At 45.4% G+C, this 72,089-nt stretch overlaps 1 protein-coding gene across 1 annotated transcript; it reads left to right on the top strand.

The window, feature by feature from the left end:
* The first annotated feature begins 21,548 nt into the window (after positions 1-21,548).
* Positions 21,549-49,950, top strand: RXRG (retinoid X receptor gamma). Its single transcript, XM_089904150.1, has 12 exons — positions 21,549-21,575; positions 21,954-22,028; positions 22,126-22,141; positions 22,262-22,509; positions 30,865-31,009; positions 33,041-33,220; positions 39,018-39,178; positions 39,295-39,424; positions 40,724-40,856; positions 42,034-42,125; positions 43,392-43,497; positions 49,725-49,950. The coding sequence occupies exons 1-12, from the start codon at positions 21,549-21,551 to the stop codon at positions 49,870-49,872; spliced, it is 1,461 nt and encodes a 486-aa protein (XP_089760276.1). The 3' UTR covers positions 49,873-49,950.
* The last annotated feature ends 22,139 nt before the right edge of the window (positions 49,951-72,089 follow it).

Here is a 72,089-nt window from a genome sequence, read left to right on the forward strand (position 1 = left end):
TAGATAGAGCGCATGCTTTTGGACACATTATGGAAATGTCCCAATTTCTTATGATAACTGAGACAGTTCTAATTTAAAGCTAATCGGCACCCTTTCTGAATTAGGCACTTCATTTCTGTCCTCAGAGGATCTCAGTCACCAAGACTCATGTACTGTGCTAATGCCAGTATGGAGCCTGTCCACATGTGAGTCTGTGATTCCAGAAAAAAAGAGCTCATTAAAATGAAGTTTGGGCTGTAAAGGCTGTTGGGACTTAGGAACACTCATCTCTTCTCGTCCAGTGCCCTGGAGTTGCCATCAGGAGATCTCAGCCTAATCAATGAACTTAGTCACTTGCTAATCATGCATTTACCAGATTTCTATTATGTGTTAGACCCTGTTGTAAAGACAGCTGGGGCTACAAAAATGACTCAGACCAAGTTGACAGTTATTTAAGCTCTGCTGTCTAGTAAGACAGGTTTTCAGTTGCATTCATGATTATAATAACACAAGGAGTTAATAATAATGTCGAGTGACACAAGAGTGGTCCCAACCATAGACCACGGGAGTCTAGGAGAGAGAGTGGTTCAAACAGAGAGCCACATAAAAGGCCTCATGAGAATGGCCTTGGGGAATGGGTGTTATTTGGACAGAGAGCAGAAAGAGGGGAAGGCTATTCTGAGCAGAGGAGCAGAGCGAAGATGGATTACTGGGGTGGTGCCATGCGAAAATGGCAAGTCATCTGAATTTGACCAGCATGTGAAGGAGAGACAAAGCCAGGAAGGTTGTCAGCAGTACACAGTTGACATTGAATTGTGGGTGAGACAGTGGAACGATGGAACTCTTCTAAAGGGGAGACCTGAACATTTTTATTCCTCAACTTCTTGAGTGCACTAAGCTCACTTCCTCCTCAGGGTTCTTAGATCCTCTGTTCCCTCTGTCTGGTACACCTCCCCCCCAACTTCTCTTTTCTCCCCTCGGCTGAATCCTACTCATCCTTCAGATCTGAGTATAACTGTCATTTTCTCAGAGAAGTCTGCCCTGGCCTTTCAATTGAAATTAGATTCCCCTGCTATAGTCTCTCATCTCATCTAATTATTTTCCTTCCTTGTACTTAACTTGGGTTATAATGATATATTTATGTCTGTGACCATTTGTTTGATATCCATCTCTTCCATCCGACTGCATAAGCTCCATGAGGTCAGGGACTTTATGTATCTTGTCCCTTAGTGTATCCCCAGTAACTGACAGGCAAAAAGGTCTCGAGAAGTGTTGGCTAAATGATAAGTGAATGAATGAGTGACAGCAAAGAGAAAAAACAATATAAATAGAAACGCCCCTTACATACACACACACACAAAACAAAAACATGTCATTAATAAGAGAAGGATCATGGTCTGGTGAAAGATACATTGGCTAGGGCTCAGAGTTGGGGGCCTGGTTTTTATACTCATTTCTGCCACTACCTAACTGTGAGACCACATCCAGAATGCAATTTGTTAGAGTAACTATTTTTCCTTCTCTGCGGTCACAGTCTTGGTCTCAAATTCCTCATTTATAAAATTGTGATAATACAGCCTGCCCTATTTATCTTCAATATTGGAAAAAGCACTTGAACTTAATATACTGTCATGTAGGTAAAGTACTACACAAATATAAAAATATTAATTCATAACATCAGTGTGGAGATATTTGCGTCTAAATGGTATATCTAATGTCTACTGGCAATTCGCAAATAAGTGACTTCAGTTTTTCATTCATGTTTGCTGCAAAAATTATTTTCTATCACCATTGGTCAAAAGTAAAAAAAAAAAAAAAGTTAAGACCAGTGGTAAAGCTATATCCTTTCATTACCAGAGTGACTATGAGATATTATGTTGAGTCTGTGTTGAACATACTAGTGAAAACACATGCCCTTTACATTTACTCAAAGGCACTAATGGCTTTCATAAAAGCAGAATGTATCATTTAAGGGGAATAAATAATTAGCCTTGACAAGAAGTAAGCTCAGGATTCTCATGAATGAATTAGCCAATTCCCACTATGGATACTGAGTATTTGGTTTTTAATTTTGCATCCTAATGAAAATTGAGGACCAGCTGGAGACACTGGAGGGACTGAGACACAGGGTTGTCTGGGAAGGTCTTAAGTTAGGATAAAGTTGTTATATCAACAATGGTCTTAAACAAGGCACAGTGGTGCCAAGCAAAAAAATGTGGATTAGAAAGAAAAGCCACATTTGTATTTTTTGTACTTTAGGCTTAGTGCTTTATGGCTTGTTATGGAATGTTAAACCATATGGAAGGTATCCCACAAGGACAGCAGGCTGGGATATTTTGGGTCTAATCATATCAAACATTTTTTAATGCAAAACTATTTATTGAGCATCTATTGTGTGTTCTAACATTTATGTGAGAAAATTTTATGTGGGGAAACAGTTGGGAGAGGGTAAACGGGCATGAACAACGAACCAGAAGTTGGAATGAACATATTGTGCTCCCACAGTGAATGAGCAAATTAGCAAGAGCAGAAGGGACCATTGGAGAAAGGGAAGAAAGAAAAGCAAGAAAATATTACTTCCTTGCTTGTATAGAACTTTATAATATGAAACAAACAAACAGACCTAACCCCAAACCAAACCAAAACGTATGCACAATTCTCATCACATTTGATCCACCAAACAAAAACCAAATGCAGAAACCTCAAGTGAGGTCGGGGGTGTGGGTGTTTGCCCCAGAGAGTAAATGAGCTTGCCCAAGGGCACACAGCTGGACAGCGGGAGGGACGCCTCACATTACTCTCCCAGAGCACTTTCCTCTGTAGGGCTCAAAAGATAGGATGAGATGCGATGAAGCCTTTCCACGCCAGGCTAAGGAATTTGGTCTTTATTCTGTGAGGAAGATAAGTAGACAGTACACCTAATTTAGCACAAGGGGAAGAAAGCAGAGTTCACCACAAACCGCCAACAGGTCATCTTGACATGGACCTTGGACAAGGCTCTACAGAGAGCTTTCTAAAGGATGGTTTTTGAGTGCTTGGAAGAACCCTTGCCAGCACTGGTTCACCGAAAAGCCAATTATGTTTGAGCAACTCATTTTCTCCTCTGACAGGAGTACCATAGAAAATTTAGTTTGTACTTCAATAAGACACTTGTTTCAGATACCACTCTGGAGAAAATGGGCAATTACAGGATGGGTGGTGGATTAATTTGCATTGAATTTTTTCCACTTTATTTCTTTTAATTTTTTTGATTTATTATTCTTTTATTGAAGTATAGTTGATCTACAATTTTGTGTTAGGTTCAAGTGTACAGTAAGGTAAGTCAGTTATATACATGTGTATATATGTATACATATAAATATACATATATACATTTATTCTTCTATAGATTCTTTTCTATTATAGGTTATTATAAGATATTGAGTATAGTTCCATGTGCTATACAGTAGGTCCATTTTGGTTATCTATTTTATGTATAATTGTGTGTATATGTTGTAATTTGCGGTGAATTTTAAAGGTGAAGGGGATTTTAGAACACATCTAACCTACTCCATCCTTTTAAAAATGAGAAAAAGGAAACAAGGGGTAAATCGACTTGCTTTAAGTTATATCATCATCCTCAAAAGCTTACACATACTGAACACTTACTATGTATCTGGCACATTCTAAGTGATTAATATGTATTGGCTTCTTTAATCCTCACAACAAACCTATGTGCTAACAGAGGCTCAGGGAGATTCAGTAACTTGCCAATATCATGAGGTTATAAGCAATGGACCTGGGATTTGCCAGCGAGGCTGGCTTCTGAGTTGGGGCTTTCTCTTTAGGTACACCCTCTCCAGGACATAAAACTAGAAAGTGGGAGAACAAAGTGTCACTGGTACTAATGAATGGACTTTCTGGTGGTACGCTATAAGATGTCCTTGCTATGTCGTTTTCAACATTTTTACCCACAAGTTGGATAAAATATGGAAAGCAGTTCATCAGATCTTCAGAAGTCATGATATGGGGAGAAGAAGAAAAAATACACTGGACAAAAGAAGCAGGATCTCAAAAAATACGGGCTGATGAATGAATCTAAATGTTTTCATTTCAGAGGAATATAGGAAGATATTGCGTGTTGACTCCCAAACCAATTGCCCAAGAATGGGTTGGAGAATATGCATAAAAGAGAATACAACTTGGGGTGTGGGATTTATCAATTCCAACATGAATAAGCATGGGGGGCTGACCAGAAGCTAATGCAAGGAAGCAAATGACAATCTGTGTGTATTTTGCACTGGTCACGTCCATGCTGGTTCTCAGCTGATGCTATGAGACCAGTGACTAGCCAGGGGAGCTCCAGTCACTGAGACTTTTCACAGTGACGGCCTGATCTTTCTTCCTCCTTCCTGACCTGCTTTTGCTCTGGCGTCCATCTTGGCCTCTTCCCCCATGGTCATCCTGACTTTGTTCCTGCCTCTTGCCCTTTATTCTCAGTTTTTGTTCTGGGTTCTCCTAGCATGTGAATCTTGGGGTATTTTTCCCCATGGGGACCTGATTTGACTGCCTCTCTGACTATCAGCCATGCTGCATCAGGAGAAAACCTCTCATCTTTGTTTCAGCCTCTCAGAGCTTAGTCCATGACTCTGACCCCTGGAGGGCGTGCTGATAGCACTCCCATTGCCCTGCCAGTACATACAGCACAAGAAGATTTGGACCATATCTGGAGTATTGTATCCAAGTCTGGCCTACCCCCTTCCCTACCATAAGGGAATCTCTGTAAATTGAAGTATATTCATAGAAAAATGATAGGCTGTGAATAGTCTTGAACAGTTGGTGATATGTGGAATGAATAAAAGAGGCCAGAATGCCCGGAGAAGGTGGACTATGGGCTTGGGAGAGTTATCTCTGACTTTGCAGAAGATCCTACTGTGAAAGACTGCACAGGTTTCTCTGTGTGGCTCCAGGGAGTAGCCTAGAACCTGTGGGCAGAAGTGGCAGGGAGGAGACAGATTTCAGCTTAATAAAAAACTTTCTCATGGTAGGAGCTGTCCAGAAATGGAATAGAATGAAATGGTAGTGAGCTCCCCATTATTGGAGGTATTCAAGTATAGGTGGAGCAGTGGTTTGTCAGGAAAGCTGTATAGTAGATCCAAACATCAAAGGGATGCTTAGGCTTTTTCGTCTGTGGGTTGGTTGCACCCAAGAGTCTCTGTGCCACTGAGGACTCAATGGTGCTTTTTGAACAGGTGGCCTGATGACAGTGGTATGTAAGGTAAATGCATCTCTCCAGTGAAATATCAGGGAAGGGCCACCCCATTTGTCTTTCCTACCTGTATATTTTCTGTGTCAGCGAGCTCTGGCTTCTAACTGCCTTTGTCAAGCTTCTACCTTTAGAGCACAGACAAATGCTTCCGGCCACCAGAACAGGAGGGGCCCACCCCAGATCTAAGGGCCACTCTCGTTTAGTTTTCCAAAGCTGAGGATGGCCTCTCACACTTGGTCAATCTTGTGTTTATGAAAGGGCTCTGTTCTCTCTTGGCCCCTATCCCCACCGCCTTTCCCAGATCAAATACCAAGTGCATTGGATAGATAGAAGCCGCAGTGAGAAAATGCATTTTAATAAAACCCCATTGATTTTGGGGGCTGCAAGTAAAGAAAAGGCACCTAAAGAGTCCCACCCCCCCCCACTCCCCCGCCCGGCCACTTCCCCCTCCTCTGTCCTGACCTACTCTGGGGCGGTCACACATCGATTGTCTTCCCAGATAATAGATTGTGCCACCACCGGTGGGGACCTCTGGGGACCAGCCGGAAGGTGGAAGAGTCGCACGCAGCAGCCCAGCCCCGACTTAATCAAACTAGCAACAGGATCTCCAGCGGCAGCGCGGCGGTGGCAGTGTGGCAGTGGAGGCAGCGGCGGCGGCATTATGCGTGATTACTGACAGGCACCAGCTGCTGCCGCCACCGCCGGCTCAACGCACGATGTGGACTCTCAGATCGAGAGGCAGATTCCTGACTAATCCCAGAGGGCTGGCCCAGCCCGAGCTGCCCGGGCTGGTAGGAAGCGATGACCACTCTTGCTAGCCCAAGTTGAAGGGAGCCCGGCTGCGCTCGGGAGCCGGGAGAGGCCGAGCGATTGAGCAGACGCGCCCGGGAGGATTATGAACTGAAGAGTCAACATGTACGGAAATTATTCTCACTTCATGAAGTTTCCCACAGGCTTCGGAGGTGAGTATTTCACATGGCTTCACCGTGGGGACCGTCTGGAGAGACGGAGCGGAGATGGGGAGATCCAGATAACTGGATTAGGATTGAATTAGGAGAGCATATATGTTTATAGGCATATATAGTGTGTTTCCGTGTGAGTGTGTGAGTGTGTGTGTGTGCATGAGAGAGGGACAGGTGCCGGGAGAGGGAGGGAGCGAGAGAGGGGGAGAGAATGGTCCGTAGGTGAGGATCTGTTTGTACATCAGAATGAGTGAACGGATGGGAGGATATGGGGATATTCTAAGGAGAGCCTCAACCCACATGCTTGGGAATATGTCTGAGACAAAGGTAGACTAAGTGCATTGTTATAACCCGGTGTGTTTGCGTGGGTGTGAAGAGTGGAAAAGGTAGGGGAAATTACTAGGAGGTACCTATTATCCAACTTGCCATGCGGAAAAAAAAAATGTGACTAAAAAGGTTTTGCCTATATTAAGGGTCCCTGGGATACTTCATAACAAGGGACTGATTGTTTTATTTAAAAGCAGATTTCCTTAGAATTGCATTTTTTAAAAAAGAAAACATAGCACTTTAATTTGCCACCCCGTTTTTCTTCCTCTGTTTTCTCCCCTTTTGATTTGCTAATAGCCTCTTGACCCCTCCCCTGCCGCTGCCCCCAATTCCATTTCCAGGGTCGCTGCCATCAGTCGGAATCTGGGAGTTGGTGGAGGGGCTGGGTGGTCCAGGTCCTCATAGCAGAAAACAGGCGAGCTGGAGCTCCAAGTTGCCAAGCCAGGCAGCGCAGCTGGGCGGCACTTCCCAGGGGCTGCCTTCACACCCAGGCACTTTGGTCCCAAGGCTCCTTCCATTCGGTGACAGAAGCAGCACAGTCACCCAGCTTTGGATACATGGAACCAACAGCTGACCAACTGGCCTCTCACTTGGCAGCTGGTGGCGTATAGTTCGGGTTCTTGGGAGCCAAAGGGGAGAGCTTTTGCCCCGCGGATGCTGGCAGGCAAGACAAAGCAGAAACTCTTGTCAGGTCTTGAGAACTGAAAAGTCCCTGCTCTCCCCACCTCCTGTGGGTCATAGGCCATTCATCTGAAGGCTTGGGGGCAAAGCTCGCCTACCCCTCTGGGCAGTCCCCTCTATAAGGTGTGGTGGGACATGGCCAGTGGATGGGGTCCCTGTCCTGGAGTCATTAAGCCAGGGGGTTTGCTGATTCATTTGGGGTACATTGGGTGGTTTTGTGGGCCAAGCATGGAGTTAGGCGCTGGTAATACAGATGTGCATGAGATGTAGTCTCTACTATTTGGACCGGGCAAGCTTGTTATTACCCAGACAGATTGTAATACTGCATAGCATGTGCCCTATCTGTTGCAGGAAGAGGTTGCCACTTGGACACAGCGGGTGGGGGGCCATGGACACACATCCTGGAGGTGGTAATGCTGAAGCTCTTGGGGCCAGTCTTGCGACATGACCCGTTGAGAGTGGTGGCCAAGGCTGTGACCTGGACATCTGATCTCCAGTTTACAGTTGGGTCCTGGGTGTGAAAAGCCTTTTCAGCTCCCATCTTGGTCCCATTCACAGCCGAGAAGTACTTTTTCCTTTTCCCTCTGAGTTCAGTTGTCTGAAGAACATGCTTATCCATGAAATTCTTGGGACCCCTGAGGTCTGTGAGGTTATGGCTTCATGACTGCCAAGGAGACCCTCTGCGACACTTGGGGTGAATAAAAGGATTGAAGGTGGACAGACGTAGGGAGAGAAAGTCTGGAGAAAGAAGATCTAGTCCAGAATTCGCTGGGGGCTGCTGGCTGGAATCTTGGGACGGTAGCCTCCTAAGGGACCTCAAAGAGCATCTTAGCCCTCTTATATTATAGATGTGTAAACTGAGGCCTCAATAAAGGCAGGAATATTTTAAGGTTATGTGGAGTTGAGGGGGAGAGCCCTTCTGGAAAAGCCCCTCACACACACACACAGAAAGAGAGAGAGAGAGAGAGAGAGAGAGAGAGAACTGAGTTTGGTTTCTAGGTTTTCACTTACTAGCTGTGTAACCTTAGGCAAGTTATTGAACCTCTCTAAGCCTCGTCTCTAAAACGGAGTTTAACATCCCATCCTCAGATCATGGATGTGAGCATTAAACGTGCAAATGCTTGAAAAATCAGCTATAGAGTGTTGTCTGTATATGTGGTATTTAGTAAAAGTTAATATTTTCATCCCCTCCATTTTGTTCAAGTACTAAAATGCAAATTAATCTAAAAATCAAACATTACTGTAGAATAATGAATTAGGAATCTGGGGAAATAAAATTGAATCCATGAAGACCCACATACGTTGCTGGTTTAAATTTTCATAATTGTGAGAGCTCTGGTATTTAGTGTAATTAGGTTTCAGATAAAAGGAAACACAATTGGCTGGACCATGGAAGAAGTAGGCTGATATAACATGAGGGGTGGGAGGAGAAAGGATAATCTAGGCTGTTGAAACATCTCCCCCTGATGCTTCTTTTCCTCCTCATTCCTGAGGGAGGAGAACAATTACTTTGTATAGTTCTGCTGAGGTTTTCCATTTTGTTTGCTTTTGCCAGCTAAGAGGCGGAAACACTGAGCAAAGGACAGGGACCCCTTGAAAATGGAGGTCTTCACGAGAACTTGCAGCGGCGAGGGAGGGAGGGAAGGAAGGAGGAGGACCCACCCATAGGCACTGGGGAAACCTGAGGATGAGAGCAGAAATTACCTGCAGCCTCTCACCACCTTTGCCCAAACGCAGGGACTTGTGCCACACGTATTAAGTGATCTAGTGTATAACCCCTGCCCTTTTACATATTAGCAAATGGAACCACAGAGGGCTCCTGGGATTTGTGAGGAGCTCTAGGGAAGCAATGTCACCCTTGGGAAACAACACCTGAGGTTTGCATCTGGGCTGTGCTTACCGGATATCAGGCCTTCCCCCCATCTGTGAACAAGACACTGGTCAAAGTGGCCGCAGAGTGGGGACTAGTTGGGTTGCAGCAGCCCCACCAGCGTGCCCACTCTCCTAACTCTGGGCCCTGCCATGTGATGAGGTGGGAGCCCTTTTCTTCTCCTTTTCTGCCAAGTCCTGGCTTTGCCAGCTGCCCAGTAAGAGATTTGTTTGCCTGGATGAGACAGTTGCTGCCTCTAAGAAGATGGCAAAACAAAGCCTGTAATCCCCCCCGTCCAATTGTGCGGTAATCCTCAGGGTGAGAAGGAGATCAGGGGAGAGGGGACTTCTCTTGTTTCATTTAACAAACACGCAGTAGCGCTTACAGCTACCATTGTAAACACTTCACTAGTATTATCTTATTTAATCCTCATGACAACACAGTGAGTAGGTACTATTACTAATAGTATCACATTCCTTTTATCAGCGAGGAAACTGAGGCATTTCAAGGTGCAGTAACTTCTTTTAAGGTCCCATAGCTGGAAAATGGCACAGCCAAGGCTTTGAATGCAGGGAGTCTGGCTCCAGAGTCCAGGACGTGCTGAGTTGCCTCTCACGGCTTCTGTGGGCCACAGACTTGCTGCAGGAAGCTAAGGCCGCAGTGCCCGCCTTGAGGGGGTGAAGAGCCCTAAGCCAGCCACGGTACTGCCCAATGGTTGCAGACACAGTAGCCTGGCATTGAGGAATAAAGCGCAGGATAGGTTAGCGGTCACTCAAGAGCAATGGTGGCCTCTGGACAATTAACTGCTGGCTTCTTCTGGGGGTCCTACTGATTTGCAAGAGTCCTGCCCTACAGACTCTGACCATTTGTGTAGAATACTCCCCTTCTCACCTAAGAATAGCCATAGAGGAGGGGTTGAGTTGGAGGTGCGTGCGTGCGTGTGTGTGTGTGTGTGTGTATGGAGGGCAATATGAGGATGTGGGAGGAGGGTGTGTATGTGTGTGCGCGCGCCAGAACATATTTTTCCCCTCCAATAAATGTGTGGGTGGCTAATAGGGACCTACCATGGATGTAAGTGGTTAGGGTTTATGTAGGAAGGAATAACTGTTTACGAGATTTAGGAAGGAACATATTCAGTATAAACTATCTTCTGAAACATTTACAATCTTACCAAGAGATAGAGAGCTGAATAGCAACTGGGGGAAGAAATTATGCAAAGGGTAATCAAACTTCTCCACCTCTTCCTTCCCTTCATTATGTAGCTTCTGTATGTGCAGAGGATTTAGCCACCAGAGTTGGGTGGCTGGGATGCCAGGGCTCCCAGAGGAAGCTGCTATTTTCTCCCCTTATTTGAAAGTAGAAAACACAGAGGCCCAGGGAATCTAAGAAGTGAATGTTCTAGAATGCCTGGGTTTGGGTGGCTTTCATGAGATTGACCCAGGTCTTGGTTCAGTGATTTTCTCAAAAGAGTGAAAATAATAGCTGACGTTTATTAGACACCTTGCATGTGCCAAGCCCTCTTCCAAGGGCATTACATGCACCGTCTCATTTAATATTCTCAAAGACCCTAGGAGGTAAGGTACCATTGTTATCCCTGTCCCCATTTTTACTGACAGAAACATCGAGCCACCAGGAAGTTGGGTAACCTGCCCAAGATCACCCAGCTGGTAAGGAGTGGACCCAGGATCCAAATCCGGGCAGATGTCAGGAGTGTTGCGCTTAACCCTACACTGTGCATACCGCTGGCTGCTTGCTGGGGAAGGCAGAGGGGGTGGGAAGGGTGGAGAGGAGGTGGAGGGGGGCGGGTGTGTGGAGTCCCAGATCCACCCCAAATGGGTGAATTATGTATAAGAACAACAATTAACATATTCAGTTCTTACTCTGTGCTCTTCACAACTTATTTAGGGATGATAATGTTTTTTCTTGAATATGCATACTTGCAGCAAATGAATAAAATGACAGGGGTGGGGGCAGGGGACTGAGCCCTCAAAGGTGCTAATAAGACGAAGGTCAAAAAAATTTCCAGGGCTTCCCTGGTGGCGCAGTGGTTGAGAGCCTGCCTGCCGATGCAGGGGACACGGGTTCGTGCCCCGGTCCGGGAAGATCCCACATGCCACGGAGCGGCTGGCCCATGAGCCATGGCCGTTGAGCCTGCGCGTCTGGAGCCTGTGCAATCTCGAGGTGAACCTCACTTGATTTTAATCATGGAACTTGATTTTGTATTCTAGGGCGGAGGTTGGCAAACTTCTCCTCTACAGGGCCAGATAGTAAACATTTTAGTCTTGGCTGGCTATAGTGTCTTCCACAACTGCTCAGATCTTCTGTTGTGATGGGGAAGCAGCTGTGGTCAAACGCATAAGCTAATGCACAGGGATGTGCCCTGTTGAGTATGTTTGCCAACCCCTAGGGGATCATTCCAGAGAAGTTTCATTACTGTTTCTGATTGTCCCCCAGTTAGCGTGATTAACAGCACCACCTCTAAATAACTTCCCTGCACCCCTTCCCTTCCCTGCAAGAGCTGAATCTTTTTTTTTTTTTAACATCTTTATTGGGGTATAATTGCTTTACAATGGTGTGTTAGTTTCTGCTGTATAACAAAGTGAATCAGTTATACATATACATATGTTCCCATATCTCTTCCCTCTTGTGTCTGCCTCCAGGCGGTCACAAAGCACCGAGCTGATCTCCCTGTGCTATGCGGCTGCTTCCCACTAGCTATCTATTTTACGTTTGGTAGTGTATATATGTCCATGTCACTCTCTCACTTTGTCACAGCTCACCCTTCCCCCTCCCCATATCCTCAAGTCCGTTCTCTGGGTCTGCGTCTTTATTCCTGTCCTGCCCCTAGGCTCTTCGACATTGTTTTTTCTTAAATTCCATATATTTGTGTTAGCATACGGTATTTGTCTTTCTCTTTCTGACTTACTTCACTCTGTATGACAGACTCTAGGTCTATCCACCTCATTACAAATAGCTCAATTTCGTTTATTTTTATGGCTGAGTAATATTCCATTGCATATATGTGCCACATCTTCTTTATCCATTCATCCGATGATGGGCACTTAGGTTGTTTCCATCTCCGGGCTATTGTAAATAGTGCTGCAATGAACATTTTGGTACATTACTCTTTTTGAATCATGGTTTTCTCAGGGTAGATGCCCAGTAGTAGGATTGCTGGGTCAATCTTTAAAGCTAGAAAAAGGACTTGCTGCTCATCCGTTCTGAGCCCTCAGTTACAGATGAGGACGCTTGGGAAAGCAGGTGGGGCTTGCCCAGGACCTGTGGCTGTTTATGGTCTTCAAACTGGGTTCCCCTGAGTCCCCTCGGGAGCCACCTAGGGTGGCAGAAAGAAGAGTAGAGGGAGGCTAAGCCACAGAGAGCGCTCCCCCAACACGTTGGTAAAATAGCAGTACTACCAACTACACAGGGTCAGGGTTAACTTTCCACAGTATAGGGGTTCAATAAAATAAAGCCTGGATAATTGTAAACACACAGTAAAAGTTCATTTCTCTTTCCTACTTCAGAAAAGTTGGAGACTATGGTAGTAAGTTCAGCTAAAATTTTGTATGTAGGTTTTCCTTAGAGGAGGTATGCCTGTTCTTAAAGTGTCAGACTGTGCAGTAGGAGAGGCTGACAAAATGAAGTAAAGAAGACATCGATTCTGTGCCAGTTACAGAAAATTGTATTTTAACGAGTTATTCCAGGGCAGACACTCATGAGATCCGGCAGAAACAGAGCAGTGACCTGGGACCTCCCATCCCTATAATCTTCAGGATACCTTCGCCCCAGGCCAGTGTCCTTAACAGAGTCATGTCCCCCTGAGTTTCCTCAATTTCAGTTTGCATACCCTGGGGCCCTTGGTTCCCTTTATCAGATACTGTAACTGAGAAAGGGGTGAGGGAGAGAGCAAGCGTTTCTAGGTTCAAGACCAAACTCAAATTCCTGATGGGATTTCAGAATTCAGCATCTGAACTTAAAAAATGGAAAAGCTTGTGATCTTTGGTTAAAAAAGCATTTACAAAAAGAGGAGCGGCAAAGAAAGTGCTTAATAAATATGTTGGGCTGTTTCTTCTAGGCTGGTTGCCTGGGTTTCATTTCCGTGACTCAGCATCTCTTTTGTCCCTCCTTCGGCTGGTCACTAGTGTCATGAGGAAGCAGTCTCTTGGAAGGCTTGGGGCTCACGGTACCTACGTTTTCTCAGCCCCAGTGACATGGGGAGCAGAGCAAAGGTTAGAGATCTTCAGGAGGGCAAGTATATCCAGACTGCTCCGGGAATGCCCGTCAATCATTCATTTAGCACACCTTGTCTCAGCATCTGGCTTGTGCAAGAATTGTGTGGGACACCGAGAACTAAGACCCATCCTCTGCCCTGAAGGAGTATATAAACCAGTTACAAGCTCTGAAGTCTGCAGAACAGTTAGAGATGAATTATTCCTGGAAACATTTCTTGGGGCTGAAGTTAAGTGAATAGATTCAAGGAATTTAGGTACCTGGAACCTGAGAACAAATAATACCATGTCCATTACCCAATGGTAACATTGCACTAGGGATACGGTTTGCTGTATTTTAAGACAACTGCTGTCTTTAGAAGACAGTCCATATTGAGAGGCTAGGGAGAGCATATATGTACAAGAAGCCTATATAGACAGAGAAAGGGATTGAGGTCATGGATTCAAGAGCTGGGTGTGGGCAGAATTAGTGTTCAAGTACTTCAGGAACAAGGGGTGAGAGGGGGACACCCTCAGCAAATGCCTGGAGCACTTCCTGGCATTTGTCTTGGTGGATGGGCTGGTACATGGCGTATCAGTGCATGGAACTTGTTTAAAGGGTCAGACAGCCTGTCCTGGTTGGTGGAGACCCTGCTCCAGTACCCCCTGGTGCCTCGAATGTGTTAGGGATGGCACAATATCCATCTGTACCAGAGAAGTTCAAATTTGGTCCTGGGTGGGAAGGCTGGTTTGCCGGCCAAATGCCATTAATTACATGTAGGAAGGTTGACAGAAATAATGCCAGACTCAGATTCTAGGTCTCTAGTAATTCACAATAAGCACTTGAAAATGTCACTTTATCATTCTGAACCTCAGTTTTCTAATCTGCCTAATGGGGATAATTTCTGCCCTTCCAACTCTTCTGACTCAGTTTGAAGCTTGAATGGAACAGACAGTGGCCTCCAAGGGACTGCTATATCCGTAGTGCCTAGCACAGAGCCTGGCACACAGTAGGCGCTCAACAAATATTTTTTGACTGACGGAACCAATAATTGATATGGAAATACACAGCAGATAATTATAAAGAGTTTTATGAATGTAAGGCGGTGTGTAGTGGATGGAATAAGCTTGGACCTGGGAGCAGAAGACCCAGTGTTTTTGTCCTGTGTGGCCTCGACCTAATCATGCAACTTCTCTGGGATTAGTTTCTCTTCTATAAAATAAGGTGGTTCTTCAAGTCCTGAAAGTCTGGTTTCTACCCCAAAACAATATGGCCTTGTTAATTTATGACAGAATTAATTTGGAATGGTGATTAAACAGATCATGGCAGGAGCTAGTTTGTATTTGCTCATTCATGAAAAAATAACAAAAAAGGTTTGTTAAGCAACTAAGATTGTAGAAGTGTTGAGCCTCTTTACGTTACATCGTTTTTCGAGCAATTTAAAAAGCAAGCATAGTAGGAACCTCATTAGCATATTAACGGGTGTTAATTACAAAAGAGTCTTTTAAAGCAGATTTTATAAAATCCCCACTTAATAACCATTAGCTTGTGGTACTTGAAGCACAAACTCTTCACGTGTGTTACTTAGAAGTATTAAAATCGTAATTTAAAAGTAATCTGCCAACTTGTCATGAATTTAGACTGATTTTTCTCTCAATTGATCCAAATGAGTGAGGTTTCGCTATAATTATATATAATGCTGGTAATAATGAGGCTGATTATCAATCTTTGCCTGCTTTTCGCTACCTCCATCATTACAGGTTTTGGGGAGGGGGTGGGGGTGGAGGGAGAAGGGAGGGATGGAGGGGGGAGTGGAGGATGCCAATCTCCCCCTCCCCCTTCTCCAGGCACTAGAAGAAGCAACCTCCAGCCCCTACCCTGAACAGCCAGCCAGCTCTCCTTTGGGGACTGCAGGAATCAGGCAGAGCTACCCTGTGTGAGCCCAGAAAGGCTGGCCAGTTGGCCAGGGCTGCACACAGCCGTGTCAGCCTATCAGCTGCTGTGTTCTCTTATTCCTGCTGAGAGGCCAAGGGGGCTGAGCCTCGGGCGCAGAAGGAGTGCCTCTTCTCCCACAGCTCGCTAGCCACTTCCATCACGTTTCTTCATTTTCCCCATCAAGAAAGCCAGAAAGGACATTGGTAGCAGAGAAAGCTTCCTGTTAAGAGATGCAGCCTCTACTTCTTCTCACTCCCTGAGAACTAATATCTTGGTGTCCACATCTGTTAAAATGTGGAGCTCAGTGCCTGTAAAATACCTTCCCGTCCGGTCTCAGGGTGGCCGTGCGGCTCTGATGTGTGTGTGAAAGGGTTTTGAAAATGCCACAGCAGTTTAAATATAAGAAATGCATATTAGACAGCCCCTGGCATCTGAGTATCCCTTCTGTGGAAGAAAGAGGGAGGAAAAGGTTAGGCTGAGCTGGGACCCCTGATGAAGGAAACCAGAGCTTGTGTTTGATGTGAGAGGCTGGAGGCAGATGGGAAGTGTTCTAGTCAGAAAGTGCCAGGTCATCTACACACTACTATATATAAAATAGATAACTAATAAGGACCTACTGTATAGCGCAGGGAACTCTAGTCAATACTCTGTAATGACCTATACGGGAAAAGGATCTAAAAAAGAGGGGATATATGTATATGTACAACTGATTCACTTTGCTATACACCTGAAACTAACATAACATTGTAAGTCAACTATACTCCAATAAAAATTAAAAAAAAAAAAAAAGAAAGTACCAGGTCAAAGTCCTGAGGGAGGCCATGAGTCGGGTTAGGAAGGGCAGAGTTGGGGACAGAAATTGGGCCCAGGGAGGCTTGATGGAAGAGTGGTCCTGAGTAACTGCTATAAGTAGTTGCACAGCTAGTATAGTATATGGTGGGGCTGGGATTAAAATCCAGGTCTGCTGCTTTTCCCCTAGAATCAAATACCACTTGTATAATTTACTAGCCATGTTCTCTTGGGCAAGTTATTTAATTTCTCTGTCCCCCAGTTTTTGCATTTGTACAATAGGGGTGAGAGTTGGTAACCTCAAAGAGATTTGTAGGGATGAAATGAGTCAATATCTGTAAAGTGTTTAGAACCATGTCTGGCTCATGGCAATTGCTTAATAAATATTATCTGTTGTTGTTACTCAGTAGAGGAGATAAAATTTGTCAATTAAGTGTCTTCATATGGCAGACCCTGGCCTACCTCTCTTGCAGCCTGTCTGTGTATTACAAGCCAAGCTGGGAAAGGGTGTGTGAGCAAGTTTCCCTTCCACTAGGAAGAACAGGCCAGGTTTCTGAATATTCTATGATTCTTAGGCTTATGTACTACATTCCTCCATTGGAGAAAAGGAGGCAGATTGTGTGTGAGATTGTGCCCACCGTGACAGAGAGTAGAGTGGGGTAGGGCCCTGTGATGTTCCCTGGACTTCAAATGGAGAGTTCTGACTCTTAGAAATAGCAAGTTTTTGCCTCTGTCCCCTTCCCTGTGGATGGGTATTAACCATTATCAATGATTCATCATAAGTTTCCATTCCATCCTGAAGCTGGGACAGTGAATTCTCTACCCAGGTACAGCAGTAAAGGGGTGGAAGCACCAAGCCATTTGTTCTCTTGTCTAGCCAATTAGAAAGACTCATGCTTAACATTTTACGTTTATTGGCTGAGGATAAGGTTGCTAAGCAACTTCCTTGCCTTGGTAAGAATTCTGTAGTTCTAAGTACCTGGGCTTCTCTTTCTCAATAAGTACCCCCTCAACATACACATGCAATTTGTTGTCTAGAGATTGCAGGGATTTTGGGTTTGGTAAACAATCAGAGACATAGATTTCTTATGCAAATAATATCTATTGATGAACTCTCTATATAGTTGTATACACTAATTAACCAAAAAATCTATTCCATTCATTGATTAGGCAACAAATATTTTTTGAGCATCTAGCATGTTCCAGGCACAGTGCTAGATACCACAATGATAATCGTGGTGAAATTTAAAATATGTGACAGGCAGTAGGTCACCAGGTACTCAGAATGGAAGTTAGCATGGAGTATATCTTTGTGCTGGGATGGATTCTGGGGAGATCTGGAGGGTCCTAGGGGAAGGGTTGGGGTGGCTGGGATAATGGAGGGGCACTCTGTGCTCAGAGGAGTGACTAATACTAGAAACAACTGGTATGTACGTACTAGTGTATGGTAGTGACAATCCTTAACAGAGCACTTACTATTGACATGGCTTGGGTTAAACCCTTTACTTACATAATCTGCTACAATGGTATTCAAGCCAGACTCAGGCCTCCCTCACCACTTTTACAGTATGGTAAGTAATTGCAGCTGCTACCACTGGGCCAGTCGTCTCAGACGCTCTTAGCACCCCTGAGATAGGTATGCACATCTCCGTTCATGGCTGAGGAAACTGTGGATGAGAGAGGTCCAGTTCCTGGCTCAAGTTTATGTGACTGGAAAGTGGTACAACCTCAATCCAACCTAGGACTTTTGGGCTTCAGAGGCTTGTATTCCATATAGACTGCACCCCTAATGCCCATACAATGCACACACAGGCTTCGGAAATCAATAGAGTGTATGCACCCTGCAGATTTCCAAAGAGCTTTGCTTGCTGGTGACACCAGCAGCCTCTCAAAGTGCAATCTGGAATCCCAAACAGCCTGAAGGGCTAACACGGCCCAGATGATGATGACAGGGGCCCCTCAGCAAGTGGTCCAGACTCAGACCATTCCAGACCACCACCTGCACTTCTTTTAGATGCCAGTGAGCCATACGCTATCTACCTCAATGTGCATGGAACAGCATTGGAAGGGATCTTAGAAGCCATTGGGTGCTGGCTCCTTACTGGGGAGAATAAGGCCCGGGAATACGAAAGGGGTTTCTTCAGTATGTCGCCAGGAGAGAAGAGAAGCCCCTGAGAAAGTCCTCTCCCATCAGATAAGTTAATTTCTATAAAAATCATGGCTATGCTAAGAGAGTGAACTCTGCAGAGTACGGATTTTGTGTATTTCCTGGGCATCTGACAGTGGGCATGGTGTGAGGGGCTGACGGGGATCGAGAGAGTGTGTGGTCAGGGAGCGACCAAGGCTGATGGGCTGCAGAGGCTGGAGAATTGGGCTCCCAGCCTCTGCAGAGGAGCCAGGGAGAAGCATTAGAGAAAAACCTGACTTCGGATTTGGACTAGAACCCAGGTTTCTGGAAAACTTGTGCTAGCTGTAATTCCCACATGGCTATGAAAAAAAAAGGAGTGAGAGCAAAAGAGGCTGATAAAAGTGTCATGGACAGGTATGCTTTAGAGTCTATTTGGGAGAATGGATTAATTTTCCATTGAGAAACACTTTTGTCATTATAGGCATTGTTTTCCACCTTTTCTAAAAGCAAGACTGTTATTTCTAAGAAACGCTGGGTCATTGTGAGAGGCAAAGAACCAAAATGCATTTGTGTAAGATGTATTTGTCTTTTGGAATTTTACTTTAAAAAATACGGTTATAAAGTAGCCCATCTCTTCTGGGTCATTGACTCAACAGAAACAAACCACATTTTAAAGGCCATTGTAAATCAAACTTTAACTGTGTTTAATTCTATCTCAGCAATATACCATTGTCATCACTGAGTAGTCAAGCCATATTCTGATTGTCTTAATTTATATTATTTTTAAATATAATAAAAACAATGTACTTTTAAATCTCTCTCACATACCATTTTATTCTGGAAGCAATTTGTGAATTTCCCCAAGTCCATATTTTTATATTTTGCACAGTTCATGTTTCTTAAACATCATACCTTTGCATACTATTTTCATGATATTGAACATGTGTTCTTGTACTTAGAAGTGTTCTGAGGTCAATTTACTTTTCTTTTGAAAACTTAAATAGCAATTTTGAGGAACATCATTTTATATAAAAAACGGAAGCAGAGTCACTTGCTGTAAATAAGAGACAGTGAAAGTGAATATAAAACTATTAATATTTTCAAAAGGTTTGCCTACATACCGCTTAAAATACGACCTAAAATGTCCCTTACCACTGGTGTTGCAGTTTCCACACCTTGGGAAGTCTCAGGTTGATGAATGTGTGAAAGAAAATCTTGTTCCTGTCTGTCCCATAGCTCTGAGCCTGGTGTAAGGCACTGGGCTTTACCTTGGGGATATAGAAATGAAAGGCATAGTTTCTGAGATCCAATTAAAACAGAATATGCAGGGCCCTTTGGTCCATTTTTGGAAAGTCGACGCTGGAAGGGAAAGTCGGTTTCCCTCAGATGGCTTGGCTGTGGGGAAGGACAGCTGTCATCCCTGCCGAGTTCACGGCTCCTTGCCCATCAAGTCGGGCTGGCTCCTAACTCACCTGTCACATGTTATCTTAGTAACAGGCTCAAGGTGTACATTGGCCTCTTTAAATGTCATAGACTTCCAGCGCCTCAGAAGAGTCTAAAATTGTTCTTTCTAATCAGTGACCGTCTGGGAAGATTTTTGTTTTTTCTGTCTTGAGTTCTTGGAAGGTGCCCCCTTCTCTCTTCTTCAGATGAACTTTCAGCATGAGATCATTTCATAATTGAGTTACCTTGTACTTTGTGATATGATGGCTCTCTGAATCATCTCTGCTATCCTTGACAGAGCACACAGGAGAGAGCACGGGCTTCAGATTGACAGTTTGAATCCAGGCTCTGCCGCTTACTTCCCGGCTAATACCGGTACAGTGCTAGTGGTGAGGATACATAAACAGACACTTTTTTCCCCTCTCAATTTAGTGGAAAATACAAGGAAATACACAAGCTGTTACTTACAAGACAGAAAAGGGCATTAAACCAGAGTAGGAATACCAGGGAAGACTTCCTGTAGGAGGTGATACTTGAGTTAGACCTTGAAAGATGAATCAGAACTTGCTAGACAAAGGAGGTGGGGGTAAGTCATCCCAGAACTGGGAGCAGCATGGGGGGTGAGACTGAGCCTAAGTGGTCTCACCTGTAAAAGGTTGAGATGAGGGGCTTCCCTGGTGGCGCAGTGGTTGAGAGTCCGCCTGCCGATGCAGGGGACACGGGTCCGTGCCACAGTCTGGGAGGATCCCACATGCCGCGGAGAGGCTGGGCCCGTGAGCCATGGCCGCTGAGCCTGCGCGTCCGGAGCCTGTGCTCCGCAACGGGAGAGGCCCCAACAGTGAGAGGACCGCATACCGCAAAAAAAAAAGGCTGAGATGATACTCATAGGCCTATTATCAGGATAAAATGAGTTAATGTATGGAAATTGCCTATTCAGGACACATAAGAAGTGTCTCACTTGTTCATTTAAACCCCTTTACCACTACTCTGTGGACCCAGAGCATTTGGTTCACCTCAGTTGTGGTACGTAAAAGATCATGATTGGGATTCATCTGTTTATGAGACAAGACACCTGGTAGACTGAAACTCCTAGGTAGAATCACTAGAAGGGCACAGACTCCTCAGACATGGGAGTGACTGTTCTCTCCATAAGTAGACCTTAACTAAGTTAGCAAATGCTCCAAGGGCAACTCCAGGTTGACATTTTTCTAGTGGGACATTTATGATTAAGAATAGCTGCAGTTATACCTCTGATGCTCCACGCTTCCCTCCAGAATGTGAAGAGAGCACCTCCCTCCCTAAATTCTGTTCCTAATACTACGCTCAGTGCTACTGAGGTCTCCGAAAGGCTTAAGACATGCAGTGCCTTCTCCGCATGTAGAAGGCACTCAAGAGATATTCCTTGAACCAACAGTGAACCACCTAAGGTCAGGCACGTGACTTACTCCCTTCAGCATCCTATCTGCCTGGCATGGAGTTGGGCTCCAGTAGGAAGGGGAGAGAATTGGATGGTTTCTCCAGCAAACCATGCTTACTGACCACCTCTCCCCTTAATCCTCTCATGTCCCATCCACGAGGACAGCATGGGTGCCGTGGTGGGGCCTAACACATGGTTTCTTTGAATCTGTTCTTGCAATGCCAGCCACACAGGGCAGTGGCACTGTGATTTAGGGTGGGCTTCTCTGTTATTTTCCCAATCTCTCCTCTGCTGTTGCAGATGCTCAGGCTCACAGCTCCTCTCTTCTGGAGAGAATGTTCCATGCCAAGCTCCTGAGATGGCAGTGGGGCACCCTTCTTTTCTTTCATCTTGAGTTGCAGCTAAACTTGGGCTCAACTTATCTGGGGAAAATGGTACCAGGTGCCATCTGCCCAGAGCCCATTTCATAGACACTTGTGGCCGCAGCTCCCTATCCCCGGAGGCAGAAACACTCTGGGCAGGGCTGGCTGCGCTTCCTGGGCCTCTGTGGCCATTGAGCCATGCCCAAGCATCCTGAGTCTTCTTCCGTGAGCAGTGATTAACCTTCCAAGAGACTGGCAGGACAGGAACCTTATGGACATAAAGCTGCAAAAGCTACTGGCAGTCAAGGGCATGATAAGAGCCTCTACCTTCCCCATGGTCATTATGGATTGTGTTTCCGACAGCAGGAACTGTGTTCCCTTCGGTTCTGAATCCCTAGCACCTGATGTAGTTCCTGCACCTTAATAGATGTTCATTACATATGAATGAATGAATTTCTCCCGACTTTATAGGTTCAGCCCTGCCCCAGTTCTCAGAGCAATAGGAATGAGGCAGGGAATTCTGGAGCAGCCTGGACACCTGCTCACTCCATCCCCCAACTGGGGGTTTGGTATTGACTCACCTTCCCTGTCTGGCTGGCTCAGGTCACAGTCACCCAGGCCTGGGGACATGTGGGCTATGCCCCTGTGGCCCTGGCTGTTGATCTGACACAATTCAAGGTGAATGTCATGTGGTGCACCAGAGGACTGGCACATCAATGAGTATTTCAGCAGGCCCTTTCCCCTCTCTGCTCTTTGCTTGCCTTTATTCTACCAGCTGCGGGAGTTCACAGGTGTGCAGGTGTGGCTGGAAGGAGGGGAAGTATATAGGAAATAAAAGGAGGGGGCTCTGTCCTAGTGTGCCATCCCTGTGTTTCCCTAGCTTCTCATCACCTTTGATCTTCTCCTTACAGGTTCCCCCAGCCACTCTGGCTCCACGTCCATGAGCCCGTCGGCAGCCTTGTCCACAGGGAAGCCCATGGACAGCCACCCCAGCTACACTGACACCCCAGTGAGTGCCCCACGGACTCTGAGTGCAGTGGGGACCCCCCTCAATGCCCTGGGCTCTCCATATCGAGTCATCACTTCTGCCATGGGCCCACCCTCAGGAGCTCTTGCAGCCCCTCCAGGAATCAATTTGGTTGCCCCGCCCAGCTCTCAGGTAGGTGTCTGTCTGTCCTCTCCAACGTCTTTCTAGACATCCTAAATAGTTTCATCCTGGCACAGAGGCAGCACTCGGCAGGTGCTTAGTGCGTGCTTGCAAAGGGATTGGGTTGTCTCTGCAGACTTCTCTCCTGCAGGGCCTTCATTGAGTGTGCCCTCAGGCAGAGCAGCCCCAGAGAACTGATGATGCCTCATGGTCCAGAAAACTGTGGCTGAAAGGGAGCCACCCCTGTGGTTTCAACGGTTCAGCCCTGGCTGTGATTTCAGTGTCTCTCAGGCCTGTTTGTCTTCCATGGGGTGGACCCCCTTGATTCTTCTCAATACTGGGTATTTTTTGAGTCAGTGAAGTGCCCAGTGCTCTATGACATGCTATAGGGCAGCAGTCCCCAACCTTTTTGGCACTAGGGACAGGTTTCGTGGAAGACAATTTTTACACGGATCGGGGGGTGGGAGGGGTGGGGAACGGGGGGATGGTTCAGCGGTAATGCGAGCAGTGGGGAGCGGCAGATGAAGCTTTACTCACTCGCCCACGGCTCACCTCCTGCTGTGCGGCCAGGTTCCTAACAGGCAGTGGACTGGTACCAGTCTGGGGCCCCACCGGATGAGGACCCCTGCTATAGGGGATACCGAAATGATCAGGATGTGGTCTTTGCTCTCCAGGAGCTTACAGTTGAGAGGGCAAATAGGCAGATGTGGCACACGGATAAATCTAGAGCAAGGCAGACTGTGTTACCTACATGCTATCTCTGAGATAGAGGTAAAGATTATGGAGACTCGGGGGAAAAAATACAACCCTCACTTTAATTCCTAGTGCCTTTTGCTACAACAGAGGCAAGGATGTATATCCATGGTAGATACTACATTGTTGCTCTGAGGAAGCTACAGGATGGCCAGATGCTGTGTACTTCCTTCTAGCAATGTCACACTGAGATTATCAACCTTTCCTTCTTGTAGTGGTCAGCTATTGCTGTAATGATGCTGCATGACAAACAATCCCCATATTGCCACGGTTTACAAAAACACACATTTTTTTCTTACTCACAAGTTTATGTGTTGGCTAGGAAGGCTCTGTTTCAGATGGTGGGTGAGCTGGGCTAGGCTGCAGCCTGCGTGCAGGTCAGCTCCTCATGTCCCAGACTAAAGAAGCAGCAACTTCTTGGGGCATGCTTTTCTCAAGGTATCTCCCAGGAATGCGAAAGTCTAAACCAAATCAGGAAAATACAGTGAATTCTCTGCTCACATCATGTCCATTAATATCCCATTGGCCTAAGAAAATTGTGTGACCAACTCCAACATTGGTGGGACAGGGGAATAGTTTGTGCCTGTTTCATTGGGAGGAACTACAAAGACACAATGCAAAGGATATGAAGAATTAGGAACAATGATCTTATCTACCAGACTCTCCTCTCTCCCTATTCTGGTATCTCACTATTGGGCCAGGGTCCCTCAAGACATCTAGCAGCAGAATTAGTAGGTCCTGTAGCCTCCTTTGAATTTATAGTTCTAAGAAGAGGCAGGACTCCCACTGTGTTAGCATTTCTTACTGCTACAAAGAGAACTTCAGAGACTATCCCTAGAGTCCCTTCCAAGACATTTCATGTGCTCAGAGTCTGAAAGCAAAGCCATGTGGAGTCATAGAATTTTACAGCCAGTAAGGACTTCAGTAATTTTTTCATCTATGGATTAGAGAATCTGGAGAAGACCTTAGCGATCATCTAGTGTAGGGATTGCAGGAGCCAGGGGCCAGGCAGGTAACACAGGTAGGTGAATGAGCCTGGTGCGGTCTGTACAAAGCTGCCCTCATACCCTGAAGCTGTTCAAATTCAAAGACTTTAAGTACTCCACGGGCCAAGCAGAGTACTTCTGTGGGTCCCATTTGGCCAGCCCTTTGAACCCCAATTTGTAATCTAATGGCTCTCACCTGTAGGATCTTTTTCAGAGTACACATTTCTCCCTTATCCCGTATTTTGGCCCTTGTGTGGGTTGTAAAACTCCCGCAGAGGATTCTAACTGCCCCACCCCTGCCCAGCTGAGAACCACTAGTTCTAAGTCCTTCAGCCCACATAGGCTCAGTGGGCTCAGGTGATGTGTCCAACCTCACACCACCAGTCACAGCAGAGCCAGGGTTACGCCCCAAATCTCCACATCCCCACTCAATCTTTATGATGCTGCGTTTGCCCACTGCTGTGGTGTATTCTGACTTAACCAGTGACCCCAGGATCTTCCTGTTGGCTGCCAAGGATTAAAAGATGAATAATCGGTGCTCCCAAGGAGTCTTGTGGGGGATGTGCCACATCACGCAGATAAATTGCAACGTTGTACGTGCTGTCGAAGGTGTAGGGGCAGAACCGAAGGGAGCATAGAAAAGGGCCCTGTGAACTTCCAGTTGTGTGTTCCAGATGTCAACCACTCGGATGAGTGGGGACCAGACAGTGGTGGGGAGGGACATGGCTCTATGCCACCCTCACCCACTGTCATCGGCAGAGCTGGTGATACCATACCCTTTAGAATGTGGCACTTGAAGAGACTGGTTTATTCATTTTCATTCACGTGAACAGATGCCAGGAAGGCAGGTCAAAGTCAATAGGTTAGAGACAGAAAGAGAGGTGGAAGTTCTGGGACGAAAATGAAATTTTGCAAAGGACATTCACATTCATTCAAATAACTATTTAGCAGGATCTACTCCGTATCAGGCACTATTTGATACCGTCCTAGGTTCTGGGGCAAAGCACTAAATAAGCCTGTACTTTCATGGCAATTACTCTGTAGCAGGCAAGACAGACAAAAACGAAATGAATAAACCAGGTAGTTTCAAATGGCAATCATTGTATCAGGAAGAAATAAGACAGGGTGAGGTAATGACCAGCGTCAGGACTTGTGGGTAGGGAAGGGGCAGGGCACCGGCCCTCCAAGCCTGCTTTTAGCCACCACACTCCAGTCTAATTAAGCCAAACCTGGCCAATAAATTCAGCTTCACAGCCATGTGAGTGGCAGGGCCGCTATTCCTGGACCATATGTCTGTACAGAGGGATTGGGGTTGAAAGGTCAGCTGAAAGCTTTGGTCCTGGCCAACTGGGCTGTGTGCAGAGGCCAAGGCCAAGTTTGGCTTTGGGAGCTATATTAAGCTTGCCAGCACTGGTGAAGCTGAGCAGCGTTGGGGCTTGGGTTCTGGAGCCACACGGCAGTGACACTTTGCCCAATTAACTAGATAACACATGATATCTAGTGCTCTTAGTGTTAGCCACGGTGAGCTGGACTCTGGACACTCTGGATAGATGATTCCTATGCATCCTGCCTTTCTTGCCCAGGATTGAGGCTGAGTGGGACTTGTCCGGGAAACATGCGCCTTGTGTGACCTGGGTCTAGGGTAAGTGCAATTTGAGGGTGAAGGGAAGCGCTCAGTGTGGGGGCAGCAGGGGGGGTGTCTCGTTCTGTGCTCTGTCTTCCCGGTATTTGAGCTTCTTTTTTTTTTACTCTTGTTGGATTTTCAGTCTTGAGGAATAAAGAGAAATGAACTGATACTCTGGAGGCAGGGACGGGGTAAACTGTTGCAAACCACTTTAACTTATATTTATCTCAGTTCCCTTTCCTCTATTGTGGGGTAACACATTTTGCCCTGATTACCCTACAGGGATTTTTTATGAATATCAAAGGAGACGTGGATTTGAAAAATCACTGCTTAAGCACTTATGATACTCTATGGCAATAAGGTGGTATTATTAATATTATTATACCTAGGTGCTATATCATACACCTAGGTGATATATATTATGTAACTGTGTGATCATTGGTTCAGGTGTGTGTACTTTGTTGTTGAAAGGTTCTAGAGAAGTTCATTTCAACAATCATTCATTGCACTAAGCACTGGAGATCTAAAAAATGTTTAAGACTCAGTCCCTTCCCTGGGGAGTATCTAAGTGGAGTGAACAATTTCCCAAAACACCAAATATATAATTGAGAAGATATTTATGCAGCTTTCAGACAGAATGATCTAGATCACATTTTTCTGAGTGTGTGTGTGTGTTTAATGCTGCATTTTTGTAAGTGTGATATCTGTTGGCTCGACCCCGAAGCAGGCCCTACCTTTGGAAGGCTCCCGTCTCTTTCTCCTCTCCTGACCCAGCTGCCTGACCTGGGTTCTGTCCCTGATAATTCCTGCCCAGGTAGTGCTTGATAACCAAATTATTATCCTTTCAGATGCTTGCATTTTTACAGAGAATACTTTGATAATAAGAATTGCAAATGTTAGAGCTAGAACAGACCTTAAAGATCATCTGTTTAATGATTTTTTAAAAAGCCATAAAGTCTTTCCTTCAAGTGAAAGTATGTTTGGAAGCCATTACATGTCAAATAAAAACAGGTCTGGTGAACTAGAGGTGGGAGATGTGAGGGCTTCTTACTCAACCTCGCCACCCCCTGCCATACACACTCTCTGAGCTCAAAACCCACTGCTGTCGCCTGTGGATGAGGAAACAGCTTCTCTAAATGAAGTCACCCAGTCAAGATCACACAGCAAGGAAGTGGCAGGTCCAGGCTCTGTACTTTTTTTGACAAAGACCCTCACTCGGTTAAAGAAAGGCCACTCTAAGGAGACCACTCATTGGAAGAGGTGCGCCTGCCTGCAGCCTGCTTGTCTGGCCACGTATCTGCCTTGAGTGGAATAATTTGGGCTGAAAGCCGCTCAGAAATGTGGCTCCCAATGTTCTGTGATGGCTCCAGGGCATCTAGGATGCATTCAGTCCTTGGCTGAGAGGACTGCAAATGGAAGACAGGCCAGCCAAGTGTGTTTCTCTCAGGAGCAGCCGGCCTCCTGGTACATCCCGGCTCTAAAGTGCTCACTTCAGCAGAGCTGCTTCTAATGGAACAAGACAGCTGGGGCCGCAGCACTGGGGACCATGCAGCTAATGGGTTTGAGCTCTGGGGGCCACCTTCGATCTCATCTACCATTGCTCTGATCCCACACAAACCCCAAGACAGCAAAGAGGCTGATGGAGACGAGGGCATCAACCCACCTGTCTCAGCCACTGCCTCCTAATGCCAGCCCAACTCAGGAAGAGGAGGGGTATCGGAGAGAGGCTTCCAGGAGAGAGTGGCCAGAAGCAAGTTGGTTCCTCTGGGTGCTCATTGCCAATGAGGTGGGGCAGGAAGCAGTCAGGGCAGGGGCGGTCTGGGGAGCTCCTGCCACACAAGACAAACAATGTGGGGAAGGAGGAATGATGACCTGAGATCCAGGAGCCCGGGGTTCCAGCTCCAACCTGTTAGATCTGGGAAGGCACCTAACATGGTACCTGGGCAGGGGCAATAGGCTTGGTGTCTCTCTCCTTCAGTCTTTCCCCATGCTGCTGCCTCATACTTTGAGGACCTTTTTTCTCTGCTGGAAACCTCATGGCTCCTCATTGCCTCTCAGATTAGATCCACTCTCCTTAGCCGGGCAATCAAGTACAGCCCACCTTCCAGCCTTGTCTCCCATCCATCCACCGGACACAAATACCTGGGCTTCCCTTCAGGCCTTTGTTGTCAAAACTTTTTGTCCATCACTGGCCCATCCAAATCCTACCCGTTTTTTAACTTTTTTAACATCTTTATTGGAGTGTAATTGCTTTACAATGGTGTGTTAGTTTCTGCTTTATAACAAAGTGAATCAGCTATACGTATACATATATCCCCATATCCCCTCCCTCTTGCCTCTCCCTCCCTCCCTCCCCATCCCACCCCGATAGGTGGTCACAAAGCACCAAGCTGATCTCCCTGTGCTCCCCGTTTTTTAAAGCTGTCAAGTCCCAGCTCAAATGCTCCTTCCTTCAGGACATCTTCCCTAATCTCACTTGCTTTCTTAAATTATCCCAACCAGCTTTTAATCTCAGGGATGGTCAGTTTCTTGGGTTAGTGCCTGTGTCTTCTTCCTTTTTGTATCCCAGGATTTCTGAATGAACTTAAGAATCAACCACTTTACAGCTCAATTTCCTCATCTGAAAAATAGGAAAACCTCATAGGGTTGTCGTAAGGGTTAAAATAGCTAATTAGCGTTGAGCAAACTTTCCTTGGACGGTAGCACCTACAGTAGCAAGAACAATAATTACTGCTCTGTGATTGTTGTGGGCTGGAGGTGGTGGGTATGGTCCTGTTGGAGATGGGAGTGGGAGAGGAAGGTGGGTGAAGGTCTCCTGAGCCCGAGGTGACGGTGTCCTCCTCCTTATTCCCATGACCTTCCTTATCCATCTGAGGATTTGCAGACAAAGTCATGGTTAGCTAGAGGGCTCTTTTGGGGGGATTCATCTCTTTCATGGGGTGGAACTAAGTGCTAATAACTATTTCCTTGAGGCATTCAAAATTCCTAGCCCATACTGGCCCTCAGGCCACTTTTGCATGTGGGGCTCTGGAATTAATTTTTTCCAAAGCTCCCAGGTGTACATCTGGGGTTGAGTACCACTGTATTACACCAAAACAAAACAAAATACTGAATATAAGACCTAGATGTCTTGCCTTAGCCTTGTATAAAAAGGAGGGAGCAGGGGGAGGGGGGAAGAAAAAGAGGAAGAGGAGGGAGAATTCTCCCACCATGGACGTGTTTTCATCCCTCATATGAATGAATTTTAAAAAATTCCTGGTGACTTTGATTTCAAAGCAAGGCCCTGAAAGCTGTCTTTTCTTTTTTGCATCCCTTGCAGCATTTAACCCAGAGCCTTTGCCCACCTCCTATGCTCAATAAATATTTGCTTAGTGAATTGAAAAGCTAGTAGATTTAGAAGGAACCTAACTCAGGCTCTGTTGTATTTTCTTTTTTTTTTTTTTTCGGTACGTGGGCCTCTCACTGTTGTGGCCTCTCCCGTTGTGGAGCACAGGCTCCGGACGCACAGGCTCAGCGGCCATGGCTCACGGGCCCAGCCGCTTCGTGGCATGTGGGATCTTCCCGGACCGGGGCATGAACCTGTGTCCCCTGAATCGGCGGACTCTCAACCACTGTGCCACCAGGGAAGCCCTCTGTTGTATTTTAGGTTTTATTGATCATTCCTTCTGTCCCAAAGGCCTTGAATAGAGAAGAAAATCCTACCTTTGGTTCAGTTTGGGAATTACAGTCACTTCAGTTAGGCAAAAGTCACATAGACCATGCAGAAGTCAGTGGACCTTCCCTTAAAGCCCCAGATATTCACCAGGTGCCTCTACCGGGCACTTAACCCACACTTACTCAGCACCACCTTTGTTTGAACTTACTTGGAAGTGTTCTTTGTTTGGGGGCACGTTCCGACTCCTCAGTGAGATTTTCATCATTTTTGAGGAATGACACACAGACCTCCGTTTCATATCTCCCTTCACAGTGCCTAGAACGTTGACCTGTGCCCATGGGTACAGAAACACTGCTGATTGGATGACCGGCTTGTGTTTATTTAACTTTTCTTTGATGAATACAAGACACGTAGAGGCAGCTTCTCAGTCATCTCCCTAAGAGCACCGGGAGGCAAGGAGAGGGTGGCGGTGAGGAGTTAATGTTAACTTGTGATAAGGGGTGAAGAAAGGGATACACACACGTTCGTTTATTCAGCCATTCAGTTCTACCAACTCCCTACCACATGCTGGGTTCACGTCAGGCACCCAGAAGACAAGGCAGATGGTCTCTGGCTCTAAAGATTTTATATTTTCATGGGAAGATATTTGTTCCTTAGAGACAAGTTCAAAAACATGATCCGGGACTTTTAACCTAATTTTTGGTGCTATTGCAATGATTTGGGCATTTCGCTTACCATCCTCGGTAGGCTTGTTGAGATGACCACTACACGTATCGTCTCTTCCATGTTACTGTGAACGTCTTAAGAGTATGCATTTTATTTACCTTTGTATCCCAGAGCCTGGCACAGTGCCTGACATGGTGAGTGCTTGTGAATGACTGTTGATTCACTAAACGGATAGATTTGCATATTTTCCTTGGTTCTGTCCTAGTCTAAGTCTTTTGCCTGAGGGCCATAGCTCCCCTTGGAGTACTGCTGAATAGGCAGGATGTAGTTAATAAAAAATTTAAAAATACACAGAGGACTTGTCCTAAGTATTGCTGTTCAGCGTGGATTTCTAGTTCAAATAAAACATGAGTAAAATGAGTAAAAGCTGAGAGCTCTGATGTAGATGTGTTGTGATTTTTGGTTTAGGTTTTGGCATTTAAAAATGACTTCGTTCCTCTATGCTACTCTTTTTCTCCCTTAAATTCACATCCCTCATAGGCAATTTTAGATACTCTGTACTTGGAAACTACTTCTTGAAATAGAACCCACTTTTTTTCCCTCAAGGATGGCCTTATTGCTTTCTGCCTCAGGGATTGGGTTTACCCTAGCTCTGTGTTTTATTGTATTTTTTTCTCTTGCAGCTAAATGTGGTCAACAGTGTCAGCATTTCAGAGGACATCAAACCCTTACCAGGGCTTCCTGGCATTGGAAACATGAACTACCCATCCACTAGCCCTGGATCTCTGGTTAAACACATCTGTGCCATCTGTGGGGACAGATCCTCAGGTATGTACAGAAGCAGACACTCCTCCCAAGTGCCCCATGCAATGGGGATACCAGAGAAGACACCTCTTCCATTGCCCACTTGGCTCCTTTGTACCCAACGAGAGAAAAAGGGTCTTTGAGGATGGTCCAGCTTGGGGCCCAGGCTGTAAATTTCTGTCACCACAGCCTTAATGAATTTAAAGCATAATTTCATGTGGTAAGATTAGATTTATAGAAAACATTTCAGAAGCCCTTCCCTGGAGTTACTGTGTTGCATGTGTATCTGGGATAGAGAAGCTATTGTAATGAGCAAGTATCTCAAGCTACAGTCTCTTTAATTTAAAAAAAAATATTTTTTTATAATTCTAAAAATAATATCCCAACATAGGAAATGTGGGAGAATCAGAAAAGTACCAGTGAAAACAAAGAGTTATCTATAGTGTTCCTAACAAAATAAACCCTTTGATATTTTAGCGAATTTCCTTCTACAACATTCTAGGTTTTTAACATGTTTCCATAGGTGGAAATAAGTGTATTTTCACTGATTTTATCTTCTTTGATCCTCTTCCATTTTTGCCCAAATTATTTCTTTCCTGACTTGTTTCCCTGCCTCTCCATCATTCCTGCCTCCCCACTCCCCATCTCAACAATTTTGATGACATTTGAATCTCTGATTTGATGAATGAGGAAGATTCTTTTCTACAGTTGTCTATGACGGCTGACAATATTTTCTCATCTTTTTATTGTCACCAAAGTCCCTGCAAAATGTGACTCCACTGAAAGTTCCAGGTGCCTGGAACTTAGCTACACAGCTGATGTTTGCTTGTTCTCAAAAAGTTGTTTCCAAATCACGCAGACTTGACCATTGCCATAGCAACTTAATTCCAGCCACCCTGATAGAGAGTTTTTTCTGCTATGGTTTCATTGAAAGTTGGGCAGTTCTCTCGTATATGGAAGAACCACGGGAATGACAAATTGGTCCCATATTTCTTAAAGAAAAATACTTCAGAGCTGAGAGCATTAGGTTCTTTGAGCCCAAGATAAAAGCCTGTATTTATGGAGTTCAGGAAATTAGTATAGTCAACTGAAGACTAAACGTAAATACAACCAAATTAGAACGTCATGTCAGGTCTATAACTAAACAGTATCACACGTCATACTCAAGAATCAGACATAAATATGTTTTGAATGATCTGTTTCGTTATATTTTTCAAGTCCCACAATTCCAGTCCATTGAGCATAGCTGCATGGTGTGTAGTATTGGGAAGACTTCTACTTAGAAAGAGTATGGTGATTGATTCTTGATGCCTATGTGGGCATGGTTATGGTGGCTCTCCTGACCAAATTAGCCATCTCTGGCTGGAGTCCTGGAAAACTGGATGCGTGGAACAGGTAATAAGGGCAATGAAACATGTAACAGATTATTCTGGATCAAGCAAAACTACCTTCCATCAGATCTTTATGTCACATCTCAAGATTATATGTCATATTATGCCATAAAGATCATAGCCAGTTTATTCCTCCAATAGGCAGTAGTATATAAAAAATTTATAACTCAGGTTCTTGTTCATAGTTTATGATAGAGGATAATACCTTTAAGTGAGATTCCTAAGTCCTTGGGCTTCAATTATGGGGAAATATGTGTGAAGCTGAGGTTCTTTTCCTGCTAGATAACACGTAACAAGCATAAATATTTTTATTTCTTATGTATACTGATGTCTTAAATGAAGGCAGAACATTTTGCTTAACTAAACATAAGAGTTGCCCTACTCAATAAACGTAAGCAAAATCTTAGGTCAGGACTTTTCTAATAATGCTCTCTGGAATTGGTGATTCCAGAGAGTCGCTTCCAGAGGGTAGACACGAGGAAGGGCATATTTACTCTGCCTTGGTTTGGTTCCTGTCATCAAGCCTGCATTCCCTGCTTTGCTTTCTGTCCCATTGCCTAGGTGATGTGCCAGTTTCCCTAGGCGAGAGCCAAGGGGTTCTTTTGCATGAAAGACCCAAATAAACACAAGAATAACTTACGGAATGTCGTTTTCTTGTGACCAGGAAAGCACTACGGTGTGTACAGTTGTGAAGGCTGCAAAGGGTTCTTCAAGAGAACCATAAGGAAAGACCTCATCTACACGTGTCGGGATAATAAAGACTGCCTCATTGACAAGCGTCAGCGCAACCGCTGCCAGTACTGTCGCTATCAGAAGTGCCTTGTCATGGGCATGAAGAGGGAAGGTGAGGTTCCCCACTACCCCTCCCTCCACTCGGGGCAGAGCAGTTTGCGTATAAATAATGGAAACAAGTGCAGGACGTAGGAAAGAGTCCTGCTAGGCTGGACTGTGTGGAAGAAGTTTGAAGCTGAGGGGGGAAATGACTCTGGGTACCATGATTTCTCGAGTATTTCAGTTGAATGCTTCCTGCCCTGGTAAGTGTGTACCCCCGAACAAAGATAGCAAGAGCATCTTCCTCCTCCATGTTCACCTATCCTCTCCTGGACCTCAGATGATGGTCCAAACTGGACCCTCTCCCTTGCTCTTGCAATAGCCAGACAGCATCAGAACTGGGGTCTCGGGGTCGCTGTGTGCTGCCCTGTAATGGGACATCGGTCTGACCTTCTGGGCAGAGCTGACTTCTCCCCTCTAATCCTCACTCTGGGGAAGCCTGCTGGCTTGATTAATCTCTCTGGGCTTTTATAACCTTGGTCTGCTACAAATCCTCTGAGATTGGTGTATTCCAAAGTCTTTGGGGATTATTGGCGTTACCAATAATCAGACTTTGCCTTTGCATTCAGAGAGATCATCAACCTGCGTTTTTAGATGTTACATCTTTCAGCCTTACAGTGTGGGTTAGCTGGGCTGTTGTAGAAAAAAAAATCTGAAAGCGCTTTCTGTTTATGTACAGATCAAAAAGTCTTTCTGTTAAGTAATACAAATAACCTGAATTGGGCAGTTAATTAGCTGGTAAACTCAAGCAAGCACAGGGTGTAAATGGTGAATCTTAATAGATTTCAGAGTAAGGAGGTCCTGCCTCTCTCTCTAGGAAATGGGAACAAGGCGTTTAGTCACTCCCAGGTGACTTCTTATTCTGGAAGAACTTCTTTTCTGTGAGGAGGGGGGAGGCTGACTGAAAGGACCAATGAAGAAAACGTTTGAGCCTCTTCTAAGAGAGAATGCTACCAAGAAGGAAAAAAAATGATATTCCTAGCATGTTTGAGATGGAGGTGGCCCTTGAGAATAACTTAATAACCCTAACCATTCTACAGCCAAGGAAACAGGCTTGGACTGATGGAGTGAGTTTTCCAAGGTCCCCAAGGTAGGTGATGAACAGAGACTAGGACCGCTTACTCCCAGGTCAGAATCTCAAATTGACAGACCCCCAAATCTGTCCTCCTAACCTGTTCATCACACGGTCCTCCCCATTTTAGGAAATAGCCATTTTTCAGTTGCTCAGACCAAAAGCCATTGGACACCTCTTTTTCTTTCATGCACCACATTCAATGGGTGAGGAAATCTCTCTTTCTCAAAAGATGTTCAGAATCTTTCCATGTCTCACTATTTTTACTGTTATCACCAAGCCACAACTCTTTTTTGTAATAATACAAACAGCCTCCTAAGAAGTTTCTCTGCTTCCGTCTTTATCTTCCTTCGGTCTCTCCTTATCAAAGCAACCTGAGTAAGGCTTTGAACAAGTGGGTCAGGTGAAGCCTTTCCTTCACCAAAACCCTCTGATGCCTTCCCTTCTTACTCAGAAAAAAAAGGCAAAATTCTGGTCATGACTTCAAGGTCATACATAGTCTGGCTGCCCCATGTCTCTCTGCTCCAGCCTTCCTAGTGTATTTGCTGGGCCATCAGGGGTGCTCCCACTTTAGGGCCTTTGCACTTACTGTTCTGTCTGCTTGGACTGCCCTCTTCCCAGGTACCTGCATGACTCACTTCTCCTCCTTCGTACCTTTACCTGATTGTCAACTTCTTGATAAAGCTTTGCCTGACTACACTGTCTCAGATTGCCCCAAACACCCTCATACTTCCCAGTCTCTTTCCCACAGCACTTACCGCTATCTAACGTACTTTAAACTTTTGTTTGCTGTCTGTCTCCAAGAACGCAGGGATATTTTTCCTGCCTTTTGTCCCCCCACGGCTTATATCACCAGTGACTAGCACATAGTAGACATTTAAGAAAAAATTGTTGAGAGAATGGATGAATGATTTAAACTAAATATCGGAATCATAAGTTTTAGCAATGCAGGAGCTTCTAAAAATGATTCATTCACTCAGTCATTCATTCATCAAGTATGACTTGAGTGATTACTTCATGCTTGTGTCATACTTGCTGTAGAGGGGTCAACAATTTTCTAGACTGGAGCATGTGATGTGAAAAATCAGCTGGTGGAGGCTGTCTCCTCTTCACTGGGATAGAATTGATACTCTTTGTAGCTTCCACCACTGTGATAGTCAAAACATAAAATTAATGCCCCCAAAGTGTGTCTCTCATCAGCATAGAGCATAATTGCTGCAGATTGCAAATCACTTATACTCGATTCTCCTGCCTCACAGTCTAATTCTGACTCTCAAAACTCAACCTGAGGGCTTCCCTGGTGGCGCAGTGGTTGAGAGTCCGCCTGCCGATGCAGGGGACACGGGTTCATGCCCCGGTCCGGGAGGATCCCACATGCCGCAGAGCGGCTGGGCCCGTGAGCCATGGCCACTGAGCCTGCACATCCGGAGCATGTGCTCCGCAACGGGAGAGGCCACAACAGTGAGAGGCCTGCGTACCGCAAAAAAACAAACACACAAACAAAAAAACTCAACCTGAATATTTCTGGCTCAATTAGGGTCAGAGTGGTTCACAGAGCAAATGGTGGGAAGCGTGGTTCTTTATTTTAAGTCAAACAGGGACATGTGGATTGTAAGAGCCTGGGCAGTGCTTCTTTTAAACCTAGTATTATTTATGATTCTTTCATAGCAAGTAGGGTCCAGTTTTGGTTCTTGCATTAAAAAAAACAAATAATGTGGAGCAACAGGAATGATGAAAAGCTGAGAAATAAAGATTAGGAAGGGGAAAGGGGCTCTCTGAGAAATTGCTAAAGGAATTGATACTATTCGCCCTGACAAAGAGAAGGCAAAAAGCGAATCAGTTCCTCACCTCACTATATCGAGGGTCACTCTTAAAAAGTTACTGGACAGCCTTTCCTTCGCCACTATCATTTCTGGCCTTCATTTACAGAATTTGGGGCTCAGTTCAGGCACTTTCTTGAGGACAAGACTAATAAGATCCTGGAACAGGTAACTGAGTGATACTATGGAATTTACATTCCTAGAGAGTTGGACAGACAGAGAGAGATGAAATTGGGGTGGGCTCAGAATTCACCTGCCTAAAGCCAGGGTACATAATGGCGAAGCTGGAGTGGACATTTGCCATTGTCTGATGTAACACATTCATTTCCTGAAAGAAGAAGCAGAGGTTCTGAGAGGCTAGGGGTCTTGCCTAAGCTTACATGGCAAGCTAATGGCAGAGTGGGTGTAGGACTGGGACCCTCTGACTTCCAGGCCACCAAACGATCCTCAGGGGTTCTGGGGAAGTCTATTTCCATAATTTGGGGTCATATAATGTGCTTTGGGTAGTAAGAGAATGGATTATTTTTGAGGCAATTTGTGGTCAGCGCTTGACATTCCTGTGGGTCTATTAATCCAACCAGCCCAGAGCCTTGGAGTCAGGGGTAAGCTCAGGAGGCAGCCAGCCTGGGTCTACATGCTGGCTTCACCACATCCTAGCTCTGTGACCTCAGGCAGGTTACCTAACTTCTCTGTGGTTCATAGCATTTCAGAGGGTTCTTGTGGGGGTTAATTCTGAAAAGTGTTGAGCATAGTTCTGACACAGAGAAAGGGCTCCATACATTTTGGCTATTTTAATACATCACAAAAATGTATGTTGGACTAATGGAAAATCCTCTTTTAGGTCCCACTGACCCCTCAACGTACCCTGATGTACTGAGTAGCAGTAGCTCAAAATGCGCCATAGAAGATTTGCTTCAACAACAGATACATGACTCCTCACTGATGACAGTAAGATTTATGTCACAAAAAGGAGAACTGAATAGCAAAGGATCACTCAGTGAATTGCAAAATTGGAATTAGAATCTAATTCCCTGAAGCCAAGGTTATTTTCTTTGGAGCGTGAAGGTTATTTTCCTTGAGTGCTACAAATCTGTAGAAGAAATCAATTGAGGGCCACAAGAGGAACTTGGTTTGCTTTCCCCCATCTTTTCAAATCAAGACAAATAGATGCCCATTAACCTACCTTTAAAAAAATTAATACAAGAAGCATTCAACTTTAACCAGCAAATCCAACTGATGATAAAAACACATATGAGAGTTTCTGTATGTTGTCAGTGAATGAAGGCTAACAGAATGGACAGAAAGAAAGGATGAGGGGAAAAGAGAAACAGGGAGAGGGAGGAAGAGGTCAAGAGCAGGGATAGAGAGAGGACCAGAGCAGAGCCCGAGAGCGTAAAGAGAGGCCAAGGGGAGGGGAAATGCTACTTTTCAAAAAACTTTAAAATAATTGTTTTGTTTAATCTTCATAAAACAATCTCAGGTAAGTACTATAATCCCCACTGTACATATAAGGAAACTGAGGCTTTGTAAGCTGAGTACCATGTCCGACGTTACTATCTAGGAAGCGGTCGGGCCCATTTTGAAAAAGATTTCTTTGGCTCCAAGGTACATGATTTTTGCTCTTCTCGTATTTTGTCCTCTCTGCTCTTTTTCTCGTCCATTTCTTCTTTTTCTTACTCTCCTACTTTAATCTCCCTTTCCTTTCTTCCTTTACTCCTTCCTTCCTACCCTCCCTCCCTCTCAACCCCTGAATATCATTCTCATCTTGAGGTTTCTTGGTGTGTCTCTATTAGAGACAGTGATGTATCAGCCATATTTGTGCTGTCAGACCCTTCTCTGACCTACTTTGAGAGATCAATAATATCACTTGCGTGACAAACTAGATGTCCAGCATCCAGTCCCAGTTCATTGCGCAGCCTTGTGGCTCAGAGAGTAGGAGGTGCCTTGGAAAGTGGACAAAGGGGGGGAAAGGAGAGGAGATGAGACGTAGAAGTTGCTCATGGAATAGCTGTCACTGAGGTCCCTCTTGGCCACTGCGTAGAGTATAATTTTCTCGATTCTTGGGATTTAGAAAATGTGTGCCAATATTGAATTCTGCTTATTGCTACTGGGAATAAGAAGATGGAAACTGAAGCTTTCGAGAGGTTGGAAACTAACCCCATAGAGACTGTTCTCCCAGTGAAGAGCACAGAATTGGGAAAGGGGTCTGCCTGACATTCTAATGTACAGACCCAGAGGGTTCTTTGATGAAAACCCTAAACTTGGGGAATCTGAGAAAATGCTAGCCTCCACCTTTGCCTGTGTACCCTTCCCCACCCCCCAAATCGGCTGCTGATTCTGAAATGTCATCTAGGGGACATTATTCCACCCTTTCGCTTACTAAATACCCACATGGCTCCCTGAAGATCTTCCCTGACAGGTCAGATCAGGTGATGCTGTGTTCAGGCCGGTGCACTAGGGGCAGACCTAATGGGACGTGAATGCCAAGAATGATGCACAGGATCTGACAGAGGGAATTTTTAGAGTAACGTGCTTGTTACTTAACTATTGCATGCTCCCGGTTTATTAGAGGTAGCAGGTGGAGGAAGGATAGGGGAGACAGCATGCAAGGAGACAGTGGTTCATTAAAAGAAAGGGCAGAATTGGAGGTTATTAAAGCTTAAAAGGCACATTTAGAGTGGTCATCATAATGAACTGGAAAGACTATGGACTGAAAAAACCCATAGTTTGGCACAGGCATAAGAAAACAGCTCAGCTCTGCTTTCTTGGTTTCATCTGTTAACGTGGCAGCATCTCTGATTCATTGCCACCATGGTGCCCATTTTACAGAGGAGGAAAATGAGGCTTAGGGGTGTAATTAACCTTCCCACAGTTGTCCTGGGCATGTGGTAACGTCTGCACGTCCTTGTCCCTGCCAGCTGTGCAAGAAGAAAGGCAGAGAAGCCGGGAGCGGGTAGAGAGTGAGGCAGAATGTGCCAGTAGTGGCCATGAAGATATGCCCGTGGAGAGGATCCTGGAGGCTGAGCTTGCTGTTGAACCAAAGACAGAATCCTACGGTGACATGAACGTGGAGAATTCGGTAGGTGGTCTTAGATCTCCATCCATCTCCCATTTCTTGGAGGGGGCTGGAGATGGGGAAGGAGTATGTTTGAGTCCTAGAACCTGTCCGTTCAGAGTACTTTGTTCCTTTTTTAGACAAATGACCCTGTCACCAACATATGCCATGCTGCTGACAAGCAGCTCTTTACTCTCGTTGAATGGGCCAAGCGTATTCCCCACTTCTCTGACCTCACCTTGGAGGACCAGGTCATTCTGCTCCGGGCAGGTAAGGGATACCAGGGCTCCTTTCTTCTTGGGGTGCCATTTTGAAATTACCCTTGGGATCCTAAAACAAGTGACCTGATGGAGCTGTAACCCATCCAAGCTGTGCACCTTGCCGAGACAGGATAACCCTATCCGAGGTTGTTCTTTTTTATATTATTGGTAAGCTCTGAAATTTGGATGGCCCTCCCCCAAAACTTTCATTTTCAAATGAAGCACTGTTAATGGAGGAGTAAGACTCTTTTTCTTTTTTTTAATATTTAAATTTTCTCTTTTATACTTAATGAAATTTTTATTAGTTTCTACATGCATTTTATTATCAGAGAAAAATAACTTTTAAACACACACGTAATTAAAAAAACAAGGCAGGTTTACAAGAAGGTGAGAATTTTCTATTTAATGAGATTTTTCTGTCCATTGGTTCTCTTAAACTGCTTCCTAGAATCCTTTTAGTGACCAAGAAAGGCTCTTTTTCCATGCAAATTTTATTCAGCCTTTATAATTTGCATTTAATTTTCAAAGACAGTTAAGCAATTGTTATTCAAGACAATCTGAAGCTGTGCCTCATTACTATTATGAAATTGGAAAATAGAGATATTCCCATTTCACAGGTGAAATAGGGGAAGCCAAAGATTTTTGCTCAGGCTTTTACTAGAAAGATTCCAGGGTCCCTTCCTATTTTAAGATTCTACATGCTATCATCTCTCTAGCCTCCCATTTCTGGGACACTGTGCAGTTGACATATGCCAAATCTCCCCTTTGTCATGGAGCCAGCAGGGACATTTCATGAAGACTCGCTGAGCCTGGGGAGCCAGTCCACTTATTTCATCCCTATTAGATAATGAGCCATCCCTGAGTGTCGATGGAAAGCTACATGCCGTGCTGGGTGCTACTAAACAACGCCTAAGAAGTAAAACCAGCTTGTCAGGTCCTGGGGGCAGACACTGCAGGGTATACACGCTTTATCTACCATGGCAGCTAGCACAGTGACCGTTACCCGTTAAGTGTTCAATCCATATTTGTTGATGGACTGGAGGGAAAAAAAGAGTCCTTGCCCTCAAGCTGCCATTCTGGGCTGCATTGGGGAGACTGTGGGGGAGGAGCAGACCCACGAGTCAGGGGACCCCAGTCTTACCCTTTGTTCCCTCACTAATTAGTGGTGTCGCCTGGAACTAGTTTTTGACCTCCCTGGATTTCTGGTTCTGCTTTTATTCCAAAGGATAATAATACATGCCTTGGGTGATTATCAATGAAGCCAGAGTGTGGTCAGGTTTCCCTCAAGGCCTCCTTCTTATTCTTGCAGGGTGGAATGAATTGCTGATCGCCTCCTTTTCCCACCGCTCGGTTTCTGTGCAGGATGGCATCCTTCTGGCCACGGGTTTACACGTCCACCGGAGCAGTGCCCACAGTGCTGGAGTTGGCTCCATCTTTGACAGGTGGCTCTATTCTGCTTCCGGCGCTTGTGTGTGTGTGTACACATGTGTGCATGTGTGTGTGTGTACCTGTGGGTAGTGCTGGGATGTAGGATGGACAGCCCAATCAGCTGTACTGGCTGGAAGCAGAGACCATTCAGCACATGAAAACATAAACCTGGGGAATGAGAAAGGGATTAAAAGAAACGGTTATCCGAGGAGATGGGGTCAGTCAGAGGCCAACAGAGTTGCTGGCAGATGAAAGACCCTATTATCCCTAAAGGTTTCCAGGGAAGAGACTGTATTGTTGACATTACCTAGTAAGGTGGGAGTAGGGAGTTTGAACTGCTTATCCAAGGGGGCCTGGATGGGAATTAGGGTTTAGGATCTGACTTTAGGAATCTGGGAAAGATGAGCTGAGGTTTTTGCTGGCCTCTGCACCAGGTTCTCTGGGGGAATCCTGCTATAAGAGCAACAGCCTCAGTCTGGGGTTCTGTGCCCTAAATGGTTCTAAAGGAAAATTAAGCCAGGTGATTTAAAGAGATGAGAGATGAATGGGCGGGTGAAAGGACGGAGAACTGGGAAAGGAAGGGTAAGATTGAAAATAGTCTCTCTGTCCAATGCCACGGCCCTGTGGTCCCTTCCGATCCCCACCATAAATGGTCTTCCAGGGCCATGCGCATGTCCATCTAAGATGTCCCTACTCCTTCCCTGCCTCTTCCCACAACATGTTCCACATGGAGACTATCATGGCCTTCCGTTGACTCAGCCCTCTTGATGGTGTCTAGAAATTTCTGCCCTGTCACAGAACGCCGTCCTTTGCAGTGTTCTTCCAGACATGCGATGCCCTCACCCTGCTTTGCCCGTTGCATTTCTGCCAATCCCCAAATCCTCTAGGCTGCCTTTCCAGCTCCCTCTCTGTGTTCACTGTCTCATCCTCGGTGTTCCCTGGGACTTTGATCATGCCAGTTATTGGCTTTGTGTTGCTGCTACGGATTGCTTCTGTGTCTGTTTCTTTAATTAAACTGTGAGCTCTTTGAGATCAGGGACTGTATCTTATTCATCTCTGTGCCCCTAGTACCTGGCACATCTACTGGAAAATGGGGTGGGTACACAATAAATATTGGTTGCATTCATTTTATCAGCCCTTGGCCTGGTATTCATGATTTTCTCATCACCTGCCATTGTTTCCTGTGAACAGAGTTCTGACTGAGCTCGTCTCCAAAATGAAAGACATGCAGATGGATAAGTCGGAGCTGGGGTGCCTACGAGCCATCGTGCTATTTAACCCAGGTGAGTGCGTCGTGCTTAGCTCTCCTCCATGGTCGGCCCCCAGTGCTCTGATGTTCTCTAGTCTTCTAGCTCAGCAGAGACAGATAAGGGAGGGCCAGGAGACCTATCCTGGGGAGGACAAGGAGTCAACTCTTCATGGCCTCTGCTCCTCGAGCCATCTTGAAAAGGGTCTCAAATGGGCGTGGAGTGTGCATGTTTGGGGGCAAGTGGGGAGGACGAGAGATGCCAGAGGGCTAGGGTAGTAGCAAAGAAGGCGGTAAAATGTGGTCAGGTTCTACATATATTTTTAGACAGAGCCAATGGGATTTGCTGATAGGGTGTGAAAGAAAGAGAGGTATTAAATATAATTCTTAGAATTTTTCATTTTGTTTTCTTGAACACTCGGAAAAACAGAGATTTCATTTACTGAAATGGCGGTTCAAAGGGTGGGTGGCTAGGAATCAGGACTTTGGACGTGAGAATCTGAAATGGATAGTAAACGTCCAAGAGTGGCTCTCCCGGAAGCAATTGTTTATGTGAGTCTGGAGTGCAGAGAAGAGGCAGGACCAGAGATGTACATTTGAGAGCTATCAGCCTAGACCTGGCATGCAAGGCTCTGAGACCGAGAGTAAATTAGAGGCATTGCAGAGCAGAGGGCTGAGGGCTAAGCCCTGGGGCATGGTGATATTTAGAGGTTGCAGAGAAAAGGAAGAGCCAGCAAAGAAGCCTGAGAGGGGGCAGTGAGTGAGACAGGGAAGAACCAAAGAGTAGTGTCCTGGGGGGCCCAGGGAGGAAAAGCATTTCAAGAAGGAGGAAGTGATCAGCTTCGTCAGATGCTGCTGTGGGTCAAGAAAGATGAGTATTCAGAATTACATAGTAATTGACGCACATGCTTCATCTCCTGAACTAGGTGGTCTGTTAATCGATGCAGGATGTGGGTCTGTCCGGTTTTTGTACCCCATCTCTTTACTCAGTCCATGCTTAGCACGTAGTAAGCACTCAATAAATGTGTGAAGGTAGTATTTCTAGAATGGCCCGGATAAAAGAAAACTCTCCTCCTTGGAGTCAGCCGTGCGTACCTTTGCTCCAAGAGTTTATCGGGTAGATTGGGCACAGGAAGGAGGTGTGAGGGCACAAAGGGCTGGCTTTGTGTATTTCACAATGTCCCCCATCCAGCGTGTCTCTCGTAACTCTGCGGGAGGTGGCCTGTGTGAATGGGGACAGACTCTGTAGAAGGGTGTCCCGCAGAGGTGTGTAAGGAGAGGTTGAATCAGCTGTCTTTTTCAGATGCCAAGGGTCTGTCCAACCCCTCTGAAGTGGAGACTCTGCGAGAGAAGGTTTATGCCACCCTCGAGGCCTACACCAAGCAGAAGTACCCGGAACAACCAGGCAGGTGAGGGAGTCCTGGAAGAATGGTAACAACTGCAGCAACTCTTCTGATCTGCCATTAATGAATGGCGACATGCAGCAGGCACTGTCTAGATTTTTTCACAACCGTCTCAAAGCTACTCAGACACTGGCTCCATGAAACCGGAGGTCTCGTCCGTCTTGTTCACCCACTGTTCACCACTTTGGCATCAGAGCCTAACAATTAGTATTCATCTTTAAATGTTGAATGAACACCCCAGTGAACGAACGATGGTGGGAATCCTTAGCTCCAATTTCTAAAGAGGCCCCAAGGCTCAGAAAGGAACCTTGCCCAGGGTCACAGAGCTGGTGCATGGTGGGGCAGGTTGTGAACCCAAGTTTGTCTGATTTCGAAGAGCTTGTGCTTTTCAGTGTGACTGCATTGCTTTCTGCTTTGCCCTCATGGAAGCCCCCCTGCGGTAAAAGGTACAGGATTTGGTAGCCAGGAGAGGTGACCGCTGGCCCCGAGTGTGCCATCTGTAGCCTCTGGCGAGGTCCTGGGTCTGGGCTTCTTGTCTGAAAAGGAAGACCTCGGTCAGAGGATCTCTGAGGCCATCTACCAGTATTCCTGAGTGGTTAAAAAAATCCTTTTCCCAAATGTTTCCCCCAAGTACAGCTGAATAAAAGTTTTCCTCCTCTACTAACTCTAGTTAAAAAGAGAGAATATGATCCTCAAACCTCACAGAAAATGGAAAATGAAACTTGAAAAAAACTTCTTTAAAGGCATGAGTTTGTTTTTAGGATTAATTACCTATGCTCCCAGTTCTCACTGATGACTTTTATTCCTCTGTGGAGTCTAATTTCCATTAGCCCATTTTTCCTGGATCATAAGCCACTATCTCTCAGTTGTCCAGAAGAGGCTGAGCTCATTTTTTATCACAGGCAATGAATGCATCTGTGTGAGTGGGGTCCAGCCAGTTGATACAATAAATGTTCAGGCCTTGTGTGTTATGGAGACTAAGCTGTGACAACAGACTTCCCAAATGTCAATAGTTGAACACAAGTTTATTTCTTCCTCACAAATCAGTCCTGGATGGGTAATCAGTCTAGCGCGGTGACTTTCTTCCACACCTTCACTCAGGGGCCCAGGCTCCTTCCTTCCTGGGGTTCCACCATGTCGCCGAGTCTCATTGTGTTGTTTTTTTTTTTGCGGTACGCGGACCTCTCACTGCTGTGGCCTCTCCCGCTGCGGAGCACAGGCTCTGGACGCGCAGGCTCAGCGGCCATGGCTCACGGGCCCAGCCGCTCCGTGGCATGTGGGATCTTCCCAGACTGGGGCACGAACCCCTGCATTGGCAGGCGGACTCTCAACCACTGTGCCACCAGGGGAGCCCTCTCATTGTGTTTTGTATGCTGATGGTGGAAGGGAAAGAGGAGAGGGAGCACAGAGGTGAGGCTATATGGGCAACACATTGATCTGGAAAGGGTACCCCCTCCCTTTACTCACTTCCATTGGCTAAAACTTGGTCACATGGACCAGCTAGCCAAGAAGGAGACTGGAGAATGTGTGCAGCTGGATGCCAAGGAAGAAGGGAAGAATGGATTTTGATAGGCACCTGGCAGTCTCTCCTACATCTGAAGTGGGTGAGGTTGAAAGAGCCCTACCCAACCAGCAGGGCCTGGCTGCCAGCATCAGCTCAGCTTCTGGCCAGTGAGAGCTGACTGAAAGCCCTGTGCTGGATGACATCCACTGAATCTCCCAGCTGTAAGGCAGCATTACTCATGTTTGTGTGTGTGTGTGTTTGTGTGTGTGTCTGTGTGCACATATCGTGTGCAGGGCATTAGGAGTAGGAAGGCTCGTATTCATCCTTTTCCTGGACTTGGCTCTAGGTAGTGCTGTTTACCTCTTTAAAAAACAAAACTCCTAGGGCTTCCCTGGTGGTGCAGTGGTTGAGAGTCTGCTTGCCGATGCAGGGGACACGGGTTCGTGCCCTGGTCCGGGAAGATCCCCCATGCCGCGGAGCGGTTGGGCCCGTGAGCCATGGCCGCTGAGCCTGCGCGTCCGGAGCCTGCGTGTCTGGAGCCTGTGCTCCGCAACGGGAGAGGCCACAACACTGAGAGGCCCGTGTACCGCAAAAAAAAACCCAGAACTTTTTTCTATCTTATTATAAAAGACAAGCATGCTTTGGTAGGAAATAAGGAAAATGTTTTTAAATAAATAGGGTGATATAAACTGATTGTAAATTTGGGAGGTATATTTCTTTCTAGCAGCTTTGTGTATCAATGTATGTATACATAGAAATGTATATTTACAGATCTGAAATCATATGGTTTGGCCTATTATTTTGCTCCATTAGCTATTTTAGGCATTTTATCAGATATTGAAAAGTACAAAATTCTTATTTTCAATGAGTTTGTAATATTTCACAGGATGGGTGTATCCTAATGTATCTAGTCATCGTTCTGAGGTTGACATTTAGACTGTTTCTAATGAATAACACTTTAAAAACTTTGGAACTTGCCTGTTTTCTCAGGAAGGGGACAGCCGGGGGCCTGGGCGGCCCCCAGGCACTAGGCAGAGATGCCAACACTTGTTGCCTGGCCCAGGGCAGGGCCTGGGAGTTCAGGGAGGGAGTGCAGGGACTGGGTCCCTGCATGTCCCTTGGGTGCATCCAGTACAGCCTGGACAGTGGGTGACCGCCCTGACGCTGAGCAGGCCCATCAGGGATGTCACTTGGCTCAACCAGGTGGGCAAGTGCGCCGAAGGCTGGTCACCTCTGGTTTGCAGAAAGGGGTTGAAGTGGTCCCTGGTGGCGCACAAGCCCTGTCAAGGCTGTTTTCTTGGTGGTGGAGGGCTGCCACTCCGTGGAGACTTTTCAGAAGTACACCTCACAGGGGCGAGTTCTGCTTCCTCTAGCCCGAAGCAGACATCAAAACTCAGGAGGGGGCAGAGTTTGCAGGAACCTTCTTTCTCTCACACAGCAGGTGCCTTCAAAGGCTGTGAGTCCCCCTTGTTGCCAAACATGTGAGCGAGGAATGTGACCCTGTGGCTATGGCTATTAGGGGGTGTGTTTATTTCTACATCCTGATCTTAGCTCCCAAACCTGGGACAGACAGCAAAGACAGCAGTTTTATGGTTAACATTTTTTAAAAAATTATTTTATTGAAGTATAGTTGATTTACAATGTGTCAATTTCTGCTGTGAAGCACAGTGATTGTTTTATATATATATATATATATACATTCTTTTTCATATTCTTTTTATTATAGTTTATCACAGGGCGTTGAATATAGTTTCCTGTGCTATACAGTAGGCCCTTGTTGTTTATCCATACTATATATAATAGTTTGTGTCTAGAATGGTTAGCATTTTACACATTGTAAAACTTTGGCATTTTTAGAGTAAAAAAATACATTTTCAGAGCTAATCAGCCTAACTTCACACTTTATAAAGAAGCCATTTTCTTTGCCTAATTACAGAAACCTGTTTCGTGGCAGAGCCTTGACCAGGAGCTCAGCCTCCTTGTTCTTATCTAACGGTGATACCATTCAGATGCACTCAAAGGCTTCCTTTTTTTTTTTTTTTGCCACAGCAAGGGGCCTGTGGGATCTTAGTTCCCTGACCAGGGATCAAACCTGTGCTCCCTGCAGTGGAAATGCACAACCCTAACCACTGGACCACCAGGGAACTCCCACTCAGAGGCTTTCTAATCAAATGTTTTGAAGGTGTGTGTTGGCCTTGGTATAGACCTTTAATTTTTCCATGTAGGGAGGTAATTCTTACCTTTTTAGATGGTGCCACTCTGTTCTTCTTATATTGCCACATTTCCTTAAAACTTCTTTCGGCATGCACATAGACCTATACGCATTTTTGAGGAGTATTAAAACTCCAATTTGAAAACTTCTCGTGAAATAATGTGACGTCCAGGGAAGATCCGGCCCAACTGGAAGTTGCTGATTTAAGGCCACCGTGACTAACAAGATTTCGATTCCTGTACTTTTTATTGGAAATTGTGAGTAGAGTCATTTGATTTCTAGTCATTATCAGTAATAACGTTAAAAATAAACTTCACTGGCAAAAAGAATTTTGAGAGATGAAGAAGGACCACAGAAGCATGTTGGAAATGTGGCAGACTGAGGAGCCTGAAAAGGACCCTGTATGTGTGAGGCTAATTCCTTCACACACTAGTCTCTTTCCCTATGGTGCCTTACAACTAAGGTCCTTAATTATAGAAGAGTGTGTGTGTGTGTGTGTGTGTGTGTGCGTGTGTGTTGTGTGTGGGGGTGTACCAGTGTGTGAGGGCAGGTGAGAATGGAGGAGAATGTGTGTGTATACTTTTACACATGTGAATATGTGCAAGTTCATGTGTGTGAGAGTGTATAAGAGTGCAAGTGAATGTGTGTGCACACGTGTGTGTATGTGTAAGAGTGGTGAGGGTGTGTGTGTGCACATGTGTGGGAGGCATATGTGAGTGTGTGTGTATGCATGGGTGTGTGTATTATCTCTCCAGACTGTGGGCCCCTCAGGGGTGAAGGCTACTATTTTCTGTCTCTCTCTCTTCCTAACTGAAAGGTAAGCACATCCATGTTGCTGCAAATGGCATTATTTCATTATTTTTTATGGTTGAGTAATATTCGTGTGTGTGTGTGTGTGTGTGTGTGTGTGTGTGTATACACACCCCTCCCACATCTTTTTTTTTTTTTTTTTTTTTGCGGCACGCGGACCTCTCACTGTGGTGGCCTCTCCCGTTGCGGAGCACAGGCTCCAGACACGCAGGCTCCGGACGCGCAGGCTCAGCGGCCATGGCTCATGGGCCCAGCCGCTCTGCGGCATGTGGGATCTTCCCGGACCAGGGCACGAACCCGTGTCCCCTGCGTCGGCAGGCAGACTCTCAACCACTGCACCACCAGGGAAGCCCCCCAACATCTTTTTTATCCATTCGTCTGCTGATGGACATTTAGGTTGCTTCCATGACCTGGCTATTGTAAACAGTGCTGCAGTTAACACTGGGGTGCATGAATCTTTTTGAATTAGAATTTTCTCCGGATATATGCCCAGGAGTGGGATTGCTGGATTGTATGGTAGCTCTATTTTCAGTTTTTTAAGGAACCTGCATACTATTCTCCGTAGTGGCTAGAGATTATCATACTAAGTGAAGTAAATCAGACAGAAAAAGACAAATATATGACACTGATTATATGTGGAATCTAAAAAACTGATATAAATGAACTTATTTATAAAACAGAAATAGACTCACAGACATAGAAAAGAAATTATGGTTACCAAAGGTGAAAGGGGGTGGAGGGATAAATTAGGAGTTTGGGATTCAAATATACACACTACTATATATAAAATAGACAACAAACAAGGACCACTATATAGCACAGGGAACTATATTCAATATCTTTTAATAACCTATAATGGAAAAGGATCTAAAAAAGAATATATATATATATAACGGAGTCACTTTGCTGTACACCTGAAACTAACACAACATTGTAAATCAACTATATTTCAATAAAAATTTTCAAAAAATTTAAAAAAGAAAGTCACACTTAGGCAAAAAAGTAAAAAAACAAAACAAAATAAAAGTAAGCACAGACTATGAATCTGATGTACAAAGTGGTTATAAACGGATAACAGAAATGTGGTAACTGAGGCACACTGAGGTCACATTGCTTAAAGTAAGTGTGGTATGAGGAAAAGCATTGTCCGGTGAGGAGATGAGAACTGCTGGTCCTGAGAGTGGGGGTCTCTTCCTGGATCCCAGAACTTATCTCACTGCCTGGTATGTGGTTTGTACACAAACACATTCAGCCAGTGGCGAGAGCCCCTGTGGATTCTGCACATCCGCCATGCTGTGCTGTTCTAAATGCTTTGGCAAATCTTCCCAGGAATCCCCAGGCACAGAGAATGTAAGGAACACCAGCTGGTTAGGGTTGGAGATGTGAGTCAGCATCAGCAGGCTAGCTCTTCCTCTTGCCCACCACGAATGGGGGTGCTGAGGGCAACTCTGGGATGTGGCCACAGAATTCAAGAGATTCTCAAGAGGTCACAGGATCCAACTTCCACCTTTAAGAAGCATAACAAGACCTCTAGCCTATTTCTGAAGCTCTCCAGAATTAGAGATTCTCCAACTGCCTTAGCCTCCCCAACCAGGCTCTTTCTTCTAATCACAGATTGGTCAAGAAGACCAAATGAGCTGCCTCATGCCAGCAGCTGCCCTGTGCACGCTGGTTCCCCAGTTCTTAATGTCTCCTTGCTTTCCACAGGTTTGCCAAGCTGTTGCTGCGCCTCCCAGCCTTGCGCTCCATCGGCTTGAAATGCCTGGAGCACCTCTTCTTCTTCAAGCTCATCGGGGACACACCCATTGACACCTTCCTAATGGAGATGTTGGAGACCCCACTGCAGATCACCTGAGCCTCACCAGCCACAGCTCTTACACAGGACTAGTCAGGGCAGGTGTGTGTGGACCACCCCCCTGCACACGTTCCTCCACCCCCCACCCCCAACCCTTCCTGTTCCCCAAACGTGATGCTTATAATAAAGAAACCTTTCTACACATGCGACTTTTATAGGTGGAGTTTTGTATAGATGTTAATGGTAACCCTTCTTTGCTATTTAAGGGGCTGGGGATCTTTCTGGAAGTTCTTGGGAAAACTAACCAAGCCTCTGTACATATAACTAGTTTAAATTATTTTTTCACTTGCATTGGAAAGCCAATGACCAAATAATAAAGTAATATATGTGATATTGGCACTGCTTGGAGCATGGGGTGAATTATTGTGCAGCAGGGCAGTTAGATGTGGGAGGAAAGGCATGGGGGGGTTAGGAATGGGGGATGGGGATGGGGTCCTGCAACAATAAATCCCACAGTTAGATACCCCATGTCTAAGCTGGGCACAGCTAGCTTTGCCCCAGGGTAGCCCCTGGAGAGATTGGGAAGAAACATTGTCTTTCAGAGCCAGCTTGGTTTTTTGTTTGTTTTTTGCTCTTTTCCTCCTAAGAATAGTGAGTACTAACAGGCTTGTCCTGACTGTGGGTAATGGAGTATAAGAGCAAGAGTAGATGCTCTTTTTTTTTTTTAATTTTATATTGGAGCATAGTTGATTAACAATGTTGTGTTAGTTTCAGGTGTACAGCAAAGTGATTCAGTTATACATACACATGCATCTATTCTTCTTCAAATTCTTTTCCTATTTAGGTTAGAGAAGATGTGCTCTTGATGGGGGAGGACACGGGTCCTGGGAGTTGGTGGGAGGTGGTAATGGATTTTGGTAATGGTAAAGGAATGGATTTTCTGTCCTTAACTAGCAACAATAACAAAAGACCAGAGTGCACCAAATTTGTTTTCCATCATTATCTAACTATATGTAGCCTGTTCTTAACAACTTACTGACCAGAGACCTATTAATACGTCTTTTGTTACCCAAACGTTGTTGACCGGAGTGTTTCAATATTCACTTACATAACAAATTGCTGGCCACAGGCATTAGTTTCTGCAAAAATCCTCCAGTCAATAATGTGTTAAAAGGGGAAGAGAGAGGGCTTCCCTGGTGGCGCAGTGGTTGGGAGTCCGCCTGCCGATGCAGGGACCGCGGGTTCATGCCCCGGTCCGGGAGGATCCCGCGTGCCGCGGAGTGGCTGGGCCCGTGAGCCATGGCCGCTAAGCCTGCGCGTCTGGAGCCTGTGCTCCGCAGCGGGAGAGGCCGCAACGGTGAGAGGCCCATGTACCGCAAAAAAAAAAAAAAAAAAAATGGGGAAGAGAGAAATGCTCTTCCAGCTTCTAGCCTATGATCACCTAGTGTCTTAGAGCCCTGATGTCTGCTGGACAGTGAGCTCCTTGAGGGTAGAAACGGTGTCTAAGTGACATCACAACCAGCCTATACAGCCCATCTTGTTCAAGTCACCTTCCTGCCATCTGCAGAAACAGGACTTAATGGATACACAATTCTATGCCCCTTAGGGTTGTAGAGTATACAACCTGAACAGCTGCACATGGCTTACCTTCTTCATACCACCAGAACCTGACCTGGGGTCTGGCATGCAGTAGGCACATAGTAAAAGTGTGTTGTTGAATTGGGTTCCACACAACTGGAAAGAATTCCCTAAAGGTTTTTGTGATGGCAGATGCGTCATTCCACGGCAGCAAGTTGTCCTCTCAGAAAAACCCCAGGGCTAACTCTCCAGTCCAAATATATTCAACAGGGATCATGCAATTTTTGAGAAATAAAAATTGCATTATTCCTGGGAAAGAAAAGTTTAGGGATCCTTTAGACTTGGACATTAAGCAATGGAATTAAAATCAATTATGCTGTTTTTTTCCTTTTGTTTTTCATCTGCATTTATTTGTGAACCATGATGAAAATGATTGGGGTGGGAGGAGACTAGAATTTAATGCTGGGCTCCCTGACCTCTTCCCTCTGCCAGCATAACTCACTGGACACCTTCAGCTGCCTTATAGGTAACATGGGGCTTCCATGGAAACCCATCATGCCCCAGGTGTGGTAACCCGAGTTCCATTCCAACATTTGATCCCTTCCTCACTAAACCCTAGCTCTTGCCTGGAGCAAAATTCAGGCTGATGAATGCCCAGCAGGGCGTCGGAACATAGATCACGTGGTGTCTCCTGGAATTGTTGCCACAGAACCCGCTGAGCTAGGCAGGAGCTGGGCAGGCATCTCTCCCCAGGCTGGTCCCATGACATTCGGGGTCCCTAAGGCCACCTCCTTCCTGACCTGGTCCCCCTCACATCCCAGGATGAGCAACTGAGTGAATGTTCAATATTCTTTAAGGCTCTGATACACAGCAGCCATGAGAAGCTTCTAGAGCGTACACCCCTGAAGAGAGACTTTCTTCATTCAGCTCACGTCACCAACTAGAGGAGTCAGCTCGTGGAGAGAACAGATTGTCCCAACAATGCTGATTAATGTTCCCTGAGACTCACAGCCCCATACTCCCCAGGCTGACTTACACAGATAACAAAACCAGGGGAGTCAGTCTTGTGTTCCCAAGAGTTCTCATGGAGCCGGGACCCAAGGCTCCGGGGTGAAGAGTATGGATTCTGGACACAGCCAGCCAGAGCCTGGCTCCTGGATCCACCTGCTGGAGGTCTTGTGTTTGGGGGGAAGTTGTTTCACCTTTCTGGCTCTTCTTTCTTTCCCTTATTTGCAAACATCAGATAATAATACCCACCTCATAAGGATAAAAGGTAAAAAGATGCAGGAAGCCCAGTGTAAGAGCACGTATGTGCCTTGGCACAAGACATACTTGAGTTGGAGTCCTGACTTTGCCATTCGTCGTGGACATCAGTCTTGCCAAGCCTCAATGACCTGATCTGTAAATTGGGATAATTATACTCTTTGCCCTAGGATTCTTGCCAAGATGATATAGATAATGTGTGCAAAGCTTTTATCACAGTATCTGCCATAGAAGATGGGCAAAAGTATTAGTTAATTTTCTTCTGAAGTGTAGTTAAAACTTAATCTCTGGTTCTGAGATTACAGAACATTCTATTCCACATTCTGGTCAGTATCATCCAACGTACTGTGCAAAGAATCAAACCATTCTGGTTTCTAGTTTTGGTTTAACACCTGTATTCTAGTTTGTAACTTCATCAGCAAAATGGGACTAAGGTCCCACTTTCCTATCAGTGCTGACACTACACATCACATGGGAGAGCCTTGTGTGAGCTGCGAAGGCGACACAAGTGGAAGAGGTTTGGAAACTGTAGAGCCTATGTTCTGAGTTACACGCTGGAAACTAGTTTAGGATGTTGCCGTGGTTATAAACAAGGGCTCTGGAGTCAGCCCAGCGGCTTCTGTTAAAATCCCATCTCTGATCACTTAGTGACCTTCGGCACATGACTTAACCTCCTGGAACTTAGTCTTTGGAAACTTAGACTTTGTAAACTGGGAATAATAATATTACCTCCTCACGGGGCTTATTGAGAGACTTAAGTGAGGGGATCTATGAGACACACAGCACATGGTCAGCTCTCAATGAATTTCAGTTACAGTACCTATTATGACTGATCCAGATATTTTCTACAGGATTCCTGCTCTGAAAAGAAAGTCCTAGACCCCATGGAAAACCCCCTCTCCACGTCTCTCCTCCGCACACTTATTCTTCAGCCTGATGGCTCTCCATATTAGCCTCCTCCTCTGTGTTTACACTTCATCAGTGAAGCACAGTCCCCTACCTTCCTCAGATGGAGGCTGTGGAAACGAGTGAGATAATGTAATGTATGTAATGTTGTACATTATGAGGGATTATTAAAAAGGTGTCACTCGCATAGCAAGCATTTCTTGGCCTTGGCCACTCCTGTTCATATCATTCAGTGAAACTAATCAAGTGATATTTGATGATAATCTTATGTTACTTCCTTGCTCAAAAACTTTCAATGACTTCCTTTTTTCTGTTAGGCAGTAGTTCTCATCAGGAGGCAATTTTGCTACCGCCCCGCCCCCCAGGGGATGGGAGGTTTAGCAATGTCTGAAGAGATTGTCACAACGGGGGGGAGATCTATTGGGTAGATGCCAGGGATGCTGCTAAACATCTATGACACACGGGGCAGCCCCCTACAACAAAGAACTATCAGCCCCAAAGTGTCAGTCGTGCTGACAGTGGGACTCTGCCCTCAAGCATCACTAATGGAACAGAAAACTGAATGGAATTTTCCTATTGTTTTACAATTTTGGCTCAAGCCCCAAGGTGAGGCCAGGAGGTCCCCTCAGAGTCTAAAGAGGAACTACTAGATGCTTCCACACAGGACTTATTAAGATAGATGAGCTGATGTATACTATTTGTGGGAATGCAAATTGGTGCAGCCACTGTGGAAAACAGTATGGAGGTTCCTCAAAAATTTAAAGATAGAACTACCATATTACCCAGCAATTCCACTCCTGGGTATATATCCGTAAAAAACAAAAACACTAATTTGAAAATATTTATGCACCCCAGTATTCATGGCAGCATTATTTACAACAGCCAAGGTATGGAAGCAACCCGAGTGTCCATCAACAGATGAATGGTTAAAGAAGGTGTGGTATATATACAATGGAATACTACTGGCCATAAAAAGGAATGAAATTTTGCATATGAAGCAACATGGATGGACTTGGAGGGCATCATGCTAAGTGAAATAAGTCAGACAGAAAAAGACAAATACTGTATGAAATCACTTACATGTGGAATCTAAAATAAAACAAACTAGTGGATATAACAAAAAAGGAGCAGACTCACAGATATAGGGAACAAACTAGTGGCTACCGGTGGCTGTGGCAGGGAGTGGGGCAATACAGGGGTAAGGGATTAAGAGATGCAAACTATTGGGTATAAAATAAGCTACAAATATTAATTGTACAGCACAGGGAATAGAGCCAATATATTATAATAACTATAAATGGAGTATAACCTTTAAAATTTGTGAAACACTATATTGTACACATGTAACTTACATAATATTGTACAGCAACTATACTTTAATAAAAGAAAAAAAATGTTGAGCTGATTCTGTGACTTTTACCCTATATTTCTTGAGCCAATATTCATAGAGGATTGAAATTTAAGAATAAGGGGTACTCGGGGGCAATGCTGTGGCTTTACCCCACCCCTTCAGGGTGCCCAGGAGAGGGAAGGGACCCCCATATCCAAGCCAAGTGAGGAGGACAGAAAAGAAGCCCTTCACTGAGACTGGATGCAGGTACCTACGAGAAGGGGAGGCTGGTCCCTCGCTCCTGGCTGGATGCTTGCTGAGTGGCAGAAACACAGAGCCACCTTGATGGGGGTGAGAGAGTGCTTGGAGAGGAGATACCTGTGAACATACAGACTGATGCCTTCTTCTTGACTAGAGCACTCTGAAGACAGGAGTCCATCTTGAGGATGATGGTGGGGTAGAGAGAGAGGGCGGCAGTGCATGCCTTACCCCCCATACTTGGTATGGTCAGGATGCGTTATTTTCTTTCAGTCAAGTGAATATCCTGGAAGAAAGTCATGCTTAGAATACCCTAAAGGTACCAAGTTCAAGGGAACGGCCAGTCAATTTCAAGGGACCCCCTTAGTAAGAGGCCACTGGTTGAACTCCTGTGGGCAGTGACTAGGGGTCAAACAGAGATTGACATCGTCTCAAACTGGAGGTCAAGCTGAGCATGCATTGGCCATACCTGGTTACTGGGCAGCGTAACATCCCAGTGGGGGCTCTTGAAGAACTCACATATGCCCCTAACAAGAGACATCTGGCGGGGACTTGCTACACGAAGGCACTGATAGCACTCCATCCTTAAGAACTTTCTTAAGAACTTGCCCTGTCTTCCCATCCTTCCTCCAGGGCCCCGATTCCCTGGTGGAGAGAGGGAAGGAAGACCCAGGAGAGGAAGGAGGGAGAAAGGTGGAGGAAGAGTGAAGGAACAGTCCTCACCTTGCTCCCAGAGCAGGTCCCTGGGCCAGCGGCCAGGTCAATGGGAAGGGACTTTGAATTCAGTGTAAGACTGAAGTTCAGATTCGACTGGATGTTTTAACGACCAAAGTGAAATGTTCTAAGCATTGCCTGAGACACCATCAATGGGCAAAGAAAGGAGATATACCACAGGGCAGTTTGGAGGCTGTGGCTGGAAGAAAGAAAGCCCTTTCCTGTCTATATCCCACTGACGTTAGAGGCGTCACAGTACCACTGCACTGGTCAAAACTGGGGCCAGGCCTGCACCACCTTGACTCTGCCTTCTTTGGTTGCCTTGGCAATGCCATGCCCACTTTCCCCTCGGAGTCAGCCCAGATGGCCCATCTGAGCCCTTCGGCCGAGTGCATCAGCTGTAATGATTTCATTTCGCTTCTGAGATGAGCCCAGGCTTTCTAGCAGGACAATCAAGGCTCCCCAAGGCTAGGTCCCAAGGCAAAACTTGCCAGCTTTCTCTTTCTCACACGTCGCCCAGCGCTCACTTCCCCCCAGTGTAACCTTTCTCCAACAACCTGCTGACTATGTCTTTCCTCAGATTGTCTTCTCTGCCTGGCACGACTTCCGCACCAGTTGCACTTATCCAAGGCCTACTCATCCTCTAAGTCCAGCTCAAATGCAACATCCCTAGGAAGCTTGTCCTGGTCTCTCTGTCTTTGTAATTTTACCGTTATTTGGGGCCTCCATTTTGATTATAATATCATGGCGTTCTGCATTATTGGCCATTTGTATGTACTATCCACTTTACTTGTAAACTCTTTGAGAGCAGAGATCATGTCTGATTCAACTGTGTATCCACAACAACTCTGAGCAGAGTGCAAGGTGGCGTTCAAATCATGTTTAGGGGGATTGGTACCTTTGGCTTCATTCCCAATAGATGGCAGCCCGTTGCAAGTAGAAGTCCCGTAGCAAGCCCAGGAGCCTCCCCACTGGAGCCACGAGTCAGAAGACCAGCCTTGGGTAGACTGTTCACAGAAGGTATAAGGTCCCCACTGTCTTCCGAGTTACTCTTCATGGCATGGTGGGCAGTGACCAGGAAGTTGAGGCACATTCTTTGCCTTCAAGGAACTTATAATTGAGAAAATAGAAAGCACAAGGATCACAGGACACTACGAAATGAAATGTCTATAGCATTCTGGAGTTCACAAAGCACGTAAAGGTCTGCAGTTGTAATCTGACCTCGGAGAAATAGGCAGGGGAGCTCTTGTTATCTCCATCTTAAAGATGAAGAAACTGAGACCCTAGAGATTCATGACTTGCCCCAGGACCTCCAGGTGGGCAGTATAAGGACCTCACCCACCCTCACTGCCAATGCAGAGCAAGTGCCACTGAACTCCAAGCTCTCTGGTCCTATATCTTCAACACTACCTTTGTATCTGATGCCCAAGAAATACACGTAGATTAAGGGATTGATACATACAATAAGCAAATATAAAATAATAAGGTATTTTTTTTAATAAATGTGGAACTTGGGCTAACAAATCACATTTATGTTTGAAATCTGCGAAACTTTTGCTGCAATGATATATCCTTTGGGTATTTCTCTTTTACATTTGTCTTCAGAACTGGTTTAGAGGTCACCTAAGAAAAATGGTCTCATGGTTCTAAATCAAAAACTCATTAAATGACAACTGCAATAACTACCAGCGGACCCAGATTCACGTCACCCCCATCTACCCAGAACCCACTATACACTAGGTTCTGGGCTCTGTACTTTCGTACCTCCAGCTTTATTTCATCCCTTATTTAATAGATTTGGCTGCTTCCAAAAAAATCAAATATACCCTATGTGAGTACTAATTTGTCACCACTGATGTAATTCAAAAGACTGGGACTCAGGCCCTGGAGGATGCTTCCCCTAAATGATCTCAAGGCTTCAGGCAAAAAACCAATAATGCCTTCCCCCCATGGAGAAAGATTGGGGCCCCTGATACAGGATTAATTTAGGGCGTTCCTGGGAGGGAGTGAGCAGGGAAGAGAATAGAAAGCACTCCCCTCCCCCTTTCCCCAAGGCAGGCAGGGAAGGAGAATCTGGGAAAGGACCCTCATCCCTCTCCATGGAAAACTCCATGGAAATGTCTCTCGTGACAGTTTTGGAGCGCACAGCCATCTCCGACCACACTGAGCTGGCCCAGGTCCAGGCCCCCAGGGGAGGATCTTCTCGGTCAGCGCAGCTGCGGGATGCTTGTAACCCGCTCAGCCCCAGCTGGATGTTCAGTGCCAAGGTTGTTAGGCATGGGCGCCCTCTGCTGCCGGCTCGGAGCATCACAGTCACTTTCCGGAGAAAGCGCCTTCCAGGAGGAGCGGGATTTTTAAAATGGAAAACAAATAATAGTTTGAAAAATGAACCTCAAATAGACTCAGAAGGTCAAATAGGTACTCACTCAATGGAGGTTTAGCTTCCGGAGAAATGGGCTCAGAAGAGGAATCTCAGAGAAGAAAGAATGGAGAATCTCATGGAGGATGCTTAGAAACAGGAGTCCATCTAAGCTGGGAAGGAACAATCTTCTGGGTAAAGGAAACACAGACCTGTAACTGTTAAACCACCAATATTACATATGGAGTCCAAGGACAAGGCCACATCAGGACTGGTTCAGTGCAACAAGGGACGTTTCCATGACAACACTGACAATTAGACTTCTTTCTCAGAGGTAGAATTGGGGACTCTTGAGAGTGACTGAATGTGAGTTTTCAATGGGACTGTGTTATAGGGTCTCTTGCTCTTTTCCTGTAGAGGCCACGTGCCAATTGCAGTGTAGAGTGTTAAAGTGCTAGATCAACCCTTCCCAAATGTGCAGAGACAGATATGGACATTCAGAGCAAGCTGAAGTCGTGGCACACTTGGAGGTAGCAATGCTAATGTCAGGCTACCTGGTGGAAAAAGCAAAGGAAAAGGAGTCAGAAGACTGGGGTCCCCCTCTGGTCACAGGCAGCAGGCTCCGTGTCTGACCTTGGGCAGTTACTGGACCCCTCAAGACTTCGTATCCCTCCTCGGCAGGGTCAAAGATTCTGACAAGAAGATCTCTACGGTTCTCTCTACCTCACTGAATCAATAATGTCTTTTAGAAATTGATTGATATTTTATTCCATGACCTTATAAGGAAGCAGGAGATCACCCTGAGCTCTCAGCACTGATTCCAGAGAAAATTCTGAAAGATCCTATATCTTAGAAAGTCCCGAATTTAAAGGATAAAACAAATCGATTAAAAATTGTTTTTTGAGCACCTACTATGCTATGGGTTAGTGTTCTGTCAAATGGTAGAGCTATATAGCTGGTTTCTAACCCCAGTGGACATAAATGAGTTTATCCTTCTCAATAGATGGCAAAGAAGACCACTCAAGGCCCTTCTTTTGTTTCTTTTTCCCCTTCATCTGCTATCTCAAATCGAAATCCTCCCAAAGGTACCCTCTTCTTAGGTATTTATAGTAGGTCCTTGAAAATCCACCTTCCATTTGTTATATCTATATATGACGTCTATGGGAAATATATAGTATTGTTTTGTATGTTTTAAAAATGTACATGGATAAACAACAAGTTCCTACTGTATAGCACAGAGAAATATATTCAATATCCTGTGATAAACCATAACGGAAAATAATATATACATGTATAACTGAGTCACTTTGCTGTACAGCAGAAATTAATGCAACATTGAAAATCAACTATACTTCAATAAAGTTTTTTTAAATGTACATGAATGATGTTTTTGCTATCAATCTCCTTTAGATTCCTTCTTCTTTGTTTCACTCAGCGTTATGCTTTGAGACCCATCAATGATGCTCTTTGTAACTCTAGCCAATTCCTTCTGATTGCTGCACACTATTCCAGTAGAGTCCTCAGTGGTCTAGAAGCCTTTCCCATGACAGGCACTCTTCATTTTTTTTTTTTGCGGTACGCGGACCTCTCACTGTTGTGGCTTCTCCCGTTGTGGAGCACAGGCTTTGGACGCGCAGGCTCAGCGGCCATGGCTCACGGGCCCAGCAGCTCCACGGCATATGGGATCTTCCCAGACCGGGGCACGAACCCGTGTCTCCTGCATCGGCAGGCGGACTCCCAACCACTGCACCACCAGGGAAGCCCTATGACAGGCACTCTTGCTTAGAGTTTCCTTGTTCACCCGTATGGGAGTTTCTCTGGGGCGTATCCCAGCAGCAGTACTTGCCTAATTGTAGAGTAGTCACATGTTCTTTTCACTCATACTTCCACACTCTTCTCTAAGAATTTCACCAATATATGCTACCACCGGTGCTTGAGCGGCCCATTTCTACACATCCTTCCTTGCATTTGGTCAAATTCTTAATTTTGTCTTAATTCTCTGAATTTCCTTTCTCTTACTACTGAAAAAGTTGGGCTTCATTCAGTGTTCTTCTTAGCCATTCAGATTTCCTCTTCCACGAATTTCCTATTTACAGTGTTCTAAGGGACTCAACCAAATTCTCTTTAGTGACCCAAAGCCCCCCCAACATTCCCAAAATTATTTTTTTCTTTCTCACCGGAAACCAATGGGCTCAGTAAGCTGTTCCTGTTATCTCTTTACTTAAATAGACTACAGCAAGATTTATATGCTTCCTCCAAGAGATAAATTTCACTTCTTGGCAACAAACAGAATACATCATGCATGCAAAGATCCTATGAGAAATTTTGTTCAAAATGTGGACCAGCTTGCTGTTCATTGCAGCTGCTAAAGAACAGAGAGGAGGCTGCTTGTTTAATGAGCCTCAGGTGACCAATTGGATTCCGACTAATTGTTACCACTGCCAGTCATTGCCAACCTAAGAGGGTGCTGGAATAACCATCTCTCACGTTCTGAAGCAGACACATAGGTACAGGTAAGGCCCCTAAAACTGTTTGGGGGAAGGGTCCAGGTTTGCTTGGGCACAAGAAAAAGTAAATCTCAAGACCAGGACTGAAATACAAATGGTAAATCTCTGGGTTGAATGATAATGTGTTGGGTAGTGACTAAAGAGGAAACTCAATTAAAATTTGAAAGGATCTCGAAGTTTCCACTTTGTTGCCTATCTTAATTAAAAATTAGGCCTGGGGCTTCCCTGGTGGCGCAGTGGTTGAGAGTCTGCATGCCGATGCAGGGGACACGGGTTCGTGACCCGGTCCGGGAAAATCCCACATGCCGCGGAGTGGCTGGGCCCGTGAGCGTTGGCCGCTGAGCCTGCGCGTCCGGAGCCTGTGCTCCGCAACGGGAGAGTCCACAGCAGTGAGAGGCCCGCGCAACGCAAAAAAAAAAAAAAAAAAAAAAAAATTAGGCCTGGCCTGTGGGGGGCAGGTGTTGATCTGTTTTGGCAAGTGCCCAATATATATGTCCCTCGTCCAGCTTTCTATTGTGTTTCTTGACCTTTACTTACAGAGTGGCAGGAGTTCCTTAAATAATTTATGTGTTATACCTTTGAAAACTGTAGATGTTACAAGTGTGTTCTCCCAATCTAATATCATTTATTATCTTGAATAGAATCTTTAATTTTGATGCAGTCAAATCCATCCATTTCCCATTTTATGGTGTGCAAATCTGGAGTCTTGTGGGAGAAATCTCTTTCGTCCCAAAGTTTTAGAAACATGTTCTCATTCTAAAGTATGTAGTAAATTAACCTCACCACAGACTCCAGGAGTCAAGCGAGGGTCCAAGTGTCTGCTTTGTAAGGGGTAGATTTAGACTGGAGACATGACAGGCCTTTCTTCCTGAATTAAAGATGTCCAGATCTGCAGTGCAGGCTGACTTGATTCACCCCAGCCCCTTCCCGGGTGGAGAAGCTGGAGAATGGGCACCTGAAGTGGCGCGAGTGGCCCTGCTCGAGGGTTCATCCCATGGGTCCCTGGAGCACGTGGCTCACGCACTTGAACGCACACAGGACTGGGCAGCAAGTCAGGGCTGTGCTGACCCGCTTTGCCGGAAGGGTAACATGGCTGAGCGATTGCCTGCTCGCTCCATTCCCACCAGTCAGACTAGTCGCTTTCCCTTCCATGAGGAGGAACAAGTGACAGGACAGAGAGGGAAGCTGAATGGCTTTTCCAGTACTTCTACCTCCAGTCGAGAAGCAGAAGCCTTTCGGCTTTGGGCTGAGATGGCAATGTGAGATTAGGAAGAGAAGGGAAGTGTAACAATTCCTCTCATTAGGTAGTCGGAATATGTTCATATTACAGTTGAAGCGAATGAGGCTCAGAGAGGTTGATAACTTGTCCATGGTCACACAGTAATAGTACAGCCAGAGTTCAAAACTAGCTCTTAATTTCCCCTCTGTGACCCCAAACAGAGGGATGGACTCTGATCCCCTCCATGCTCCATCTTCCTCAAAACATTGCCTCCCAGGATACTGGAGCCTCAGTGGTCACTTGTCACAGTGGCCTGATCTTACTGCTGAGAACCTAGAGAGTAAAGGGACTTGTCTGAAGCTGCCAGCAAATCAGAGGCGGAGGATGTGTGTCTTCCAAACATGTCATGAAGCGTTCTGCCTAATTGCTGGATGCTTTTAGCCTTGAGCTTCTGTTCCAATGAGACCAATGTAAACAAGAGACCCAACTCAAACTGACTTAAGCAAAGAAATGGAATGTATTGTCTCCCCAAACAGAAAAGTCTAAAGGCAGGTCCAGCGCTAGGCACAGCAGGATCCATGCACCTGGATGGTGCCTTTTGAATTTCACGTGCCATCTCTTGGGTCTGCCTTTCACTCTGTTAGAGCCGTTCTTGGTAAGTTTGACCAAAAAGGACTCACCAGGAGCTCTAAGTGGGCATCCTGGCAGACCAGCGACCCTGGCAGAAAGAGAAGAGTATTTCTCTCTTCCCCTATTCCAGCAGAAATCCTGGAGCAGGCGTTCACAACCTCTAATTGGTTGGGATCGAGTTCCAGAACAACACATGGGGAGGACGGTAAGAACAGCGACAGCTGAATCACAGGGGTTGAGAATGCATAGTGGTGGTTTCCTAAAGCTGAAGTGGAAAATGAGGTATGGTCACCAGAAGAGGTGGGAATGGATGCTGAGAGGCCAAAAAAGCAAGATGTCAACAAAACTGGCAAATGCAAGCTGCAGTCACCTATGTTATTTCTCTGTGACTGCCTCTGCTGTACTCCCAGGCATCTACGCTGCACACACACGGCGTGCCAGACACTGGGCTCAGGGTTTTATATACATGACCTCACTCTATCCTCCATGCACTCCTGTGAGGCGGGTACCACCATGAGCCTCATTTTAATGATGAGGATAGCAAAGCTCAGGGAAGCTATATTACTAACTCAAGGTCGCATAGCTAGTAAGGGACAGAACCCAAACTCAAACTCAGGAACGCCTTCACTTAAATTACATACCATTCACCGCTACGTAGACACTGTTGAAATAAGACAGCTAATCCCAGGGAAAGAGGACTGCCTGCATTCGGCGGATAATATAACATAAGCCCTCCCCCCGCCCCACCATTGCCAAATTGTAGAACAGAAAGCACAAATCCATACTTTCATTGCCTATGATTTCTGTCTTGAAATTCTGGATTTCCACTCCACTCACAGACACTTCCTCCCTTGGAAAAAGCTGACCACCCACGTGGGAGAGCCGATGTTATAAGGGGACAGCTGTTTGGGGGTTGTCCGTGGCCGGAGACACACTTTGTTTTAAAGCTGAAGAAAAATATTCTCCCCCCAAGCTGCCTGGTTCCAAACTGGCTAAACCACTTTTGTTCAGCCTTTCCAAGCAATTTCATCCCTGGGGTGGAAACAGCGCATAGAATGATTTGGAGCAAAAGGACAATTTGGGGACAGTTATGAGTGAGTGAAAACAGAAGGTTATAATGCATGTTGTCTTTCAACCCTTAACTCCGGCATTTTGTAACCAAGAATTCTGTCCCTCAGGTTTTGGTGGTGGGAACGTAATGCCGAGCAGTTGTCTGGAACTGCTTCTAGATGTTCAATAATTAGAAACAGGGACGCTGACTCAGGAGCGCATCAGTTGGGTTGCAGAGCACCAATTCACATACGAAAAAAAGAAAAAGAAAAAATGTGGAAATGTGCAAAGATGAAAGTTGAACAAAAATGAACAAATATTTCCTATATATTTTTAAAGTGACTTGCAGCTCTCCTTTCAAAATTGAATTGTCAAATGTCTAGAGTAAATTAGTCCTATATGAGGAATGAGCTGGAAGCAAAGTTGAAAAATTTTCAGTAATGACGAGAAGACAAAATCTTCTATTGGGGGCACATGGTCAGTGCAGGGAGGTGGCGGGGTTTAGGAGAAAGTCAGGTGACACACTAGGATGTTGATTTGTCTGCAAAAATGTATGTTAAAATTTGGTCCAGGATGGGATCAGGCATGTTTCCATTTCCTCAAAGAGCTTTAAAAACTGGAAAACACCCAGCTATTGTCCATGACCTAGACACAGTCTTCCTGGAGGCAGAGGAATGCTTTTTGGGGTGTCCCTTCCAACTCCATGATTCTTCAGGGCCTTTCTACCTTATCATGGGTGACACAGCATGGAGAATGTAGAGAGTCTGTGCACATGCACTCACTCACACGTACACAGGCACACAGGCACATGCAGAATGTAATCATTTAGGCAGAGCCGCAGGATGCAGTAGAAGAGAGAACAAGAGGCTTTCGTGGAAACAGGAAAATTTCCCACAGCGTGCAGCAGGGCTGGCTTGGGTTTTCCACCCATGTAGGCTTGCATCATTTGTAGCAACTGCAGACGTCACAGCCACTGTTTTCTGTCTGAGTCTGTGCAGGGCAGATGAAACCATGTAACGAGTAGGATGCAGACTCCTGCATCTTTATCTGTCTCGTATGCCACTCTGCTCCGTTCTTAGGAACGTTCTTAGGAATATTCTGTTAGCAGACACGACCAGAGCTTGGCACACTGCTAGTACTGGGTTGGCCAGAAAGTTCATTCGGGTTTTTCTGTAACATCTTATGGAAAAACCCAAACAAACTTTTTGGCCAACCTAATACATAACCTACTGTGCAAATGTCTGTTAAGGGAATAAATGACACTTCTCAGACCAGGGTTAAGGGCTGGTCTGCGGCCATCCCAAATCTTCAGCACGAGTCTTCTGCATGTCCAGGGAGTATTGAGTGATGGAGTGCTGGAGCCAGGGCGGAGTTGGGGGTGGGGTGGGCAGAAAAGACTCTACACATTGAAGTCCGGGTGCCCTTTCAGGAGGAGCCGCCCAGACCTCTCCCAGGCAGCTGACTGCTGCCTTGTTCAACACCCCTTCTTTGTACCCAAGGGGCTTGCCAGAGCACATGCCCATTAACAGAGGGGCCAGAAAGACCTAGCCCTGATGCTCAGCCTTAGGGGGGCCTTTGGAGAAGTTTAAGAAATTTAATACTCATCAAACAGCCACTATATGTAGAACAGACATTCACTCTATGTGAAATTCTATGCCAAGTAACAGGGTGATGCATAAAGTACTATTCTATTTATGAAAAAATAAGTGTATATGGGCTTATATGGTATATGTAAATGCATGGAAAAAGAAAGGACGTACATTATTAATGATGGTTCCTTCTGGGAGCAGAGTGGAATTAGAGGTGGTACTAAAGTATACTTTTACTTTCTAATCATCTTCTCTACTTCTTTTCACAATGAGCATGTATTTATATATCACTTCTGAAATTCTCCAAGACATTTTTCATTTCTTGTCATTAAATACTTACAAATGTATACATATTTGTTTATTTTCTGTCTCCCTCATGAAGACATGAAAACTATTTGGGGGATGTAAAGGACCAGAAGCATCTATTTTGTTTACCTTTGAACCCCCAGAACCCCAAACAGTTTCTGGCGCACAGTAAGTGTTAAATATATATTTATTGATTAAATGAATGAATTATTTATAAAATAAAAAAATTCAAAAAACATATGTGCTCCAAATGGAGGGCTTAAGTCTCTGGAACAGAGCCTGGCTCATGCTAAGTAATTAATGTGTGAATTTAAATTAAACACTTTGGTATAGAAGGCTTGGTGCCTGCTCTTAGAGATTTTAAAATCCAGACATCCACATTTATAAGCATGTTACGAAACAGATTATGACAAGTCTCATAAAGAGGTACAGGCAAAGAGTAAATGGGCTCAGAAAAGGGAGCTGCAGTTTCCAGCAGAGGTAATCAGAGCAGGCTTCATGGAGAAGGTGAGGTCTGAGAAGGACTTGAAAGATGGTATCATAGTTCCTGGGTCTGCCATACAAATTACTACAAACTTGGAGCTTAAAACAATAGGAATTAATTTTCTTGCAGTTCTGGAGGCCAGAAAACCCACATCAAGGTGTTGACAGGGCTGTGCTTTCTCCAAAGGCTCCGGGAGACCCCACTCATCGTTCTTCTAGCTGCTTGTGGATGCCTGGCAACCCTTGACATTTCCTGGCTTGTGGCTGCATCTCTCTGACCCCTGCCTCTGTCTTTACATCACCTTCTCCTCTGTGCTTGTCTGTGTAATATTTCTCTGCCTCCCTCTTGCAAGGATACATGTAATTGCATTCAGGGCCCACCCAGACAATCCAGGATAAAGTGCTTCTCTCAAGATTATTATTCATCACTTCTTTTGCCATATAAGGTAATATTCAACGTTCTGGAGATTAGGAAATGACTATATCTTTGGCGGGGTGGGGGGTGGATTTTTCTACCAAACATGGATGGAGAGGACTTCGCGATGTGGAGGAGAGAAGAAAGGTGTTCTAGGCGGAGAGATCAGTATATACGGGACTCTGGGAACAGGAAATCACGAGTCATGTTCAAGGACTGGTAGGTGGTTTGTTCAGTGTAAACCTAGGTGTGTGAAAGGGAAGAGTGGGCAATTCCATGTCTTAGCACAGTCCACCCTCCATATCTGTGGGTTCCACACCCACAGATTCTACCAACGGTGCATTGAAAATACTGAAAAAATATTCCAGAAAGTTCCAAAAAAGAAAACTTGAATTTGTCATATGCCAGCAACTATTTACATAATATTTATATTAGTTATTATAGGTAATATAGAGATGATTTAAAGTACATGGGAGGATGTGCATAAGTTTTATGCAAATACGATACCATTTTATATAAGGGACTTGAGCATCTTGTATTTTGATATCTGCGAGCAGTCCTGGAACCAACCCGCCTCGGATATTGAGGAATGACTGTGTACACCCCCAAGAATTTGAAAAGAGCGACTCAAACAAATATTTGTATGCCAGTGTACATTGCAACATTATTCACAATAGCCAAAAGGTAGAAACAGCTCGTGTCCATTAACAAATAAATGGGTAAACAAAACATGGTATATCCATAGAAAGGAGTATTATTTAGCTATAAGAAGGAATGAAGCTCTGATACATAACTAAAACATGATGAACCTTGAAAATATTGTGCTAAGTGAAAGAAACCAGACACAAAAGGAAAAATATTGTATGTTTCCACACATATGCAATCCCTAGAATAGGCAAATCCATGGAGACAGAAAGATTAGAGATTACAGGGCTGGGGGAATTGGGGAATGGGGAGTTATTCCTTAATTATCATAGAGTTTCTATTTGGGGTGATAACATTTTGGAAATAGTGGTGATGCTTGCACAATATTGTGAATATAATTAATGCCCCTGAATTGTACACTTAAAAAATGGTTACAATGTACATACATTTGTCAAGACCAAGAGTGAGCCCTCATGTAAACTGTGGACTCTGGGACACATAATGGACATATAATGCTGTGTGGGTGTAGGTTTATCAGCTGTAGCAAATATACCACTTTAGTCGAGGATGTTGGTAATGAGGGGGGCTATGAATGTGTGGGAGCAGGGGGTATAAGGGAGATCTTGGTACCTTCTGCTCAATTTTGTTTTGAACCTAAAATTGCTCTAAAAAATAAAGTCTGTTCTTAAAAGGGTACAATGGCACATTTTATGTTATACAAGTTTTACCACAATTAAGAGAAAGACAAGAAAGGAAGGAGTGGGTCTTGTGGGTGAGTGGGACGGGGGCATGCGTACCAGGCTGAGGGAATGGAGTGGAAAAGGGGTTCCCTGCTTAGAGGCTTCCTCAGTGTCCACACAGCCATCTCCCCGATGCTGGGAATATCAGGCATGGATGTCTCAGAGCTGCATCTCTCCCTGCACTGGAGGGAGCCTCCTTGCCCAGAGTTATGCCCCCTTCCAGATGGCAGACTGTGACCAGTAACTGACTGACGTCTGAACCCTTGTCTTAATTTGGGACCACTCTGCAGAGCCATCCCAGATCCAGAACGCCCCATCAGATCAGCAGAGGCTTCTGTTACCATCGCATGTGGTCCAGCTTCCCCACTCCCCAAACTCTGGCCCATCCCGCCCTCACTTCCTCACAGGTCTGTCTCCTAAGAGGACTCCCCAGTAAACCTTCTGCATGCAGTTCTCCCATTTAAAGCTGTTTCAAGAGAACCTAACCTACAACAGGAGCAACTGGGAATTTTGTTTTGGTTTTTAATTTAGGGGTGGCAGCCTGAGAGTTGTGACTTGGGGAGATCATCTTGGCAGAAGCACGTAGGATTAGTCGAAAAAGGAGAGAGCAGGGGCAGGACGGTCATTTGGGATCCCATCAGAGGACCTAAGGACCTGCAGTAGGATGTTGGCAGGAAAAGGGAGAGAATAGGAAAAACAGCTAGAGGCAGAATTGGCAGGTGAGGGCGGTTAACTGGATAGAGGCTATAAGGTGATGTTGAGATTCTGAGCCTGAGCCACTGGCGGTGGTGGTTTTGACCATCACGGGGCATGCGGGGCAGGACAAGGATTGCAGTGAGACGATGGTGGGTTTGAGATGCCGATGGGGCATCCTTGTACCCCAGGAAGAAGAGAGGACATGGTAGTTTAAGGTCTCCCCCAGGATGAGAACGGAGACTCAGGACAGAACTTTGGGGAATATGCACCTTTGAGGAGAAATAACCAGTGAAGGAGGTGAAGAAAGAGCATATACAACCAAGGAAGCCCAAAGGGGAAGCTGAGTGAGAGTCAGATGCTACAGTGGGAACCAGGACGGCTGTGGGTGTGGCTCTGTATGTGCTTGTGTGCTAGCAATTTTTCTCAAGAACAAAATGGTGCGTCCCTGATTGGAGTGGGACCTGGCTCTTTGTTTTTTTATTGAAGTGTAGTTGATTTACAATGTTGTGTTAATTACTTCTGTATAGCAAAGTGATTCAGTTATACATTCTTTTTTTAATGTATTCTTTTCCATTATGGTTTATCATAGGAGATTGAGTATAGTTCCCTGTGTTATACAGTAGGACCTTGTTGTTTATCCATTCCATGTATACTAGTTTGCATCTGCTGACCCCAAACTCCCACTCTCTCTCTACCCCCACCCCCTCCCCCTTGGTAACCACAAGTCTGTTCTCTATGTCCGTGATTCTGTTTCTGTTTCATAGATAGGTTCATTTGTGTCATACTTTAGATTCCACATATAAGTGATATCATATGGTATTTGTCTTTCTGTCTGTGACTTACTTCACTTATTATGATAATCTCTAGTTGCATCCATGTTGCTGCGAATGGTGTTATTTCATTCTTTTTCATGGCTGAGCAGTATTCCATTGTACATATGTACCACATCTTCTTTATTCATTCATTCACCTGTTGATGGACACTTAGGTTGCTTCGATGTCCTGGCTATTGTAAACAGTGCTGCTGTGAACGCTGGGGTGCATGTATCTTTCGAAAGTATGGTTTTCTCCAGATGCCCAGGAGTGGGATTGATAGATCATATGGTAATTCTATTTTTAGTTTTCTGAGGACCCTCCACACTGTTTTCCACAGTGGCTGCACCAACTTACATTCCCACCGACAGTGTAGGAAGGTAGAACCTTGTTCTCGAACTCTCATCCCTCAACCACCCTCATCTATTCTCTACTATACTTTACCTACTTGCACCTTCCTGCCTTTGAGGGTACGTGCAGTTTGAAACCCAGATTGCCGTCCTTGGTTTGACCCCCTAGAAGCCATTTCAGGCCCCATAGAAGCCATAAATATATATCCATAATAACAAATACCCAGCCCAATCACTGCAAACTATAATCCTAAAATATATTACTCTACATATGGAATCTAAAAAAAAAAAATGGTTCTGATGAACCTAGGGGCAGAACAGGAATAAAGACACAGACGTAGAGAATGGACTTGAGGACACGGGGAGGGGGAAGCGTAAGCTGGGACAAAGTGAGAGAGTAGCATTGACATATATACACTACAGGTATTGAAGAAGGCTAAATGTGATAAAATAGATAGCTAGTGAGGAGCAGCCACATCTGATTCACTTTGTTATACGGCAGAAACTAACACGACATTGTAAAGCAATTATACTCCAATAAAGATGTAAAAAAATAAAATAAAATTGAAAAAAAATATATATATAGCACTCTAGCTTCTTATAGAAATATCACCACAAAATGACAATTTATCATTGTTCTTTCTAGACAGGTCCCTTTTGGGGAAACTAATTTGGGAGATACTATTCATCGTTCAGCGATATTTATACAAAGATCTTGAAAATAAAAAGTTCTCATCATTTCAGAGCTAGGAGATGCTTACCTTTCCACACCGCCTCTTATACTTTCTCTTATAGAAAACTAAGGACATTGTAATGTACCCTCATTCCTATTTTTTATGTTGTCCATCAGGATGCTTACGGCCAACTGTGGGAACACCTGCCATTTGGTCTTCTGGTACAATCACCCTTCTTATCTCCCCCCTTCACCCCAGCCTTCTTCAATACCTGTCCCTTGGCCTCCTTCCTTTCTGTTAACAGTTTGATGGGTAAAAATGTCATTTATGGTACGTCTCTTCAAATTCTTTTTGGAGGTCGGCAAGATGTAGAAACTAATTAAGTGGGTGATGAAGTGAAGTTTCGGTACCATGATGGGCAGATAACTGAGTTATTTGGGATCTCGGGCTTCATCAACACTTCTCAAGTCACACCACAGAGGCAGTGGCCAAGATATAGGTGTGGCTTGTGGCACCAGAACTGTGTCCAAAATATGAACCTCCCTGGCACTGTATAGCATGGAGGAGATGGAAGTTGCATGAGGTTGCTATGCCAACAAGGGGAGCAAAGGCAGCCGATGGATGCCCTAAGTACCTTCAGGCAAAAGAGACTGGCCTTGGAGAGAAAGACCACACTGCTGATACCACCCTGGATGTTCCCGGTGTGGCTCAGGAGCCACAGCGAGGGATGTGGAGCCAGGTGAGGCTTTTCCTCTGTTATATTATGCAGCACAGCCTGTGTTGATGATGAAGCAGGTGTTAGCCTTTGGTTGCCTTAATTGGATGGCTAATTTGCAGCATGATCCCACTAGACTCCTAGGAACCAGAATATACTCGCACATCAAAGCAGCCACACGCTCTGCCCTCCACTGTGGGGTCTGGTACTAGGGCCGGGCAAGTACCCAGCGGCTTGGCTGCGGCATGTCAGCCAAGAGGCCACCCTGAGCTCTGCCAAGAGGCTGCGGGGAACTGGAGGTCGTCTCTGCTGGTTCTCTGGCACTTCTGTGGTTTCTCCTCCAATGAACCCCATAGCTAATGCCCCGGGTGTCAGCAGGACAGTTGTAAATGCAAGGAGGCCCTGGAGTAGGGCTCTATCGAGAGCCAGATCTGAAGAAGCTTGGAGGTCGGCTGCTAGTTCTGTGTGGGTCAGGAAAACATGGCCTGGAAGATGGGGCTTCAGAGTGAGAGTGATGTCCAAGGCAGGAGTGCAAGGACCATCTTCATGATGAAATCTCTCTGGGCCAGAAGCATCACCTACCATGCATGTTTAGGTGCTGTCCCCAGAAAGCCTTGTGCTTACTAACCTTCCTAGGCCCACCAGCTCTTTGTACCCAGAAAAGGAGGCCTTATTCACAATGGTATCGCTTGAGAAGTGGATTTGGAGCCCCTAGGAACCCACTGCCCCTCTGGAGCCTCTGACTTTGAGTGGCCCCCAGAGTTCTGATGGACCTGTTTCTCACAGAGGTCTGAGGTGGACTCTGGAAATGGCTGGAACACACTTGACCAAAAACAGACCCCAGCAGTGCTGGTCCGGTGGCCTTTCTGAAATAACAGAAAGGTGTCCTGGAATGATCTAGTCCAATGATACCCAAATCTGCCCATGTATCAAGTCCTTTAAAAAAAAAAAAAAGCCTTTGAAAACTATGTAGTCCCTGTGTGCTGCCCGAGCCACTGAATCATAATCTCTGAGGGTGGCTGGATATTTGTCTGTTTA

This window comes from Delphinapterus leucas, chromosome 1, assembly GCF_059928025.1.
Source record: "Delphinapterus leucas isolate spDelLeu-1000000601 "Yukka" chromosome 1, BTC_Dleu_Yukka2, whole genome shotgun sequence".
Lineage (NCBI taxonomy): Eukaryota > Metazoa > Chordata > Mammalia > Artiodactyla > Monodontidae > Delphinapterus > Delphinapterus leucas.

Bases quoted from the DNA above. Each gene is read 5' to 3' on its own strand.
- RXRG (XM_089904150.1), top strand. From the start codon at position 21,549: ATGCCCAAGCATCCTGAGTCTTCTTCC. The intron at 31,010-33,040 runs GTATGTACAGAA...TCTTGTGACCAG, and splicing joins CTGTGGGGACAGATCCTCAG to GAAAGCACTACGGTGTGTAC. The intron at 39,425-40,723 runs GTAAGGGATACC...TTATTCTTGCAG, and splicing joins GGTCATTCTGCTCCGGGCAG to GGTGGAATGAATTGCTGATC.